Source organism: Callorhinus ursinus, unplaced genomic scaffold (assembly GCF_003265705.2).
Source record: "Callorhinus ursinus isolate GAN/ISIS: 27379988/994484 unplaced genomic scaffold, GSC_fseal_2.0 scaffold84, whole genome shotgun sequence".
Taxonomy (NCBI): Eukaryota; Metazoa; Chordata; class Mammalia; order Carnivora; family Otariidae; genus Callorhinus; species Callorhinus ursinus.
Window position 1 is genome coordinate 2,425,568 of NW_027397146.1, and position 71,127 is coordinate 2,496,694.

The window sequence follows — 71,127 nt, forward strand, 5'->3', positions numbered from 1 at the left end:
TGAATAGTGCTAAGAACATGGGTGGGCAAATATCTCTTCAAGACCCTACTTTCAAATCTTTGGGGTATATACTTGATGTGTAATTGCTGGATCAATATGATAGTTCTCTACATTATCACCAACACGTTTTTTTTTTTTTGAGCGTTTATTTTTTTCCTTTTTTATTGTTATGTTAATCGCCATACATTACATCATTAGTTTTTGATGTAGTGTTCCATGATTCATTGTTTGTGCATAACACCCAGTGCTCCATGCAGAACGTGCCCTCTTTAATACCCATCACCAGGCTAACCCATCCCCCCACCCCCCTCCCCTCTAGAACCCTCAGTTTGTTTTTCAGAGTCCATCGTCTCTCATGGTTCATCTCCCCCTCCAATGTTTATTTTTTTATAGAAGCCATCCTAATGGGTGTGAGGTGGTATTGTGGTTTTGGTTTGCATTTCCCTAATCATTAGTGATTCTAAGCACCTTTTCATGTGTTTATTGGCCATTTCTATATCTGCCTTGGAGAAAAGTCTATTCAAGTCCTTTGCCCATTTTTTAACCAGGTTGTTTGTTTTGTTGTTGTTTGGTTGTAAAAGTTCTTTATATATTCTGAATATTAACCCCTAATCAGATATATGATTTACAAATATGTTCTCTCCCATTCAATGAGTTGCCTTTTCACTATGTTGGTTGTGTCCTTTGATGCATGGAAGTTTTTAATTTTGATGTGGTCCAACTTATCTACTTGTCCTTTTGTTGCCTGTGCTTTTGGTGTCATATCCAAGAAATCGTTCTGACATACAATATCATGAAGTTTCTCCCCTATGTTTTCTTCAAAAGCTTTTATGCTTTAAGCATATATGTTTAGGTCTTTGATACATTTTGAGTTAATTTTTGTATATGGTGTAAGATGAGGGTCCAATTTCATTCTTTTGTATATAGATACCCGCTTGTTACAAGACCACTTGTTGAAATTCCTCAGCTCTTAAAGAAAGAAGCGACAAGGAATAGGGTGACTGAACAAGGCCCTTCCTCTTGATGAGATACTAACTTGCTTAAGGAACCTGGGCTATTTATTCAGCTTCTGTTCTTTCATCATTCATTCATTCATTCATTTCCCATTCATTCATAGAGTGTGCAGTGTCCAAACACAGAGCCCACAACCTATATAGAACTTAGAAGGAGGAAGAATATTCTTTATTTTTACTAACCTCTCACTGAAATTTAGCATTATGGATAATGAATGCAGGCAACCAACCACAGGAAGATTAGCAGTACCTCTGACTGTCACCAAGAGAAATCCCTGATATTTTCATATCATGTTACTGTGGCAGCAGGTCTCTTCAAATATCCTTTACACTTGTCACTACTTTCAGATTACAGTAATTATTAGACCTGCCATTCAATCTTATTATTTAATGCATCAGTGAAGATGCACATATATTTTATAATATCATGACTGTGATTTAAAAGGTGTTTTAATAACTGTATTTCAATAAAATTGCTTTACTTTGTAATCCTACCTATTTTGTTTCATGCATTAAAAAACATTCTGAGAGGAGCCCCACAGACTTCCCCAGGTGAGCAAGGAGGTTAGGAAACCCTGTCCTGTGTTGGCCACTGGGGACACAGTAGCCCATGACACAGCCTTGGAAAGATCTCAGATGCTGGGATTAGGAGGGTACACAAATGTGTAGATACAACATAGTATGGTGATTTCTGTGCCAGGGGCACTAGGCATTGTGGAAGCCGAGCAGACTGCACAACTCTACACAAAAGTTGACCAGCCATTTCTCGGAGGTCTCTTTGTATTAGGAGAAACCATCCACTTGTCAGCCTTGAGGAGGTCCTGCCCTTTGTGACCTGTTCGCCTCCTTTTGTGCAGATAATGAAATTCAGAGGAACCAGCCCTGCCTCTCTTGGCAGCAGAACATTAGCTCCCCTTCCCCCTCTTCTGCTGACACCAGATATATTCAGCTGTGGAAGCAGAGATGCTCACTGCGCTCTTGGTAGCTATGGAAATCCCAGGGTTTCCCTAGCAACAGCTCTGGTTCGGCCTTGTTGCTAGGGAACGCTGGGATTTCCTAGGCTGCCCCATAAGCAAGACTTCTCTAGACCGAGGGCAGAAGTGTGAGAACAACTGTGGATCTGAATCTTAAGGAATGGATGGTCTCCCTTGATTCTAATAATTTTAGGTCATCCTGGCCCATTGCCAGGTGAAAGGGGGATGCACACTGGGTGAGAGGTCTTAAGAAGGGGATAAGAAGGGAGTGCTGTGCAGTAAGCAAACTAATTAGAAAAGTCCAAATGAGCCCAACAGATGTCAGGAAGTGGAAGACGCTGGGCTTTGGGAAGATTTTCCGTCTTCAAGTCCAGCACTTGGCTGTTTGTAAAGCACTTTCCCTAGGATTATCATGCTTCATGATAGTCCTAGGGAAAGTGCTTTACAAACAGCACTCTTTAAGAGAAAGCCCAAGGTTAGAACCAATACCAGCCTCCCTCATGGGTGTGTAATCTAGGCAATCCCACAGAGCCCCATGCTTAGAAGGGCTCTGAATGGTTGATATAATGCTCTGTTGTCACCTTGAAATTCAACTGTTGAACAAGAAATCCTGGATTTTTATTTTGTACTGGGCTCCACAAATTATGTAGCCAGTCATAATTATAACCCTCATTTTATAAAGGAGAAAATTGACCAATAGGGAGCAGATATAATGAGCCCAAGTTCATTTGTCAGAAAGCACACCTCAGGGGCCACTGTATCTGTCCTTAGCTGCTTTCGGACGCTAGCGGCTGGAGGTACTTAACCCAAAAAGGCCTTCAGTATGGCCTGAGATCTACTTGGCAGGAAGATAGGAATGGCCAGAGTCATGGTCCCCTCAGTTGGGTTCTGGGGGTTGAACAGAGAACTGGAGAAAGCAGAGCTTTGGGGAGTTCCAGTCTAGTAGAGGAGACTGCCAGCACTAAAGAGATACAATTGGAATAAGGGTTGAGGTGGTGGCAAGTCTGTGGGAGGGGGTAGCAGTACTGGTTCTGCTTGTGTCTTAGAAAGCCCTGAAGAGTATATCTGCTTCCTATTGCCCTGGATTCTTTAGAGAGTGGACTTGTCCCATCTCTTTGTCTTCGAGGCACTAATTCTATGGCAACATGAGAATTCCCATGCAAAATTATACACATATTTAGTGAGACTTCCTGCATACCAGACTCTGGGATGATATCTGTGCACAGATGAATTGTATCCCCCCAAAATTTATCTTGAAGTCTCAACAACGTTACCTCAGAATGTGACTATATTTAGATACAGGGTCTTTAAAGGGGCAATTAAAATTAAATAAGGTCTTATGGGTGGGCCCTAATCAAATCTGATGGTGTCCTTATAAGAAGAGGAGATTAAGACAAATACATACAGAAAGAAGAGTATGTGAGGACACAGAGAGAAGAGGATCATCTACAAGCCAAGGACAAAGCCCTCAGAAGGAACCAACTCTGCTGACACTTGGATCTCAGATTTACAGCCTCCAAAACTGGGAGACAATATGTTTCTGTGTCTAAGCATCCAGTCTGTGGTACTTGGTTATGACAGCCCAACCAGACTAATACAATATCCTTCAGTGCTTCCAGTCCTGTGAGGTAAGGACTATGACTATCTTACAGAGAAGAGACCCAAAACTCGGAGGTTAGTATCTTGTTCAGAGTTTCACAAGCTACCAGGTATCCATGCCAGGACTCCAATTTAGCTTCATCTTCCCCCAAACCTGTGTTTACAGCTCAGCCAGACTGGATGAACTGCATCCCAGCTCACCCAATTCTGACCATCTGGAGCATTTCAGGGCATGTCTGTCCCTCTGCTCTCTTGTGGGCTCAGGGACTTCTGGCACAGTTCTCCTGCCCTGGTGCCTGTGACCATTATATTTCTGCCTAGGGTTTCAATGTCTCAAAGCTTCTTGGTGGTTGGCACCCATGTCCCAGGCTGAGACGATCACCTTGGTTGGTTTCTTTCACAGAAAAACTCTGAAGCCATATTGACATTGGTCCTGAAGACCAAACAAAAGTGGATATGCAAGACCTTTGATAGGCGTCATGAAGCAAAGTCCCTAAGCCCTTCAGCACCAGGGGGACTCCTTTCTTTAGTGTTAAAGTGGCTGCACCAGGAACTCCCATATTCTGCTGCCTTCATGTGGGGAGCAATTAAGCTGTCTTTGACTTTCTCCTTTCATGCCCAAGGCAGCCAAGTATCTCTCTAAGCAAAGAACTATCTACTCAGAGAAAACTGTGTCACTCCCCTGGAAAGGAAAAGCAAATGCAGGTAGTTAAGGAAATTTTTCTTCTTTTTTCTTTTAAAAAAAAATTTCTAGGGGTACCTGGGTGGCTCAGTCGGTTAAGCATCTGCCTTCGGCTCAGGTCATGATCCCGGGGTCCTGGGATTGAGTCCCCCATCACATCAGGCTCCTTGCTCAGCAGGGATCCTGCTTCTCCCTCTGCCTCTGCCTGCTACTCCCTCTGCTTGTGCTCATGCGTGCTCTCTCTCTGTCAAATTAATAAATAAAATCTTTAAAAAATTTTCTAGGTTAACAGTATTTTATCAAGGTATAATTTATACCCAGTAAACTGCACAGATCATAAGTGTAAAGCTTGATGAGAAATTTGACAAGGGTACACTCCCATGTAAGCAACACCAAGGTCAAAATGGTGGTTGTGATTTTAAATAGAAATCCCTACCTCTCTGCTACAATGTCTCCCCATACATAGTATGCCAGCTCTGACCATGCTAGGTATTGCGCCCGAAGGATGTAGAGTTGAAGCACAAGGTCAGTGGAGTGGGTGATCTTGCTAATCTAGCAGGACCAGAGCTATGACAGAGAGGACAGGGGCTGGGGGAGCACTGAGGGGAGTACAGATCCAGCCCAGGTCAGTCATGAAAAATTCCCCTAAAGCATGTGACAGGTAAGCTGGATCTTGTAGGCTAAGAGTTAGTCTGCTGTGGGGTGAGGAGAAATAAGAGGACATTGTAGACAAAAGGATGGCTGACGTCTTAGCAGTATCAAACAGCTTAGGAGAAAGAGTTCAGAATAAATGGGGTGGCTTATAGGGTGCCACGGGAATCAAGAACAAGATATGATTATAGAAAAATGAAAACGAGCTTCTTGTCTGACTTAGAAGCTTTTCCTGAGGCCAGAACAGTCAGTGCCTGTCTAACGTTCATGTCAGGTTTTATTGCTTGTGGTCAAAGGCTGTTGCACAATACATGGGGCAAAGAGCAGGGATGGCGTGATTCTCTTAGCAACATCCAGAATAAATTTGAGTCTCTGCCTGAAATGTGACATTGCAGAGCAAGTTACATAAATGGAATTATCTAATGGTTCACAGCATAAATTGATCAAGTCATCTCAAATCAGCTTAGCACTGATATTTAAAGCAGTCAGTATTAAAGAGATGTTCAGTTATAAAACCTAAATGCATGTTTCACGTCATTGTCCCAACAGGTCATTTTCTTCCTCTTTAAACGTTTGTTTTATTTTGTCACCGGAATGTATCTTTTCAAGCTGCCTTAAGTCCTTTCTTGAAAAAATTAAAGTATACACATAGATGACCACATACATAGGTACATCAGAGATAGTCTGTCATTTCACACCTTTCCTGACATAAATCAAAACACCACATACACTGAAGTCTGATTTGAGACCATTTCTTCTGTTCCAATAGTCATATATTTGTTCCTTTCCCTATACCACACTGTCTTTACTTGCTGGGGTTCCTTCCCTTTAAACATTCAAACATTCTCAAGTCTCTCCCACTAAAAAACAAAACAAAGCAAAACAATTCTCCCCCATGCCACTTCTGCATGACCACTAGCTACTACCCTTCTCTTCTTACTCTTTTATAGTAGTCTCTACTTTCTCACCCACATTCAACTCCTAAGCCACCACAGTCTGATTTCCACAGACATTTCTCTTTCTAAGATATGTCTCTTGACACACTTTCCCCTCGCTTAGTGACATTCTTGCAGTCACTTTCCTTATTTTCAGTCTTTTTGCTTTGCCTCCCCTCCTCTTCCCATTTTTTAAACACTGAAGCCCCTGAGACTCTGGTCCTGGGCAAATTTTCCTTGGCATGCATGATATACAGTTACCCCAGGAGTGCTCTCCACATCTATATTATTTGTGACATAAGTGATGCTACATTTTCATAAAACACCATTTATTTTTCCTCCTTTACTTGGAGCTAGACCACATTTCCTAGAATCCCTTGTGTTCAGTGTAGTCATGTGACTGAGTTCTGACCAATGGGTACAGGAAAAAGAGATATATGACATTTGCAGGTCTGGCCACTCAAACCTCACACATGGTCCTCCAAGATCTCTGTCTTCAGTCCTCTGCCAGCAAGGTGCAAAGAAGCCAGTGGCAGTCTTGGAGTGCTTAGGGCCTGTGGAGCTTCTAGACAGAAGGAAACTAGATCCCCAATAGTTCGTGTGGAGTAGGGCCCAACCCCCACTCCAACCCACCCCCACTGATTTTGAACTACAACATAAGTGAAAAATAATCCTTTTTTGAGTCAGCTCACTGAGATACAGAGATTGTTTGATACAGCAGTTAGCATTCCCCAACTAATACACTATTTCTATGCTAATGACAACCAAGCATGTGAATTCCAGGCTTGTACTTCTCATCGTGCATCAAATAATTGCCTGTGGTGCCCAAAATGATAGGATAGAAATTGTTTTTTAAAGTGGATTATTAGCAAGTCACAGAAATCCATTCATTTAACACATATTTATTGAGTGTCTATGGTGCACCAAACACTGTGCTAGGCTCTAAGGTTGCAATGATGAGCAAAGATAAATCCAGTCCGCACTCTCATGGAGTTCAGCGTTAAGTGGATGACAGTGAATTCTCACATATCTTTATTATATTCCAACTGGCATAAACTTCCTCAGCACTTGCTGCTTCACCCAAATACATCATCCATAAAACTGAGGCCACCCCTCTGCAGTCCCTAGAAGCCACTCTTATCTCCTTTGTGAAAGGGTACAACTGGATCTAGATGGTGCAGCTCCCCTTTCTTTTAAGAATTGTTCAGGTTTGATAAGAGACTCTTAACTCTAGGAAACAAACTGAGGGTTGAGGGAGGGGTGGTGGGTGAGAGGGGACGGATAATTGGGTGACGGGCATTAAGGAGGGCATGTGATGAAATGAGCACTGGGTGTTGTACGCAACTGATGAATCACTGAACTCTACCTCTGAAACTAATAATACACTATATGTTAATTAATTGAAATAAGATAAAATAGGGGCAGCTGGGTGGCTCAGTTGCTTAAGCATCTGCCTTCGACTCAGGTCATGATCTCAGGATCCTGGAATCGAGCCCCACATCAGACTTTCTGCTTGGTGGAAAGCCTGCTTCTCCCTCTCCCACTCCCCCTGCTTGTGCTCCCTCTCTCGCTGTGTCTCTCTCTGTCAAGTAAATAAATAAAATCTTTTTAAAAATTAAATTAAATTAAAGGTTTTTAAAAAGAAAAAGTATTGTTCAGGTTTTAATTGTGGTTAAAATATGCATAATATAATACTTATTATTTAACCAATCATAAGTGTACAACTCAGTGACATTAAATATATTCACACTGTTGTATAGCCATTACCACTATCTATACTTAAATTTTTCATCATCCTCAGCAAAGCTCTGTACTCTATAAACAGCTCCTCTTTCCCCCTTCCTCCAACCCCTGGTAATCTTTACTTTCTGTCTCTGTAAAATTGCTTATTCTAAGTATATCATATAAATGGAACTATATAGTATTTGTCCTTCTGTGTCTGGGCTTTTTCACTAAGTATAATGTTTCCAGGATCCACCCATGCTATAGCATATATAAAAATTTTTTAAAGATTTTATTTATTAATTTGAGAGAGAGTGAGAGCAAGAGAGATCACAGAGGGAGAGGGAGAGGGAGAAGCAGGCCCCCCGCTGAGCAGAGAGCCTTATATGGGGCTCGATCCCAGGACCCTGAGATTATGACCCGAGCTGAAGGCAGACGCTTAACCAACTGAGCCACCCAGGAGGCCCAGCACATATAAAAATTTAATTCTTCTTTATAACCAAATACTATTCCATTGTGTACATATACGACGTTGTGTTTATCAATTCATCTGTGTATGGACACTTGACCTTTTGACCACTATGAATAATGTTATTATGAACATGGGTGTGCAAATATCTTTTCAAGCCCCTACTTATAATTCTTTTGGTAATGTATCTAAGAGTGAAATTGTTGGGTCATATGATAGTTCAATGTTTAACCTGAGAAACCACCAAACTGTTTCCCAAAGTGACTGCACCATGTTACATTCCCACCAGCAATGTGTCAGGGTTCCCATGTCTCTACATCCTCACCAACACTTGTTATTTTCTGGCTTTTTTTTTTTTTTTTTGGTATGGCCACCCTAATATGTGTGAAGTGTTATTTAATAACATCTTAAAAATATAAGTCATACATCAATACAATCTTGAAGAAATTCAAACTCAGAACAGAATAAAAGGAAGAAATCCACTTCACTCTAGCCCCCTCCAAACACCTTCCTCTCTCCAGAGAAAACCACTATTAAAAGTTTGGTGTGCCTCCTTCCAGACCTCGTTTTCTGCATTTATATTCTTACGTAGGGTATGAATGTAAGATTATACATAATGTATACACATAATGTCAGTAATGTCAGTTTCCATCCTTCTTCCCACTCATTCCATTGTTCTTTCTGTTAGAGAAGTTCCGTCTGTGAAATCTTGCCCTATACCTTATCTGACTGATTATAATGTGGTCTTTGATTTCCAGCAGAACTTTGGTGTCTATTTCATGCAGAACGCATTTCAGATCTGTTCTGGGGATGACCTTTTCCTATTACATATACCAACAGCTCTTTATGCTCCTTTCTCTCTCCGAAGTTACCTTCTTTTGTCTGGAGGGGAAAAAAAGAATTAGAAAGATTTTCTCCGCTTTGAAGAGAACAATGGTCTAAGAGTTCCAAATGGGAAACAAGCAATGTTTGATAGGAGATTGCCCTCTGCTGGCTGTATTAGTTGGGGTTCTCCAGAGAAACAGAACCAATAGATTATACGTATATATATGTCTAATTTATCTATCCAGAGACAGAGAGAGACAGAGGTGGATGGATGGATGGATTATAAGGAATTGGCTCACACAATTATAGAAATCTGCAGGGTAAATCATCAAGTTGGAGGCCCAAGAAAGCCAATGGTGTAAGTCTCAGTCTGAGTGTGAAGGTCTAAGAACCAGCAGAACCAATGGTGCAGTTCCAGTCTGAAGGCTGGAGCAAAGAAGGGCTGATGTTTCAGTTTGAGTTAGAAGGCAGGAAAAAGCCAATGTTCCAGTTCAAAGGAGGAATTCTTTCTCTGATACTGGGGGAAGGGTCAACCTTTTTGTAAAATGCATACCTTCTACTGATTGGATGAGGCCCACCCACATTAGGAAGAGCAATCTACTTTGCCTAAAATAATGTTTGACACCGTGTAACCCAGTCAAGTTGATACATAAACTTAATCATTGCACTGGTCACGTGAACCACTTTGGGGGCCTAAACCCATAGCAGGAAGCCATGGTGCGTTTAAGTAATTATCCTGATGGGTGTTGTAGACAATCAAAAGTCTAAGTGAAAAATTAAGATAGAAATCATGTAAGCCAAACCAGAGAGAAAGAGAATAGGATAAACCAACCAGTTTCCACTTAAAAGTATTTGAACTCATTGAAATAAGAAGCAAATTGTCTTACTTAGAAGAGGGCTAGAGTAGAAAGAACATGAGCTTTAGAGTCAGAAACTCTCAGCTTGAGTCTTGGCTTTCATGCTTAACCTTCCTGAGCCTCAGTTGCTTTATATGCAAAATAGGGTAATAATTATCCATGCCCAACACTCATAATGCAAGGATCAAGTCCTTTCTAAATCACAAAGAGTTTGGGAAACACTAGGTCTGGGAGTTAATAAGCCACTGTTCCTAGAATGAACTATTAAACCTGACCAGCAAGAGATAACTGGCTGTGGGGCAAGAAAATATCTAGAACTTGGGAAAAAATAATAATGACATTTTGAGGACCTGGGAAAAAAGGCAGGAAGTAAAATAGCACAGAGCATAATTTGTGATCCCACTGCTAGAGACTCTAGAAGGGAATGTGGCTGCCGAAAGATGGGGATTCTAAAAAGGAGAAATCTGCCTCTATTGCTTCACATTTCAGAGTTGTCCCAGAAATTTCTCAATCTCAACTAATCCAAATTTAAAAAAAAAAAAAATTCTAAGTCATGGAACACCTGGGTGGCTCAGTCAGTTAAGCATCTGCCTTCGGCTCGGGTCATGATCCCAGTGTCCTGGGATCGAGTCCTGCACTGGGCTCCTTGCTCAGCAGGGAGCCTGCTTCTCCCTCTGCCTGCCACTCCCCCTGCTTGTGCTCTCTCTCTCTCTCTCTCTCTGACAAATAAATAAGGTCTTTAAAAAAAATTCTAAGTCAGCCATGTAGCTATGCAGGGAGCCCTCTAAATGAGCTAATAGTGTGAAAAGATATATACTCCCCATCACCCACACAACATAACCCCTACTTTTGGAGTTTACAAGTCCTTAACTTAACCAACCCCTGCCTCCTTCTGCAACTTGCTGTTTTGCACTTTGCTTACTTTGCTGCAGCGTCATGAGCCTCCTCATTGTTCCTCACTCACACTAAGCTCTCTGCTGCCTCAGGGACTTTGCACTTGGTATTTTCTCCGCCTGGTACTCTTTCTCCAGATCCCCACTGGCTTCAGGTCTTTGCTAGAATGTCATCTCCACAGAGAGATCTTCCCTCACCACCTGTCTAAAACAGCACCCCCTCACAGGTTCACTAGACTATAAATCCCACGAAGCTAGGAACTGCGTATTTCTTTCACTTCGGGGCCTGGGGTCAAGGCCTGGGTGCTTGTCAAGTATTTGTTGAATGAATGGATAAATAAATAAATGTAAAAGTTAGAAGGAGTGAACACATCTAATAATGCATTTTTTTTTTTTTTAAAAGCAATGATGTGGATTGCAAAGAAAAATCTCAGGGAGGCTAAAGCTGAAAATGGATTGAAGCTTTCAAAAACTGCTGAAGACAGATAAGTAAAAAGCCTTTTAGTCAGTGCAAGGAAGAAAAAGAGCAACTTTCTGAAAGAAAATAAATCCTCTTTTGTTGGCATATTCCTTCAAGAGGATTGATTTTCAAGCTCAAAAAGGCTGGAGGGAAGAGAGGCGAGATGGCAGGAAATCCGGGCGAGTGGCGAGGTTGTTGGATCCCAGGGGCTCCAAGGAGTGAATAGTTGCCAGGAAGTCTAGACAGGGGCAGACACAGCATTGTAGAGATCCCAGGTCCCGTGATGGCAAGGAAGGAAGGACATCACACCAATCCAAATTTGGGTTGAGGTGGTAGCTTCAGAAATGAAAAAGGAAGGGGTGGATCAGAGTGACTACTGTAGGGTAATCTTGGTGACATTACTAGATGTTCAGGGCAGAGAGGATAAAAGAAACGAAAATTACAAGCCTCTAAATGGTAGCAATCTGAAAGCAAAAGGAGAAAGGCAGTAGTTACCGGGAAGACTCGGGGTCAGCAGGGAAAAGCTAGAGAAGACAAGTTCTGGTGGTGATGGAGCCTCTGTGAGAGTTTTAGCGGCCCCTGGTGGACATTTGGGTCACTAAATGCGTCTACTATGTCACCGCATGGCCCACTAGAATAGTGTTACTGCTTCACAGCTGTGATCAATACAGACTGACTACTTTTGCTACAGCTGAAGATGTGCAATGCTCCAGTGACCTCTAGAATATAGGGTGTTGAGCTGAGCAGGTCTTGAGATATGGAGTGGAGGAGGGAGCCACATGCTACACGACACCACCGTGGCCATAGAGGGCTCAACAAAAAAGGTAGTACCTGGACTGTGGAGGAACTTGGCTTCATGAGGGAGCAAGAAGTTCTAGTCAAAGGGACATTTCAGTGTGTAGTGAGATGACTGCGCAGATGTAATTGTTGGTAAAATGCTGCTTTGAGTGTATTACTCCCTTTGAGCGTGCTGCCAAAACTCTCAGTATTTGAAAGTGTGACAAAAACAAGCATTTAAAATCTGATAGAAGGGGTACCTGAGTGGCTCAATGGGTTAAGCATCTGCCTTTGGCTCAGGTCATGATCCCAGGGTTCTGGGATCGAGCCCCGCATCAAGCCCCGACTGGGGGCTCCTTGTTCAGTGGGAAGCCTGCTTCTCCCTCTGTCTGTTACTCCCCCTGCTTGTGCGCTCTCTCACTCTCTCTCTCTCTCTGACAAATAAATCTTAAAAAATAAAATAAAATCTGATAGAAGGTGAACAGAACCCAAGAGACACCCCAGGGCAGTCAATGTACATTTCTGCCCTTTAATGCCCTCTCAACATCCTGGGTCCAGCATCAATTCCATGTCTGAAAGACAGGGATTGAGCTACCTCCTTTCTTTAAACAACTTTCTGAGACAGATTTTACTTATATCAAGGCTAAGTATGGCTATCGATTAAAGCAGCTCTTCCTAGCAGTTGGAACACTTTGGGGCAAAGAAAAAGACTATTCCACTGGAGAGTTCTTTCAAGGAAGTTCACTATATTCCTGAGTTACTAAGGAGGCCCACAAGGCCCAACAGGAACCAACTCCTCCTTTTCCATCCTTCCCCTAAAGCCTGGATCTCTCTGCTGCAACCTCATAGGAAGTGACCACAGCTCCCTTCCCCATCCCCACCCCTCCACCCCCTACACCTCTCTGTCCCAGCTCCATATGAAGGCACTTCTGCTTCCTCTTTATCCACTTCCCTGCCACCTCCCTATGACTCTATCCGGTCCATGGCACATCAGCCAACTTCAGCTGCCTCTCCTTCCCAATATCCAGCTCGACATGGAATGCTGTCTCTTGCTCTCCAACCTACCACACCCCTACACTTCTCTACTCCACCCGCATGTGAACTAACCTCTGCTCTTATTCCCCTTCCTCCCTTCCCCCTCAATCTCATGAACCAATCTCTGTGCTCTCTATGTCAAATCCCACCCCACTCCCCTACAGCTCCCTGATCCAGTCCCACGTGAACCCACCTCTGCTCCCCCAACCTCCCCATCACCCCCCTCCAAGCACCTACAGCGCTGGGCCATCTATATAGAAACTAACCCTTGCTCCCTTTCTCTCCCCTTTCTCTCCACCCCCAAAATCACTCTTTCCTGCCCTAGATTTCCTGCCTTGGGCCCGCTACTTCCCAACCCCTTCTCACTCTCCAGGATCTAATTCTTCCCCAGCTGAACTGACCTCTCCTACCTCCCTCACTCCATCCTACCCTACTCTCCATACGTCTCTCTAGTAGACTCCTGTTCCCTCTTTCTCCCTTCCCCTCGTCCTCCATTCCCCTCCAGCTCTGTAGATCCTCCCCGTGAACTGAGTGGGCAGAGTAGTCTGTCTCTCCCTTCCTATCCACCCTTCCCTCCACCCTCCACATCTTACCTAACTACTCCTACACTTCCCTGGTCCAGCCTCACAGAAACTTCTTCTACTTCTCTGTCCCCACGCCCTGCCATCTCCCTTACACCTCTTGGTCCATCCCCACCTGAGCTGACTCTGCCCCTTCCCTCCGCATTACCCTCCACCCGCTCTACAACTCTCTACATCATCTGCACCTGCACTGACCTCTCCTACCATTTCTTCCCCATCCCCTCCATTCCCTTCAACTACCCGGTCCAGCCCTTCATAAACTGACCCCAGCCCTCTCTCCATCCACATTCCGCCACCCCTTGCAGCTCTCTTTTCTGCCTCCACATGAAGCAGTCCCAGCTGCTTCTCTGTCCCCCTATCCTTGCCCCCCCCCATGTGACTCTCTTCCAGTCCCACACCCATTGATCTGTGCTGCTCCCTCCCGTCCCCATCCCTTCCACTGAGCAACGGCAAACCTATTTTAAAATGGCTGGCAGGCACCAATATGAGTACCTTATGCTTGTTTTTATCCTTAACGATAACATGTTACTTATCGCTCTCCCTTCCCCCAATATTCCTGACTCTATCTCATTTATAAGAACATCAAGAAGGAGGAGATAAGAATGTTTCCAGGGTGACGGTTAACAGTAAAATAGGAAGTAGGGCCCAGGCTTCTCTTTCCTTTCCAATATTGTATGTCTTTTATCAGATCATATGCCTCTTATTAGAAAACAGTAGTATGACAAAGGTCAAACCCTCCCGGTAAATGCTATCAACTCAGCTTTGGGGGACAGTAAACATAAAAACTTCACAGACCCACATCTAACAACAAAGCTGGGACAATCACACCAAGGAAATGAGATCGAGAACAAACACTTCTGAAATGCCTTCTTGGCCCGTTGTGTGACTCTGCCTTGGGTCCTCAGGGACTCTGACTTAAGCACAACTCTTCTCCCCACTAGGCAGACAAGGAAACCGAGGCACTTGGAGAAGGAGCTTGTCCCCAATTACCCAGCCAGAAAGTGGTGGAGCCCATGAGAGAACCCGGGTCTGAGGCTACTCTGGGCTCTCCCCACCACACCCCAGTGTTTCTCAGGGAATGATCCCTCTGCAGGAGACTTGTCTGGAGGGTTCCCAAGTCCTTTAGGATGCCAGTGTCCAGGGATGAGGCCCAGGGTCATGCCCCTTTACCTGCTTCCCATATAGGGGTACCACTTGAAATACAGGAAATCCAAATAAAGGTAAATTTCAGATCAACGATGGATAAATAACAAAAAGTCCAAATGGGATATACTTATACTAAAAAAAATTGATCTGAAATTCAAATTGCCTTAGGTGTTCTCTTTGCTATCTAAATCAGGCAACCCTATCCTGGGATTAGGATGTCTCCAGAAGTTTGAAATCTATTCTCTCCATCTCCAGGTCTTCCATTTCCCCTTGGCCCTTCTTGTTCCCCACCCTCAGCCTGGGGCAGAGACTTTAATTTTGTCTGCCAGGGCTTCTCTTATAGGTCATCCCACGTAGGGCCAAGAGGGGGCTGGACAAGGTCACTCAGCCCAATCTAACATTGAGTTCTGAGACACTGACCAGAGGTTGGTTAAATTCAACCTACTGTCATAGTAACTTGCCTGCCCCCAATTTGTCCAAGCACAAATTACCAATAGGACTCTCAGCCTTACACTTTGCCCAAACTATTTTTAAAGCAGCATTTAGGTGTAGGTGAAATGGAAAATTCTGCTAGTTTTAACCCTGACAGATTCCCAAGGCAAGAAACAATTCAAGTCAATAGTAAAGGATGATTTCATTTTCTGTCCATGGGCTGGGAAGGAGTTGGGGATCTACCAGGCTGCCTTCAACACAGTGGTTTAGAAGATGAACTCATAGTCAAGGCCAAAGAACTCATCCCTAGAGAACAAAAGCTTAAAATAAGAAAGGCTTTATTTTTAAGACAAAACAAATAGCACAAACACACATCCAAATGCACATGAGTAAGTTCACTGGGTTTTATAAAAGAGAAAGCGGCACTCGGGTGTCAGTTATAACTAGAAACATCAAGAAGATGCCCCCTGATTCTGGTGGCATGGATACAACATGTGCTTGTCTAAGAAGTCATTCTGGGGTGGCATCAGTGTGGAAATGCATGACAAGAGTGAGGTGATACAAGGCAGAAATGCCGGTGGGTGAAAGCTTTAAGCCCCTTTTCACCACCCTAATGTGCTTTTGTTTTGCTCTGGGGAACTGAAGCAATCAGCAGGTCACCTTAAAGAGAACTTAAATGTCAAAGAACACTTTCAAATACCTAAAAGAGATTCAAGATTGTTACTAAAGTTGTACAGGTAGGTCAGTAGGAGAAAACAGTTTATGTTCTCAAAACCCAGGTTTCACACAATATGAAAAGAAGAGACTGATTTTAGTAAAGGCTGGTCTTTTTCATGATGCGCAGGAACTCCTGCTCATTGACTTCTCCATCTCCATCTCGATCAGCCTCATCGATCATTTCCTGCAGGATAATGAAGACTCAGCTTAGATTAATTCATAAATGAAACTAAAATATGACTGAGCAATAGGTCTTTATAATGTTACATAAATAGACAGTTGTGGTCCACCCAATGCAAATATATACTTTTTATAACAGCTTGGTTCCCAAAAAATTATTTAAAAATCAAGCAATACTTTGTCACACATATCATCTAGAAGGGAACTTGAAGATCATCCTGTCCAGGGGAATTCCTAAAACCTAAAATAGTAAGTAAAATTGTACATGTGTGCATTTTTCTGGGAGCAGGGCCCATAGATTTGTCACGCTATCAAAGGAGAAATTAAGTGGTCAACAGAGGGACAAGAGAACACTACTTTTCCTTCACAGTGGGGCTCACATCAGAGAAAATGAAACTCAGAGAAGTCACACAGGGGCTCCAAGCAGGAACTGAGCTCCAGTCTGATGCCTTACAAACCTGTAGCTCCTCATCAGTGAGGTTCTCACCCAACTCCTTGGCCACACGCTTTAGATTTTTGAATGATATCTTCCCAGTTTCATCATCATCAAAGAGCTTGAAAGCTTTCAGAATTTCTTCTTTGGTATCTTTCTCGGACTTAACAAGTAAAACAGAAAACACAGGAGCAATTACTTGTGCAGCAGCCCCACTAGCACCTAACCCCTTTACATGGTCTTGATGATGGCCTTCATGACATAAGTCCTAGCTCACAGGAGATCAAACATCATCCAGGGTAGAAGAGGACAAACTCAGTGACATTATTATAAACACAGAGGCTAAAAAGGAAATATAAAACATTCTTTCTGTACAAACCAAAGAGAAATAGGAGTAGAAGGTACAGTTAAAGCTAGGGGAAATATACTGCTTAAGCTGGTGGAAGAGGGATCTTCTTGGCGGGAGTAGGGAGATGCAGGGAGGACAGAGAGGGCTATTTAACTTGTTATGGGATCATGGAGAGTTATTGGGATCCCAAGGACTCTAAAAGAGGAAGAAAGGAAAACCTCCAAGAACTCAAACTCCAGAAATTCCTGAAAGGTAGCTAAAGATAGAGAACACCCCTCTAATAAGAGCAATTTGGGAACCAATGCTCAATGTGGGACAGCTTTACTAGGTAGTTACAGAACAGTAAGCTTCCTGATCTCTTAAATTAGTAGACACACAAAAAATATAGGTATGATTAGATGTTTTCAAAGCAACAGAATTATCAGAGTAGGAACAGACCCGTGACCTGAGACATACATGGAGTTACTTTTCCACACGCCAGTCGAGCATAGATGAGCCACACAAAAGAGGAGCCAGAAAGCCAATGAAAGAGCAATGGCCCAAGGGGAACATAAACATACATCCTAGGTGGGATGGCATGCAGGGGAGTGAGGTGGATTGTTCGGGTGACAGAGTCTTGGCCCTCTGGATCCTGTAAAATGGTGACACCTGTGGGACTAGACAATGGGTGACTTCAACCTTGAAAGTGCTGAAAGGCCAAATTCAGTGCAGTGAAAAACAGCTGTTGAAGTAACCTGCCCTCAGGCTAAAGCTGCCCAGAATAAGAAATGAGAGAGAAAAGAATTTTGACCTTTAAGGGATAGGCATTTCATCTTGTCAGTCAGTGCAATATTGCTGGTGTTTACAGGTTTTACTGCTTGTGGCTATCACAGTGACATATCAGTTGGAGAAAAATAATCACAAGAATGACAGCGGTAGTACTTTTATGAGTTTACAGAGGGTAAACTGACTTTTCCTGTGATTCTGTGGCCTTGGAGAAAGCCAAGTAGAACCTAAACATCCTAACTGTCAGTCACAAATACCATCCTTTGTCAGCTGAACCCTCCAGTTTGTATTAACTTTTCTTCAGTGAAGACATTTTTATATCTAGATTCAAATTTCTTCACTATTATGCGTGGAAAATATGCTGGTTATCCCAGCTAACTTACCATTTTCTGAGTCATCACAGTCAAAAAGTCACTAAAGTTCATTTTTCCTGTCCCTTCCTTATCGATTTCGCTTATCATTTTCTTGATCTCTTCTTTCTTGGGTTCAAAGCCCAGTGCCCTCATTGCCACCTACAATGAAAACAGGATCCTCTCAATATGCACATCTAAACCTAGCAGGAACAAAAATGACAGCATTGAGAGCATTAAGCCAGCATCTGACACAATCACGTTGAAATGACTGGGAAACACTATAGCATTATGCAGATTGATATCTGTGCTCAATTTTATTTTATAACGGTTGAGGTAAATAAAGACAAGAAAACAGAGCATAGTACAAACTCTGCTGTTACGTTTTGCAAGGAGAAGAGGGCAAAAGGGGTAGAGCAGTGACAGGGAAAGAAGACAAAGAAGTAGAGGAAAGGCAAGACAGCACAGTGGGAATGTAAAGGGCTTGCCTTAAGTTCCTTAACATCTATGGTCCCAGTTCCATCAGCATCAAAGAGATCAAAAGCTTCCCGGATTTCCTGTTTCTGCTCTTCAGTAAGCTCTGGCTTAGGACTCATCCTTTTTCTCTGGGCAGATGATGCCATGCTTGCCTTCTTAAAGTTAGAGGCCTTTGGATATTTTACAAACACAGAAGCACAATATTATGTAATACAATCCATATTTTACATAAAATAGTTACAAAGTATTTTAAAAAATATTTACACCAACCAATTCCAAAGCTTTGCTTAACAGGAAAGAATATGCTTTACTGGAAAGAACAACGAATTTTTTCCATGCATCTCTATCCCTCCCTCTTCTTTCCTATTGTTTCTAGAAGCAAGGAGACCCCTTGTTCCTTTGGACATCTCTTACTGAAAATCATCCCCAAAGAGATCTAGCCAAGGAGCTGACTGTGGATAACTGTACAGATAATCAGCTGTCCTTGAATTTGGGGATCCTAATTCTAGAAATGTCCTTACAACACCTGCTCCCAGTACTCCTCTTCCCTCTATGTACTCCGACTTTGTGATTACTTCTACATTTGGCTAAATGTTACTACGTAGCTAAGGTGTATATTCTGCCAATACCGAATAATAAAACTCAATCCACTCGACACCTCTGTGCCTCCGTCAAGAAGCTCAAAACGTCTCCCGAATGTCCCTGTACTTATTTAGAATGCACGTTAACAAACATAATAAACCTCCCCCGTTTCTGTGGGTAAACTTGGGTAGCGCAAGGTGGCCAGGGTCTAAAGGGTCAGGGCATGCGGGTAACCCGAGTTTTCTCCGACCAAGGGCGGTCACCGAGGGGTCTAGCAGGGGAAGGCCAGGGGAGCCCGAGGGATGGCGGGGGGGCGCAGACTGGATGACGGAGAGGCAGCGGAGAATCACAGGCCCAGCTGGGCGGCCGGCGTCTCTACCCTACCCTTCCGGGAAAGAGCTCAGAGGAAGTGGGGTTACTCCAAAGCCGAGAACGGGGCAGGAGAGCTGGCAGGGCCAGATGAGGCCTGGGAAGAGCTTGGCCTCTGGGCGCGGGGCACCAAAGGGCAGCCCCCACTCACCATTGCCGATGGACTCCGCTGCCCGTTGTTACGGCAACCGACGTACATACTGATTCGGCGCCGTTCCCACCGCCCCGCGCGCGCAGCGCTGCTCACCATTGGCGGCCCGCTTGCCGCCGCTGCTCCCCATTGGTGTAGAGCTGTGGTGGGTGGGGCTAACCGGACAAAAGCCAAGCCCAGGGCTTGGGGGCTGTGCGCTCACAGCCGAGACCTGGCTTCATTGGGCAGAATCGTGTTATGAGCACCGATTGGCTGAGCTAGCGCCGAGCTGAGCCAATCCTCTTGGCGGAGGCGTCTCGGCAGATCCTCTGCTCATGCGGGCAGGCAGAAAAGGGTGGCCCCCGGGGTTGTAGGTCTTCGGGTGCAAAAGCCGAAGGCGCGCTGAGGCTGGCCAGGGGATCACCTACGGACGGGTGAGGATCACGACCTCGCCCTTGGAGGCTGCGTTCTATCGGCTACTGGGCGTGAGGGTAGAGGGCTAGGTGGGGCCTTCGGTAGGGGCCTTCCTGAATTAGGGCCAGAGGGGCCAGAGAAGACCGTGACCTTTCGTGTCAGAACGGACACTGTACTCAAGGGGCAGCTGAGACCCAGAGAAGGGAACGGGAATGTCACAGAGGTTTGGAGCTGAGGCTCTTCCTTTGAGGGTGTCCATTGTAGAGCACCGCCCTCTTCCCCGAACAGATTTTAAGAGGGGATCTCTTCTGGCTAAAAGCAGCCCAGGAAGGTGAGGTGGGGGCTTGGGAACGGACTTTCAAGGGAGTGAAAGAGATATGAGCGAGCATGAGGGAGAGGTCATCAAAATATACTCTTTTTGACACCCAAACACTCAGGCCTAGACATTGTCGTGAGCAAAGTCACGCAAGAGTTTTGGAAGTGTGAGGGGTGCTTGGAGACTTTTTGTTGTTTTGTTTTTAATTTTTTTTTAAAATTATTTGGTTTTTTTTTTTTTTCCCATCATGATAAGTGCAGTCTTTACTCCCCATCACCTATGTAACTCATCCCCTCGCCTACTTCCCCTCTGGTGACCATCAGTGTGTTCTCTATAGTTAAGAGTCTGTTTCTTGGTATGCCTCTCTTTTTAACCCCCTCCCATGTTCATTTATTTTGTTTCTTAAATCGCACATATGAGTGAAATCATATGGTATTTGTCTTTCTCTCATTTATTTTGCTTAGCAAAATATTCTCTGGCTCCATCCATGTAATTGCAAATGGCAAGATTTAATTCTTTCTGGTGGTTGAGTAATATTCCATTGTGTATATATACCACATCTTTTTTGTCCATTCATCTGTCGATGGACACTTGGACCGTTTCAGTATCTTGGCTATTGTAAATAATGCTGCTATAAACATCAGTGTGCATGTATCCCTTTGATTTTTTATTTTTGTTCTTTGGGTAAATACCCAGTAGTGCAATTATTGGCTCATAAGAGAGTTCTATTTTTAATTTTTTGAGGAACCTCCATACTGTTTTCCAGAGTGGCTGCACCAGTTTGCATTCCCACCAACAGTGTAAGAGGGTTCCCCTTTCTCCACATCCTCGCCAATACTTGTTGTTACCTGTGTTGTTGATTTTAGCCATTCTGGCAGCTGAGGTGATACCTTATTGTAGTTTTGATTTGCATTTCCCTGATGGTAAGCGATGATGAGCATCTTTTCATGTGTCTGTAGGCCATCTGAATGTCTTCTTTGGAGAAATGTCTGTTCATGTCTTTGGCCCACTTTTTAATTAGATTATTTGTTTTTTGGAGGTTGGGTTGTATCAGTTCTTTATATATTTGGATACGAACCCTTTATCAGATATGTCATTTGCAAATATCTTCTCCCATTCCATAGGTCGCCTTTTAGTTTTGTTGATTGTTTCCTTTGCTGTGCAGAACCTTTTTATTTTGATGTAGTCCCAATAGTTCATTTTTGCTTTTATTTCCCTTGCCTCAGGAGACATATCCAGAAAAGTGTTGCTATAGGCGATGTCAGAAAGATTACTGCCTGTGCTCTCTTCAAGGATTTTTAGGGTTTCAGGTCTCACATTTACGTCTTTAATCCAAAGTTTGAGTTTATTTTTGTGTGTGGTGTAAGGAAATGGTCCAGTTTCATTCTTCTGCATGTGGCTGTTCAGGTTTCCCAACACCATTTGTTGAAGAAACTGTCTTTTTCCCATTGGATATGCTTTCCTGCTTTATCAGAGATTAATTGACCACATAGTTGTGAGTTTATTTCTGGGTTTTCTATTCTGTTTTATGGATCTATGTGGTCTGTTTTAATGCCAGTACCATACTGTTTCAATTACTGCCACTTTGTAATACAACTTGAAATCTGGGATTATGATACCTCCAGTTTTGTTTTTTGTTGTTTTTTTTTTTTTCAAGATTGCTTTGGCTATTCGAGATCTTTCATGGTTCCACACAAATTTTAGAGTTGTTTGTTCTACTTCTGTGAAAAATACTCTTGGTACTTTGATAGGGATGGCATTAAATGTGTAGATTGCTTTTGTGTAGTATGGACAAATATTGTTCTTCCCACCCATTCTTTTCATCATCTTGAATTTCTTTCCTCACTTTTTGTAGTTCTCAGAGTACAGGTCTTTCACCTTTTTGGTTAAGTATATTCCTAGATATTTTATTGTTTTGGTGCAATTGTAAATGGGAGTGTTTATTAATTTCACTTTCTGCTGCTTCATTATTGGTGTATAAGAATGCAAAAGATTTCTGTACATTGATATTATATCCTGCAACTTCACTGAATTCATTTATCAGTTCTCATAGTTTTTTGGTGGACTCTTTAGGGTTTTCTATTTATAATATCATGTCAAATGCAAATAACACGAGTTACACTTCTTCCTTCCAGTCTGGATGCCTTTATTTCTTTATGTTGTCTTATTGCTGTGGCTAGGACTTATAGTAGTATGTTGAATAAAGTGGTGAGAGTGGACATCCTTGTCTTCTTGTTCTTGGCCTTAGGAGAAAAGCTTTTCTCCTATTTTTCCCCATTGAGTATGATGTTAGCTGTGGGTTTTCCATATAAGGCCCTTATTATATTGAGGCATGTTTCCTCTAGACCTACTTTGTTGAGAGTTTTTATCATGAATGGGGGTTGTACTTTGTCAAATGCTTTTTCTGCATCTATTGAAATAATCATATGGTTTTTATCCTTTCTCTTATTCATGTGATATACCATGTTGATTGATTTGCAAATATGGAACCACCCTTGCATCCCAGAAATAAATCCCACTTGATAGTGGTGTATGATTTTTTTTAATGTATTGTTCAGTTAGGTTTGCTAAGTTTTTGTGTAGGATTTTTTGCATCTATATTCGTGAGAGATATTGGCCTGTGGTTCTCTTTTTCTGTGGTGTCTTTAACTGGTTTTGGTATCAGGATGACACTGACCTCATAGAATGAATTTGGGAGTATTCCTTCCTCTTGTATTTTTTGGAATAACTTGAGAACAATAGGTAGAATTTACCTGTGACGCTGTCTCGTCCCGAACTTTTGCTTGTTCAGAGTTTTTTGACTGCTGATTCAATTTCGTTGCTGGTAATTCATCTGTTCCAATTTTCTAATTCTTCCTGCTTAGTTTTGGTAGGTTATATGTTTCTAGGAATTTACCCATTTCTTCTGAGTTGTTCAATTTTTTGGCATATATTTTTTCATAATATTCTGTTACAATTGTTTGTATTTCTCTGGTGTTGGTTGTTATTTCTCCTCTTTCATGAGTTATTTTGCTTATTTGGGTCCGCTCTTTTTTTTAACAAGTCTTGCCAGAAGTTTATCGATTTTGTTGATCTTTTCAAAGAACCAGCTCCTGGTTTCATGCATGCTTGGAGAATTACAAGGGGGGGTGTGCAAAGGTATGGGCTGAAGCAGTGGAGCTGGAGATCCAGGATCTGCCCTCTGCAGCTAGCCCAGTGTAAAAGGGTTCTTGGCCCTTACCTGCTTCCCCTCTGAGCATTGGGGCAGTATTTAGGGAGGCAGGGGACAGAGCATAAGTTTCTCAGGCTGAGAAAGGCATGAAATATATTAACACCATTAAGTGAAAGTGTTTGCTGACCTTATGCCCTTTTTTCGTGTGACTATTGAGTAAAGTCCAGACTCAGCCTGGCATCTGAGCCTCCTGTCCAGTTTTGCCTCTGCTAGTCCTTATACATCGTGTCTCTCTACACCCTATTTCCCAGTCAGCGTGCAGGGTGGCAGCCTGGCAGAGTAGGAAGAACAACCTTGGCTGCCTTGGCTGTGTAACATCTGTGTGACTTGTGGCAAGTCAGTTGACCTCTCTGAACCTGGGTTTCTCCTTTGTTGAATGGGACCTAACTGAGCGCTTTGGGGATCTTAATGGTATCATATATTTAGATATAAAAGGACTTGACATTTAGCATCTTTTCAGGCAATATTACTTCTTTTCTTCGATTTGCTCTTTCCCCTCCCCGGCATGCCCAAAGCGTTAGACTTGGGTAAAATCCCTTCTCCACACTGCAGCCAGAGTGTTGCTTCCGATCTTAACACTCACCCTGCTTACAACTTCCTGGGGCTCCCCCATCTCCTCTTAGTGTAACCCCTTAACTTGGCACACAGCCCCTTCCTATTCTGAACTTTGCTCCCAGTCTTGCTTCACACTCGCTGTGACACAGCTTGTCACAGTTGCCAGAACATGCTGGCTCTGTGTCATCACCTTGTCCTTCCCATCCCTGGCCATGGAATGTCTTTCAGGACACACAACCCCTGTGCTTGACTCACTCCTCTGTGGCCTTGAGAACTTGGCTCAGGGATCACCTCGGGCCAGCCTCCCTGCTCCGGGTTTACCTTCCTCAGAGCCCAGAAGCACTTCCACAGTTCCCTGCTAACGTCTGTCTCCCATACTACACGGTGGGCTCCCTGGAGGCTGGTGCTGTGTCCTGTGCAAGTTCTGCTTGGCAGTGGCCAGCATTCGGTGAGTGAGCCGATACCCGGGTGCTCTTTTACAAGTTGCAGGTCCCCTTTACCCTTGGGACTTGTTTGAGGAACTCACCAAGAAGAGGGAAGATACTCCAGGTGGAGGGAACAACATAAGCTAAAGCTTGCAGGCATGCTGATGGGTTTTCTCAGGGGCCACAACAAATTCAAAGCCAGGACCTTTCTGTGTCCTAAAGATAGACAAGCAGAGAGACGAATGAATGACAGAAACAATCAGATACCTTAGGTCTATGAAAGGACAAGATTGGGCTGATTGAGTCCTTTAGGGAAGTGCGTTTTGCCTTGACTCCTGTTTGCAGTTTTCTTGTGCACACAGGCGTTATCTGTCCACAGACTAGAGTGATGAACTTGTGGTTAGCCACACCTTAGTTTCTAGCACTGACTCCATGGAAGACAACAGGCAGGGCCCCGACCACCCCCACATACCTTCACACACCCCTCTGAATTGCTCTGCATTTCATCTTTACAAAGAAGCCAATCTCCCATGTTTTCAAAGGAGAAAACACTTGTCTTTCTATCTGGTTTGAAGTGGACAGACTGTCCTTTCTTTTTGCCTCCAGGACTTAGTTGTTGGGGACTTGCCCCAGCAGGAAGGAGGAGATTGGGCTCACTTGGTCCCTTCCTAGGTTTTGTTGTTGTTGTTGTTGTTGTTGTTGTTGTTGTTTTAGTTTAAGGCTTTGTCCCAGTATGTATGGAGGGCATACATACTGGTTTTTAATGGATTCAAAGACATAACTTTGTAAAGGAGAAAGACGTGAGACTTCTGATATGTGAACCTTAACAATCCCAGCCCCATGAGTGTTGCTCTTTGGGGTCCTGTTTGTCCCATTCAGAGCTATTCTGAGCCCATTTTCAGGAGGATAGTGGGTGGCATCAAGTACATTTCACATTGTTGTGCAACCGTCATCACCACCCATCTCCAGAGCTTTTCATCTTGTAGAACTGAAACTGTATCTACCAAATACTAATTCCCCAATTCCCCCCTCCTCCCAGCCCCTGGCACCTACCATTCTACTTTCTATGTGTATGAATTTGACTACCATAAATACCTCATATAAGTAGATTCATACAGCATTTGTCCTTTTGTGACTGGCTGATTTCATTTAGCATACTATCTTCAAGGTTCATCCATGTCATAGCATGTCAGAATTCCCTACCTTTTTTTCATTTTTATTTTACTGTGGTAAGAGCGCTGCACATGAGATCTGCCCTCTTAACAAATGTTTTAAGCGTACAATACATTATTGTTGACTATAGGTACAGTGTTGTGCAGGGGATCTCTAGAGCTTGCTCATCTTGCTAAACTAAAACTTTATGCCCATGGATGAGTAACTCCCCACTGCCCCCCTTCCCCAACCCCTGGCAACCACCATTCTCCTCTTTGAATCTTTGAATTTGACTATTTTAGGTACCTCATATAAGTAGAATATGCAGTATTTGTCTTTCTCTGACTGGCTTATTTCACTTAGCATAATGTCTTCAAAGTTCATCCACGTTGTTGCATATTATAGGATTTCCTTCCTTTTTAGGGCTGAATAATATTCCATTGTATGGTTAGACTACATTTCCTTTATCCATTCATCTGTCAATTAATATTTAGGTTGTTTCCATCTTGGCCGTTGTGAATAGTACTATAATGAGCATCGGACGGCTAATGTTCATCTCTTCGAGATCCTGGTTTCAATTCTTTTGGATATATACCCAGGAGTAGAATTACTCTATTATATGGTAGTTCTATTTTTAATTTTTTGAGGATCTTTTATACCATTTTCCATAGGAGCTGTACTATTTTGCATTCCATCTAACAGTATGCAAGGCTTCCAATTTCTCCACATCCTCACCCACACTTATCTTTTGGCTTTTTGATAACAGCCATCCTGACAGGAGTGAAGTGATATCTCATTGTGGTTTTGATTTGCATTTCCCTAAGGATTAGTGACATTGAGCATTTTTTCATGTACCTGTTGGCCATTTGTATGTCTTCTTTGGAGAAATGTCTATTCATGTCCTTAGCCCATTTTTTAAAAACCCTTATGAGATATATGGTTTGCAAATGTTTTCTCCCATTCCATAGTTGCCAGAATTTCCTTCCTTTTTAAGGCAGAAAAATACTGCGTTTTGTTTATCTATTCATCCACTGATGGACACTTGGGTTACTTCTACCTTTTGGCTATTGTGAATAGTGGTGCCAGTGAACAGGGGTGTACAAATATCTGTTCAAATTTCTGCTTTCAGTTTTTTGGGCTATATACTCAGACATGGAATTCCTTTATCCTATGGTGATTCTATGTTTCATTTTTTGAAGAACCACATGCTGTCTCTCACAGTCCAGCAGCAGTGCCCAAGACTTCCAGTTTCTCCACAGCTTCATCAACACTTGTCATTTTCTGTTTTCTGGGTTCTTTCTAGCCATCCTAATGGGTATGAGGTGGTATCTCATTGTAGTCTCGATTTGCATTTCCCTAATCATTAGTGATATAGAGCATCTTTTCATCTGTTCATTGGCCATCTGTAAAGTGTATCTTTTTTGTAGAAGTGTCTATTCAATCAGAGCTATTCTTGGTGTTCATTTTAATCTGAGTGTATATCATATGGGGGATTTAGCTTGGGGAGGGTTACCAGTGGAATCTGACTCATTTCCTGAGCTAGTCTTGGGTACCCTAGTCCCTAGAGACAACTAAGTATCACCAACATTCTGAACGGGCTCATAGTACTTACAGACTTTAAAATAATTTGTATGTAATTTGAGACAAAGTAGATTTGATTTTGTTTTTGTTTCTACAGGAAGCTGGTTTGCTGAGGATTGAGTGAGTGCTGTTTGAACGGTATGGATCAATGGCAGCAAAATGGGTTTCTTCTTTCACCTCCCAGATCTTCCCCTAGAGATCAAGTGGGGAACAGGCTTAAAGGCTTCTTGCTTTTCTAATAGTACAGGGGGCTATGGAATTGGCAGCTGTGCTATTTGGATTTCAGAACTGCAAAGAATACTTGTTTTGATTTCCTGTGGCTGCTCTAACAAACAACCACAGACTTGGCTTAAAACAGCAGAAATTTCTTCTCTCCCGGTTCTGGAAGCCAGAAGTCTGAAATGAAGGTGTCTATAGAGCCATGCTCCCTCTGAAGGCACTAAGGGAGGAAACTTCCTTGCCTCACCCAGCTTCTGATGGCTCCAGGTGTTCATCGGCTCATGGCCGTATCACTCCAAATACCGTCTGCCCTCTCATTTCCTCATGCTGCTTCAAGTATCTGGGAAATAGAGTAAGAAGCCAGCAGTGGGTATTTGTGAGCGTAGCACTGCCAAAATAAAATAAACCCACTGGCCCTCAGTGAAGCTCCTGCATTTTAGATGGGTGTCTGTGTGGTAGAGAGCAGAAGGTGGTCTGCATGAGCATGTACTCATATGAGTCCAGCAGATATGCGAGTGCCCACTTTGTACCAGGCCCTGCACTTCACGCCAATATATAGCGGTGAGCAAGACAGACAGAATTCCGAGAGCTGTTTGCTAGGCCTTGGTGCAAGTACCCCAAAGTGCCCAAATCCTCATTCCCCATCTGATACACATTGAACTAAATGAGTTAAAGCTCAGCAGTCACATCTGTTTAGAGTGAACAGGTGACAGAGCCCCTTGCCAACATAAAGAGGATTATGAGGTGGAGGGAGGGATGAGACAGGCATAGAAGTACAGATCAGCTTTGCGTATTCATATACACAAAGGTTATGATAAGTGAAGTTTTGAAATACATTTTCCTGATAACTTCCATTGTGATTTCAGAGATATGTTTCCCTAAAATGGCTCCCATGGGACATAGAGGTTCCTAATATCAGTTACAAGGCCATTTCATCCACCCACAAAATCATTTCCTACAAGGACGTGTGTGTGTGTGTGCACGCGCGCATTCGCATAAGTAGAGGCGTGGAATTGGATTGGAGCAGTCGTGGTCTTTGAGATTCCCAGGTTGGCTGCATGGCAGCCATCTTCTCACCAATGAGTGTTCTCTGAATCTAGCTTTTTGCGAGCAGTTAGACTGTTTTCTTTGTCACAGATTTTACCATCTCCAGATGTTAGGAGATCCATGACTTAAGTACATTGACCACTATGAAGAAAACAGATAGGAGACCAAATACATCTAACCCAAAACTGAACACTGCTTTTTGTTTGCGAGTCAGTATTATGGGTGAATGAAGGGAGGAGCATATCCTAAGAGCTGTCACAAAAGCTTCTCTTATAAACTATTCTTCTGTTTGACGTTGTCTCCCAGTTGTGAAGTGCTCTGTCCCCACCATACTGGGACCACTTCCCAAGGGCTTCTGATGGCCCCAGACACTGAGTTCTTCTGCATATAGTTAGGGTGGCTTTAATTTCAGCAAGAAGAAGAGCTCTGTCTCCTATTACACTCTTCGCTGCCAGCAGCCCCTGCCCTAGCGTCATCGGGATGAGCACTTAGTCCATTTAAGGGAAACTCAGCTGCAGCAAAGAGACAGGACTTGAGCAGATTTACCTAGTTTGTAGTAGGGCTGGCACCAGAACCCGGGACTCCCAAGGTCTGTGCATTTTCCCACTGTGCTACCACAATGCAGTGATCAACACAGAGAAACAGGACAGTTGGAGCATGTGAGCGCCATGGAAAAAGCTACAGTGCCACAGATACTCCTTTTGTTGTAAATGGAGAATGAGGTCATTTAACTCGCTTGCCACTCTGCCTCTAATCCAAGTGTGTGGTGAGTTATGGGCCCAGTTATACCCTTGTGTCAGAGAGAAGCCTGTCACAGGGGCATTCAGCAGAGGGCTTCATTTAACAGCTATAGTTCAGCTCTGTGAAAACTCGACGGGAATGGCATCCACACAAAAACACGAACACCTAAAAGATGTTTTAGTTTATGTAACATAAATGTCTGTCTCTAAATATGTCCTTATAAAGAGAAAACTTCATCACAAGCATAACCGTATTTGGAGCTGAAATGGAACAAGCATTTGATGAGCCAGTGAGAGACCAGGTCACACGGACACGTTTGACAGAAGACATTCCAAATGTAAGTACTGACACACAAAAAAGTTAACCAAAACCAGATAAGGGGAAAGTCAAGCACACATATACCAGCAAACCATTGATACCAGCTGTGGGTCAAAAATTGTATTGGGTACATTTATTAAATCGATCAAAGTTGACTTTTTATATAGGATACATACATTTATTTAAGGTATCAGTTACTTCTTCCTGTGTAACAATGTCAGAACATAGTGGTTTAAAACAACATCCATTTATTTGCTCATAATTCTGTGATTCAGGTTGGGCCTGGCTTGGGGGTCCTTGGCTGGTTTCGTCTGGCCTCACCTGCAGTCGTGGGGACCCCCTGAGGTGTTTGTTCCACACAGTCTCACAAGGTTGTTTGTGTAGATCTGCATATGTTGGGTTTGATTCTTTGATTCACTTTTAATGAACGCTAACACTTCGGAAATGAAATCACACCACGGTAAAATGTGTTTATATCAAATGTTAGTAAATTATAGATGCCCAGGAGATTCCCTGGACCACCAGATCATCCTGGTTTTCGTGTGTAGCTCAGAATAAAGCCTCTGATGTGCCTCTGTAGTTGAAGGTTAATGTGAGAGTCTAGTTGCCAAAAAAAATGTAGATTTCAATGGTTGTATCGGTGGTGTTCTCATTGGTTGACTTTATAAGAAGTATAAGTTATACATTTAAACTACTGAAATAAAAAGAACACTTTCATCTTACCTTATAATATGTTCTGTGTAAGAGTTCTCTGAAAAGAGGCCCACTGCTAGAGACAAAGGAAAACAGAATAGGTTAAAAGAAACCCAGGCCCTAGACTATTCTCTTAGTTCAAGATCATAGTGCAGTTGAAATCATGTGGATGGCTTTCTTTTCTATTCTTAAAACTCTCTCCAAGATGTTGATTTTATAACTCCCCACGGTAACCCATTCTTGAGTCTCACTACCTGTTTTCAATTTGCAGTTTTATTCTTACTTGTTAGTACATATTCCTTCTTGTCCGCTGTGCCCACTTCCTCTGCATCATCTTTCATGGCCATAAAAAGCAAGTAGTTATTTCACATGATCTCTAACCATGTAGTATTTGTAGGTGTGATTAAAGACATTGTCCCATCACATACCTGACTTTTCTGGGGTAAATGCCAGTTCTCATAAATCTCTGAGGGATAGCCATTGGCTCGCTTGTTCCAAGCAATATTGGTGCCGCATTTCAATATAACAAAAAAATCCATACCATTCTGTCAAAGGGAAGAATTAAGGATTGCCCCAATTTCGGGCGCCTGGGTGGCTCAGTCGGTTAAGCGTCCGACTCTTGATTTCAGCTCAGGTCATGATCTCAGGGTCCTGGGATCAAGCCCTGAGTCAGGCTCTCTCCCTCTGTCCCCCCCCATTTGCACACACGTGCTCTCTCCCTCTCTCTCTCAAATAAATAAGTAAATAAATCTTTTTTAAAAAAGGATTGCTCACATTTAAAATCATGAAATGAAATTATAGTGGACAGAACAGAAAGGTTATTTGATTTAAAAAAAAAATTAGACTATCAGACTTTGAAACAACTGTAACTAGAGATGCCAGATAATATAACCAAGAGAACCTGAAACCCTTCGGGATACTATCAAAACATGTCTAGTCTGAACCTCTTTGGATTCGGGCAAACTTTTAGCAACCCATGAAAAATCAGTTTGGGGAGCAGGGAAGCTTGGAGTTATTCTAAAAAACTGCATTTTCCTGTACAGCTGACTTGAGGAAAGGAGAAGGGCTAGCCCAAATGAGGATCAAATGGAATTGGCGTAATTTAATTTGCCTGTGTCCTGGGAATGTCTTAGAAGTTTCAGTCAAAGTGCAAATTATTTAGCATGGTATGACTACATGTATATGAGAGTAATCAAAACAAAACCTAGACAGAAATGGGTTGAAGAGATCATTTGGCTGGCGGGAGGGCATGGAATGGCGAGGCTGATTATGTCAGTAGATTATGCATATGCCTGAACAAATGCCAAAGCTCCAGAGCCATCTCCAGGTGGCCCAGCAGACTCCTGGAAAAATGCCAGTCTAGACGAGACACCAGGTTGAAGGGGTGAATCTGTAGAAGGGGCCCTGGAACCTGTTGAGTCTCCTGCGTATCTCAATTGTATAGGTATTTAAGGACTAAACAGGGGGGTTAGTGTTTGTTTTCGAATCAGGAGCAGAATTTCTTTTTTTTTTTTTTAAAGATTTTATTTATTTGACAGAGAGAGACACAGCGAGAGAGGGAACACAAGCAGAAGGAGAGGGAGAAGCAGGCTTCCCGCGGAGCAGGGAGCCTGATGTGGGGCTAGATCCCGGGACCCCGGGATCGTGACCTGAGCCGAGGGCAGACGCTTAGCGACTGAGCCACCCAGGTGCCCCAGGAGCAGAATTTCTTTAACATCTTTAGTTTCCATACTCCCAACTTTGATGGACTATACATGAGCTTAGGGAGAATGGGGCTTTGTCATCTTCAGGAAGCCCAGATACAGTTTTAGAAAGACCCCAGAGGGGAGGGATATCACAGGCCCTCCTTTGGAGACACTCGGAGTCAGCTTAATCAGGATGCAGCAGACACAGTTTTGCATTGCCTCCCTGGCGTCAGGATATTGAAGTGCCCGCATCTGGTGCTCTGTCCTTCTATTACCCCCAGTTAGCAGAATTGGAATTTAGCCAAGAAAGTGCGCATGCTGTAAAAGCTGAAATGTAAACACTGTGGCTATTCCCTGATACCTCAACTTGCTCAGAGCTCAGAGAAGGAAAAGCAAAGCCCTAGGCCTGTCTGATTAGCAGTTTACGGATCCTCCCTGCAACCCCTCAGGAGATCCCATCAGACAGCAGCAGTCTTGGATACACTAAGGCAGGAAGGGGGTAGGTGACAAGCCTAAAGTCACAGAGCCCAGCCCTGTAATGGTTGGGGAGGAAAAGGGGCTTACTTTCTTCTGCGAGTATAGAGACTTTGCTTTCTTCTCTATGATAGTTTTAAGTGGACATTGTCCATTGAGTGGGTGGCATGTTGTGTTGTGTTTTGTTTTGTTTCTGTTTGTTTTGCCTTAGAAGTGCCCAGGGATCAGTTATTAGAAGCAAAAAGGTTGGGTTTTTTGTATTGTTCAGTTTTGATCATTGGTATAAGATCATCCAATCCAGCCAAAATCTATCAGACTCATTTGCCGTCTCTCTTTCCTCCTTAACTGATCCAGGAGACAAGGGTGCCACTGGCGATAGAACACCAGAATTATATAAAGCTTCCAACTGGATGCAAGAAGAATTTCAAACAGATGGAGGTGCCATTACGGTGGCTCATGAACATGTGAGTCCAGGCTCTTTATAGCTTCCAGTTCTCACGTCCCACCTACCACCCCTTTTTTCTTCAGGCCAATAAGTGCACAGTGATCGGAGGTTCTGGATTCCTGGGACAGCACATGGTGGAGCAGTTGCTGGCAAGGGGCTACACTGTCAATGTATTTGATATGCGGCAAGGGTTTGACAATCCCCGGGTGCAGTTCTTTCTGGGAGACCTCTGCAGCCAACAGGTAATGGACCACCCAGCCTTGCCAGTTTTCCACAGGCCCCCCAAAAGGAAACTACCAGGCTTCCCCCGCTCAGCGGTCAGCCACATTGTTTCCAAAAAAAAAAAAAATGTTTTTGAAAAATTTTAAAGTTACAGGAAAGAATTTCACCCACATTCGGTCAGTACAGCTCCACTCTGCCATGGTAGTGTGAAAGCAGCTGTGGTCCGCACATAAATGAATGGGTGTGGCCGTGTGCTAATAAAACTTCATTTACAAACAAAGTTGTCCACGGGCTATAGTGTGCCTACTACTGTTCTAGAGTAGTCAGTTGACCTTGGAATGACATGGGTCAGGGGCATGGACCCCCCTACAGCTGAAAATCTGTGTACAGCTTTTGACTCCCCAAAAAGTCCCCAATAGCCTAATGTCGACCAGAAACCTTACTGATAACATAAACAGTCAATTAACACACGTTTTGTATGTTGTATGTATTATATGCTATATTCTTAGAATAAAGTAAACTACAGAAAAGAAAATGTTATTAAGAAAACCATAAGGAATGGAATTTAAACAAAAACTTGAAAAAGAAAACCATAAGGAAAAGAAAATACATTCATGGTACTGTACGGTATTTATGTAAAAACCACATATAAGTGGACCCATGCAGTTTAAACCCATGTTGTTCAAGGGTCACCTGTATGCCCAAGAGTGCAATTGCTGGGTTTCAGGCGTCTGTTTTCTTGAGATATGCTTCACATTCTGTAAATTTAACATTTTTAAAATATACAATTCACTGGTTGTTAGTATATTCCCAAAGTTATGTGACCATCACCTCTGTCTCATTCCAGAACATTTTTGTCACCCCCAGAAGAAAATCCTAGGCCCATTAGCAGTTGTTCCGCTTTTCCTCTACTACCCTCCCAGCCATTGGCAACCCCTCATCTCCTGTCTCTCTGGATGTGCCTCTCTAAGTGGGATCATGCTGTGACTGGCTTCTTTCACTGAGCGTCATGTTTGCAAGCTTTACCTGTGTCATAAGGGTATTAACATTTTGAATTTCATTAGATGTTGCCAGATTGCTCAACAAAGTTGCTCTGTCAGTTTTCCATTCACACCGACGGCGGGGTTGGGATCGCCGCTGTTGTACATCTTTGCCAGTACCTGATGTAGTTAGACTCTTCGGGATCGCCATTCTGAAGGTTGTGGAATGGTACCTTGGTGAGGCTTACAGTCATGTGCCCTCTGTCTTCAGGATGCCAGGCTCTGTGCTCTCTGTCGATCCTCTGTGAAGTTGCCTGGCGGTGACCTTTGTCCATTGTGTTTGGCTTACCTTGTTTTTCTTATGGATCTGTGATTCCTTTCTGTCTGGAATGCTGTATCACGGATAGCTTCCCTCAGCCTGTCAGTGGGTTCTTATTCTCAGCTTTGGCATCATTTGCTGTAGTTTTGTTACTTTGAATTTTAAGGACACTGCTTCCCACACTGCCCATGCAGGCTGTTTTCTCTCCGACAGCGCCCATGCCTCTGAGCCTGGAGATGGGGTAGAAGTCTTCCTTGTTGGTCATTGCCGCTTCGTCCCTGCCCGTAGGTCCCTCTGCCTGTGCAGGGGATGCTGGCGGACTGTGTATACCCCGGTGCCCTTCCTTGTGACAGTCCTCCACAGGCACCTGCTCCCTTCCCTACCTTTTCCAGGTGGCTCCCTCTCATTTCTTAGTGATTTTAGTTCCTGGCCGAGGTCAGCCTTGTCCTAATTGCTGATGAGTTCAGTGTTCACACACGTGACCCTCTCCTTGGCCTCCGCTCGTCCACTCCTTTCTAGGTCAGGCCCTCTAATACCTGCACTGTACCAATTCTGAAACCACCCCCAGACGTCTGGCTCTTGGCCACTGCCCTTCACCCCGTTTGTGTCCTCACTGCCTTTGAGTCCACGACTGACTTGCTCTCTTGCATAACACTTATCCGCCTTGCCTCTTTCTTCTGGTCTCTATCAGCCCAGGTTCTCCAGAGAAACAACCGGTAAGGTGTGTGTGTATATGTAGATGGAGAGGAAGAGGGAAAGAGAGAGGGGGATAGAATGAGATTTAATGAAAGAAATTGGCTCGTGTGATTGTGGGGCTGGCAAGACTGAAATTTGCAGGGCAGACCAGCAGGCTGGAGACTCAGGCAAGAGGTGATGCTGCAGTCCTGAGGCAGAATTTCTTCTCACAGAAACCTCATGGTTTCCTCTTAAGGCCTTTTGAGTGATTAGATGAAGCCCACCCAGAGTACGGAGGATGATCGCCTGTCCTTAAAGTCAGCTGATTACAGACACTAACCACAGCTATAAGATACCTTTACAGCAGTACCTACCTACACCAGTGTTTGATGGAATAATGGGACTGGAGCCTCACCAAGGGACACATAAACTTCTGCATCAGGTTGTACATCGTAGGTATAACCCCAGCCCTGTTTAAATCTGATTCTTCCTCTTCCCTGGGAGCCTCTGGGCAGCTGAACGGGGCTGGAGAAGAAAATACAATGTTTTTGCCTTTTTCTTCATGACCACGGCCTTCAAGCTGGCCCCATGGTATCTCCTGGCACCATATCCTCAGACCTGCCTGGGACCACACCTGCGTTCTGCGGGTGCCTCATCCGTGCAAATGCTCCAGGTGCCACCCGGAACCCCCCTCTTCCTACTCAGTGCTTCCACTAGGGATGCTGGCCTTTTGCTCCTGCATCAGCCGTGGATCCTTCTCTACCCAGTCACAGCCAACAGCACACAGACATGTTGCAGGATCACCCATCTTAAGAAAGCAAAATGGCCTGATGGGAGAGGTCCCACTTCTCTGCGCTGTCACAGGAGAGCTCAAAGAGCCATTGGCTCATGCCGCCTCTGATTGCTTCATTCCCGTTGTCTCTTACAAGCACTCCAGCTAGGTTGTCACCAACAGCCCCTGTCACAACCACCAGGCACCCGGAGGCGACCAGATCCAGTGGCCAAGCTTAGGACACCCCCACTTGCCCATTTCTCCTCCTGCCATTCTGTCTCCTTATCTCTATAATTTCTAAATGTGGCAGGCTCCAGAGCTTATTGCTTGGATCTCTTTTCTTCTCTGAGCACACTCAATGTCCAATCAAATCCCCCCTTCCCCTGGCTCGCAGGCAAAATACAGTCTAGGGACTGACAAGCTCCCAGCTCGAGATCTCCAGCCTGTAGTTCTGCGAGACTCATGTCTGTCCAGCTGCCTGCTGGACATCTCTATTTGGGTACATGATAGACATGTTGGACTTGCCATACTCAAAATTCAGCTCCTAGTTCCCTGCTGCAAGTCCCCTCGCCCACTACAGCAAACCTACTAAAGTCCTGTCCGTCTCAATAAATGGCCCACTCGGTCCTTCCAATTGCTTTGGCCAGAAACATTAGATTCACCCTTGATTCCTTTCTCTTGTACCCTCCATCCCATTCATCAGCAGATTTTGTTGACTGCACTCTCAGAATAGATCCCCAGTCCAGCAACTTCTCACTCCTTCATTTGTTACTGTGCTGGTCCAAGCCCCCCCCCTATTAATGCATGAATCAAATCATGATACCCCTCTGTTCAGAAGCCTCCAGTGGTCCAGTTCTGTTTAGAGCAAACGTATAGGCCCTTATCATCACCTCTGAGGCCCTGCATGACCTGCCCTCACTACCTCTCTGGCCTCACCCTCCCCTGTACTCTCTCATTGCGCTGCTCCAGGCACGCTGGCCTCTCTTTACTACTCCTCAAACCCACCAACTGAGTTTCTGCCTCAGGACCTTTGTCCTCACTGCTCTTTCTGCCAGGAATGCTCTTGGTGAACCACAGAGCTTGCTCTCTAAATTTGTTTAAGTCTCTGACCAACTTATGCTAAGCAACAAGCCTCCAGATCGCCTTTATTCTACCTGGGTTTCTGTATCACACTTGGTACTGACTGATGTACTCTGTATCTACTGGTTTCTCTGCCCACCGCCCCCATAGAAGGTAAGCTCCATGAAGGCAGGGATATTGTCTCTTTTGATCACTGCTATGTCCCCCTCAAAGGAGATGAGGCTCCTTAGAAAACTTCAGCTTCTCTCCAAACTGCGCCCCCAGCTCTCGATTAACTCCCAAGATATTGTTGCTAGTATATATTTAGAGATTTTTAATTTTTTTTTTTAGATTTTATTTATTTATTTGAGAGAGAGCGAGCGAGAGAAAGTGCGAGCTGGGTGAGGGGGGGAGGGAGAAGCAGACTCTCCTCTGAGCAGGGAACCTGATGCGGGGCTGGATCCCGGGACTCCGGGATCATGACCTGAGCCAAAGGCAGACGCTTCACCGACTGAGCCACCCAGGCGCCCCAATTTACAGATATTTTTTAAACACAAACTTAAAGCAAGACCTGCCACCATGGTGTGTTGTTCTCAGGCACCGGCAGGGAGAAGGAGAGAGTTGCACTTAACCAGGGCCCGAGTTTGCCAGACCAACTTGATAAAGACAGACATGGGGGCAAAGGCCGTTGAGAAATGGGTTTGTAAGTCACAACTTAGTTTTTGTGCCATATTCCTGAATTCATTCATCAGTACTTCTTGTTCCCCATTTCTTTCTTCCAGGTTCCTTCCTCTTCTTCCTGAAGCATTTCCTTTAGCATCCCTCACTGAATGTCTGGGCACTAAACTTTCTGAGTCCTTGTATGCCTGAGGATGTCTTTATTTCACCGTCTCTCATAAATGCTGATTTGTTGGGAGGGGGGCGGAATTTTCGGCCCATAATTATTCTTCCTGACACTCAGTCTGATCATCATTCCTTTGAGGGCCAGCTGGGTTTCCCTCTCATGCCTTTTCGGATTTTCTTTTTTATCCTGTGTGTTTTGTAGAGAGTATGTCTAGGTCTGTGTTTTAGTTTTATATTTAAAACCTACTCAACACCTAGTGGACCTTTAAAATCTGAGCACTCATGCCTTTCCTCATTTCTGGAAAATTCTTCAAATATTGACTCTACCTCCATTCTCTCTTTTCTTTCTTTCTGGAGGCCTTATTGGACATACAATAGAGTCTTTCATTACAATCTACATGTCTGTTAGTTTCTCCTTTGTGTGTTCTTTCACTTTCTGTCTTTGTAATATTTTATAGATTTCCTGTTTTATATCCACTCACGGACAGTCTAGTCTCACCTATACCCTCACCCCACCCTCAGATTATTTTGAAGCCAATCCTAGCACCATTTTCATTTTTTCTGTAAATATTTCAGTATTTGTCTCTAAAAGATAAGGAGCCTTTTTAAAGATTTATTTATTAATTTGAGAGAAAGAGAGCATGAGCAGGGGGAGAGGCAGAGGGAGAAGGAGAGAATCTCAAGCAGACTCCACGCTGAGCACGGAGCCCAGCGTGGAGCTTGATCTTCTGACCCCGAGATTAGACCTGAGCCAAACCCAAGAGCCTGACGCTTAACCAACTGCGCCACCCAGGTGCCCCCCCCCCACCTTTTTTGGTAAGACTTAAAGGAGCCGTTTTAAAAACACAATTCCATGACTACACCTAAAACATACTGACAAGTCCTTAATTTCCAGCCTGTGTTCAAATATCCCTGAATGTCTAATAAGTATTTTTATGTAGATTTCTTTCCAAATAAGGAACCAAAAAGGTTAAGACGTTGAAGTTGATTGAACTAGTTAAGTCTCTTCTATAAGTTCCCCTTCACATTTTGTTTGTTGAATAACTGATGTTTATTTTTAAACTGTATTGATTGTCCCATAGCATCTCCCATGGACTGGATTTTGCAGATTGCGGCCCCATGGTTTTGTTTGCTATGTCCCTCTCTCTAGTGTTTCCTGTAAGCTGGAGGACCTAGGGCTGCACTGTCCAGTAAAGCAGACTTAGAATAGAAAAAGGGAATATAGATAACTCATTAATGATTTTTCTATTGATTACATGTCGAAGTGATAATACTTTGGATAATCTTATATTAAAATACATTACAATTGTTTTCATCTGTTTCTTTTTACTTTTTTGATGTGGGTTCTACTAAATTTAAAGTCATATCTGTGCCTTGTATTACTATATTTCTAATGGACTAAAAGCTGGATCTGACTCTGGTTCAGTATTTTTCTCTGGGGCACCAATAGCAATCAGCATATCTAATGCTCAGATTTTGATTTCTAGACACCATTGCCCATAAAAGGAACCAGGGCTCCCATTCAGGACTCTGAGCAGGAGTAGTCCAAGTGAGCCTGAGACATTTTCTTAGGACAAAATAAAAAAGTGCTCAGGGGCACCTGGGTGACTCAGTCCGTTAAGCGTCTGACTCTTGATCTCAGCTCAGGTATTTCAAGCCCCACATTGGGCTCCATTCTGAGCATGGAGCCTATTTAAAAAAAAAAAAAGTGTTCAAAAACTAATGGGAACATGTCAAAAGGACACAGGAACCAACCTCAAGAACCCCCATGGCCAAATTTGGGATTTTTTTGAGCCTCACAAAAGACAATAGTAGTGGACTGTAATGCACTGAATAAAATAAGAATCCATGTAAATTAGTATAAAGGGGATCGTCTACATTACAGAGGAATGCCAGCTAATAAAAGTAAGAAGAATGCTGGAATTAGGATTTTACCATTTTGCAACCAGTATGTTAATAATGGTTCCAGGCAAGAATCATCACTGAATGTTCCAGATTCAAAGAGCCAGAAGAGATATAAGGACTAAATATAATATGATCTATGATTGGATCCTGGATCCAAATATAAAAATGCCTTTAAAGGACATTATTGGGACAGTGGGGGAAATTTGTATATAGACTGTTGGATAAGAGTGTCCTATCCTGTTACATTTCTTGTGTATGATCATTGTTTAGCAGTATTTAGGAGGATGTCTTTGTTGTTAGAAGATACGTAGTAAAGAGTTTAGAGGCAAAGTGGCGCATTGCCTGCGACTTACTCTCGAATGGTTTCAGAAAAAAAAGAAAATCATATGTCTGTGTATCTACACCAAGAAAATTATGGCAAAATATTAATAATCAGTGAATCTAGGCACATAATTCATGATTGCCTTTGTTCTGTTTTGCCTAAGTTAATCTATTGATGATCATTCCTGGATCTTATTACTTAATGAACGGTTCGGAAAATGGTGACATGCTGTCATTCTCTCTTTGTTTCTTAATTCAGTTCTTTGCTTGGCCATTTCCCTGTACTCATTAGTTTACAGAACAAATTCTTATTCTTCCTGGTGATCAAATTGTCCCTTCTTTGGACAGTGAGAGCCTCTTCAAATTGACTCTTGAGTCCTTTTAACAGGACCCCAGGAGTCTTGGCTAGCTTCCTTACTTTCTGATTTGACAAGGTGTTCCTGGCTCTTCTTGTCTATTTCCTGCCCCAGATCTGCAGTCAGCCATTGCTCCCAGGAGTTTTGGTTCCTTTTAGCAGTAAATTAAACAGACGTGTCTTCATTCCCTTTCAGTTTGCTGTTCTATATCTATTTTCACAGAAAGGAATACTCCTGTGTATTGGCTATTTGCACTGTCTTTCATGGGGTGGAACTTTTTCAAATGATTCATAATTTGTATCTGTGAGCTCATTTTCCCAGGAGTTTTACCTGTATTGTCACACACCCCCACCCCCATGGTGTACAGTGGTACAGATATTGCTTTTGTCTGGATCCCACGGGTTTCTCATGCCCTAACCCAGTTTTTCCTGGGGACCCGTCAATGCGGAGGGGCAGTTGAAGGGACAACTTGGTTTCCGTCCTAGGTACATCTGTATTGTTTGAATCTTTTACAGTGAGATGTATTTTCATGTTAATTATAGAATTATAAAAGGGCAAGACACCTACATACCACAGATTAGAGTGCGGGAATGTGAGGAGGCTGTTTACTTGTCTAAAGCAGGAGTGATTTTTTTTTTTTATGTCTTTGTTTGCTTTTCCAGGATCTGTACCCAGCTCTGAAAGGTGTAAGCACAGTTTTCCACTGTGCATCACCCCCACCATCCAGTAACAACAAGGAACTCTTTTATAGAGTGAATTACATTGGCACCAAGAATGTCATTGAAACTTGCAAAGAGGCTGGAGTTCAGGTAAGGGGAAAGCTGGAGTGAGTGCTCTCGGGAGCATGTCATGGCCCTTTCTAAGTGTGCGGGAGCCAGGATTTTTCTCGTTCTCTTCCTGGGTCTAGCCAGGCTTGCTTCTCAAAGTGTTGTGAAGATCCTAGAAACTGAGTCCTATTTGCTGCTGGGCCAATTTGAGCTGCATCACAATAGACCATTTGAGGACCCTAAGGCTTATTAGTCTTTGGTTAAAGAGCCATAAAATGTCGATGTTGCTTATATTTTTTTATTGTGGTTAAATAAATGTCATACAGTTTACCATTTTAACCATTTTCTTAAAGATTTTATTTATTTATGACAGAGAGAGAGCAGGAGAGCACAGGCAGGGGGCGTGGGAGCGGGAGAGGGAGATGAAGGCTCCCCGCCGAGCAGGGAGCCCGATGCGGGGCTCGATCCCAGGACCCTGGGATCATGACCTGAGCTGAAGGCAGTCACTTAACGACTGAGCCACCCAGGCGCCCCTTAACTGTTTTTTAATTTACAGTTCAGTGGCATCAAGTACATTCACGTTGCTGTGCAAACATCCCCACCGGCCACCTCCTGAACTTTCATCTTCCCAGACTGAGACTCTATCCCCATTAAGCACCAGCTCCGCACCCCCTCCTCTCCAAGCCCCTGGCACCCACCATCCTACGTTCTGTTTCCATGAATCTAGAGACATCAAAGAAGTGGACTTATATGGTATCTGTACTTTTATGTCTAACTTCTTTCACTCAGCATAATGTCTTCTAGGTTCATCCATGTTGTAGCATGTGTCTGAATTTCCTTTTTTTTACCACTGAATAACATTTCATCCTGTGGATAGACCATATTTTGTTTAGCCACTCATCCGTCAGTGGACACTTGGGTTGTTTCCACTTTTGAAAAAGTATTGTGAATCATGCTGTTAGGAACATAGGCACATAAATATCTGCTCCAGTCTCTGCTTTCAGTTCTTTTGGGTAAATACCCGGAAATGGAATTACTGGGTCATACAGTAATCCTATGTTTAACCTTTCAAGGAACTGCCATACTATTTTCCAGACCTTGCCTCTATTTTCAGACTATTTACTTTTCACCAATGGAAACCTGTTATAGCTCAGACCTGAGGGGATATAAATTTCCACATATGCTTTGTTGTAAATGCTGGTTCTCAGGATCACCCTTATGGGGCACTCGGCATCATCAGCTGGCCCAGCAAGAACAAGTGGGGAAGGAGCTCTTCAGGGCTCAGTGCCCTGGAAAGGATGGATCATGGTCAAAACCACCCCTTTATGCCTTGCAAATGACAAGACACTCTGCCCTGCAGTTGTCACCCGATTTGCTCCTCAATAGGTAACCAGGAACTACTCATGTCACTTAACCGGTGAGGAAGCAGATTTGGAAGGCTAAGAGATGTCTCTTTGCTAGTAAATGAAAGAGGTGGGACTCAAATCAGACACTCTGATGCCAAATCCCAGACTCCTTAGTCTATACCATGCTTGTATACCTAGAGCTCAGTGAATTTCACTGCTGCTCTTTTTTAAATGGAATAACCTAGTTATCCAGAAAAGATTCAAGAATGACATAGCACCCATATAATCATCACACTGTTTAAGTAACATTACCAGTAGAGTTGAAGTTCTGTGTGTATCCATTCTCCACGCCTTTGCTGTCCTTCCCCACCACCCCATGGGGAACCAGTGTTCTGAATTCGGGTTTATCATTGCTATATGCTCCATGTACAGCCAATATAAGTTATCAGTTTGCATGTTAAAAACTTTATAGAAATGATATATTCAATATATCTTCCTGCAACTTGCTTTTTTTCCCCCTAACGTTATGTTTTTGAGATTCATCCATCTCGTGCTCCCTCTGTCCATCCCTCCCTCTCTTTCTTGAATAAAAAAAAAAAGAAAATGGCTTTTCATGTTGTATTTAGGAAACATTTCATAACAGTGAAATCAAAAAATTGTTTAATGTGGGGTTTTTCCCCAAAGGTTCAAAGTGTTACTTTGCACATTTAAATCTTTAATCCACCAGGACTTTATGTTTGTGTATGGTCTGAGGTAGCAATTGAATTTTTGTTGTTCAGTACCGTTTATTCTGTGATCCATCCTTTCCCCTCTGTTCAGTGCCCCATCCAGCACATGTCAGGTGTTGGTGCCTTGCACGGGTCTGTTGCCAGCTCTCTCTTCCGCTCCAGCGGCCTCGGCCTGTGCCCGTGCCACTGTGCTCTGCCTTCACTAAGCGAGCCGTACGATGAATCTCAGTAACTGCTAGGACAAGTCACCCCCCCAACCATGTTCTTCAGAATCTGCTTGGCTATTCTTAGCCCTTTGCTTATCCATCTAAATCTTAGAATCAGCTTGTCGAGTTCCTGTTGGAATTGTTACTGTGATTGCATCAAATTTAAAGGCAATTTGGGAGAGCATGGATACCTTGCCAATATTGAGTCTTTGTATCCATAGACACATAATCTCTTTCTCTCTCTTTCAGTACTTTTACCCTTTACTTTAGAAAGGTTTTTCACATCTTGTTGTTTATCCCTATGTACCTAGTTTTTGGTTATTGAAATAATATCTTTCATATTACATTTTTAATTGCTAATGCATAGAAACACAGTTGGTTTTTGTATATTGATTTTGTACTCACCAGTTCCACTGAACTCTAACTGTAAAATTTTCTGTATGTTCATAGTGTTTTCTATGTAGACTTCTCCAACATCTGTGAATGGTGATAGTTTTGTTTCTTCTTCTTTTTTTTAACTCTTTTTTTTTTTAAGATTTTATTTATTTATTCATGAGACTCAGAGTGGGAGAGAGAGAGAGAGAGAGAGAAGCAGAGGGAGAAGCAGGCTCCCAAGGAGCAGGGAGCCCGATGCAGGACTCGATCCCAGGACCCTGGGATCATGACCTGAGCCGAAGGCAGACGCTTAACCATCTGAGCCACCCAGGCGCCCAGTTTTGTTTCTTCTTTTTAAAGTATTCCTTGTTTGTCTTAACCCACCACACCTGCTAGGACTTCCAGTACAATGTTGAATAAAAGTGGTAAAGCTGTGATTCGAGCTAATGGTGTTCAGTGTTGGATGTGCTGCCCTTAACCAGAGGGCTGGAAGCTGGGACCCTTGTAAGAAAGCATTTCCTTTCAAATAGCATTTCTCAAGTGGGCGTGTGTACATGTGCTGACATGCCAGGGTTGGTCTCAGAATCACAACGCATCTCTTTCAGACAGATACCTCCCTCAGAGTTTGTGGGCTGTCCTTCTCCCTTGGGGAATCATTCCCATACTTAGATACCACAAATAATGGAAGTCTGTTCCATCTCTCAGTAGTGATAGGAGAGAAAAAAGGTGAAATCCACTGTTTTAGAATGTAATAGAATGTGTCTCGAATCCACGTAGCTAAAGAAGATGGTGATCTTTGAATTATTTTAAGGAGGCCTGAAAAGCAAAGCATTGCAATACATCATTTATATGGTGGCTTGCATGAGGGTTGCGAACAGGTGCCATTTGATTTTCTTTCATGTATGACCATCAGCTTGTTTAAGTAATGATCATTTCTTACTTGTATTTTTTTAATCTTCCTTTCTCCTCTGCCAGAAACTCATTTTAACCAGCAGTGCCAGTGTCATCTTTGAGGGTGTCAACATCAAGAATGGAACCGAAGACCTCCCTTATGCTGTGAAACCCATTGACTATTACACGGAGACAAAAATCTTACAGGAGAGAGTATGTACCTGAGAACTGGTTGAGTGACAAGCAAGTTCCATGAACATCTGAATGGCTTAGATTTTTAAGAAAAATATTTATGAAGTTAGTGTTCTCAGGCCTGCATACCTAACTTGGGAAGTAAAATTTGTGGCTGAAATTCAGTTTAAAAATAATGACAATAGCTTAATGTGACCATACACTGCTCAGAGTATTGTACAGGAACTACCTCGTTTAAACTTCACAAGGACCCCATAAGGTGGATACTATTATCATCATCAGGTTATAGATGAGGACAGTTGATGCACAGAGATTCAGTTTCGTCCTGAGGTCACGCACGTAGTAGGTGGCTGAACCCACACAGTTTAGCTCCGGAGCCTGCACTCAACCTCTAGGCCACGCGAGCTTACTCAGTTGCCATAGAAATCAGAGGCAATTGATGATGATCCCAAGCACACAGGCAGAACTTGGGCTTAACACACAAGTGTTTTCATTTGAACACGCCTTCCTAGTGGCACTCTTGCCCCCCTCCCTGATTTAAATTAAACGATGAAAGGATCTTGCTTTATTTCAAGGAAAAGTACTTGGTAAGGTACTGGTTTCCACTTGGCAAGCCAACTTTGCCAGGTAGCACCTGGTTTTAACAGCAGTCTGCGTTGAGTAACGAGCACTAAGCCTTTGGACTCCAGGGCTCCAGGGACCCTGACAGCAGCTAGCTCCAGGACTAACGTCCAAGGAGAATATTACCATAAGGACATACTCACTTGAAGGCCATGGATGCTCGTTGACCACAGACAGCTTGCCTTGGCTGGGGAAGCTGTGAGTACCTCTCCCAGGTGTTTGCAGCTTGTCACACCCACTGAGGTTGCATTTCGCAGCCAGCACATATCGAACTAGAGCTTAGGGCTGAATTGGCGTGAATTCCACTGAGCTGCCTGAGAGCCAGCTGCCTCCCCTCCATTTGCTATCACTCCAGGTCAGAAAGTTCCAGGAGAACTCGTCTGCAAGAAGACACAAGGGCCTACCCAATCCAGGGGTGGAGGCCGGGCCTTTTGTAAGCTGGAGTCCTGTCTCCAAGTTCTGCCACCCTGCTCCTTGGAGCACAGAGAGCTTCACAGAGCTGCCACCTGCTAGGACTTAACCCAAGAAGCACTGAGGCTTTTGCTGGGCCCTGTGTACTCTCATCCAAGGCACTGACATTCCCACCTCCTGTGCTCAGGAGCTGCAAGTGACAGCCATGGCTCAGACACAGAACACATCTGAAGACTTGACCTATTTCTCCCAGACCCTTTACCTTCTCAGTCCCTTCTTCCTGGCCCACTTGGGTTCATCAGAGTCCCTTCCTAGGAGGTGGTACTCAGAACTGAGCAGAACAGCTCAGGACTGGTGGAAACAAGCCTGTGGAACCTAAGGCAGGAGAGGCAGGAGACTCATGACTGACTCGTTACCTGGAACCCTCAGATCTTCCCCTGGCTGCATTTGTGCAGTTCAGTCTTGGAACCCAAACCCAGGCCTTTCTCTTTGATCATATTGTTGTTGTTGTTGTTTTAAGTAGGCTCCGTGCCCAATGTGGGGCTTGAACTCACAACCTTGAGATGGAGAGTCACATGCTCCACCGACTGAGCCAGCCAGGAGCCCCTGATCATACTGGTTTTGACCCAGCTGTGTCTCCTGTGTTTTCAAATTTGGGTGGTATGGGTGGATGGGATAGAGAAGTAGCCCCAAATTATACCAGAGCAGAAGTCAGATACTCTGTGTCCCCCGTAAGTGGTGCTGCCGACATGCCCCTTCTGCTCTTTTACAGGCAGTCCTGGGTGCCAATGATCCTGAGGGGAATTTCTTAACCATGGCCATTCGCCCTCATGGCATTTTCGGCCCAAGGGACCCCCAGTTGGTCCCCATCCTCATTGAGGCAGCCAGGAAAGGCAAGATGAAGTTCGTGATTGGGTAAGTTGGCCCACAGTTGGTCTTCTCCCTGACCCCTGACAAGGATCAGTCTTGCTTGGTTAGCTCTTCTCTAATGCCGCCTTCTCTGCTGCCCTCTGTGTTGGTTTCCTGGGGCTGCCCCAACAAATAACCACAAACCGAGGGGCTTAAAACAACAGAGATTAATTCTTTCTCAGTTCTGGAGGCGAGAAGTCTGGAATCAAGGTGTTGCCAGCGGGGGTTCCTTCTGGAAGCTGAGGGGGAGAATCTGTTCCAGGCCTTTGTCCCAGCCTCTGGTGGTGGCCAGCAGTCTTTGGTGTTCCTTGGCTTGTAGACAAGTCACTCTAATCCCTGCCTCCACCCTCACGTGAGCGTCTTTTCTGTGTATCTACATCCAAATTTCCCTCTTATAAAGATACCAGCCATTGGATTTAGGGCCTACTCTACCCCAGTATGACCTCATCTTAGCTTGGTTACATCTTCAAAGACCCTATTTCCAAATGAGGTTACATCCAAAAGTTCCAGGGAGACATGAATTTAGGTAGGACACTGTTCAACTTAGGATACCATCACGTAGCCTGGGAAAATATTTGTGTCCCTTTTTGAAAATTGAGGAAACAGGCTCGGAGAGAGGGGAAAGACTGGCACAGGGTCAAGGGCCAGGCCTTGGATCTAGGAAGGCCGGTAGAGGTGTTCACATTCCTTCTCAAGGAAAGTGCAGGTGGCGAGGCCTTTGTGGGTGGTGACAGCATGTGGCTGTTTCCCCAGTACACCTTTGCTTCCTTCCTTTTTTTTTTTTTCCATTGCCACCTTGCCTCCCTGCTGCCCTGTCTTCTTGCTTTGAGGGATTAGAAAGAGATGGTAGAAAGGTGTAGAGGCCAAAGCGAGCTCTTAGCCCTGAGTGTGGGCCATGCCAGGATGGGGCAGGCAGGGCACTGGGCTTTCAGACTCCTTGCTCGGCCCTTACATGTCCCACTGCCTCTGAGGGCCCCAGGTATCCTGGCCCCTTAACATCTTTAACAGTGGAACCATGCCCCGTACGCCCACAGAAATGGGGAGAACTTGGTGGACTTCACCTTTGTGGAGAACGTGGTGCATGGACACATCCTGGCTGCAGAGCACCTCTCCCAAGATGCGGCCGTGAGTGGGAAGGTAAGGCACCTCCTCCTCCTGCCCCATGCACGTTTGCCTGTCTTTGAACTGCATGTCCCTGTGATTGGATTCATTCATTGGCAAATTGCCTTCATGATCCTGGGTCCTGGCTGATCTGTTTTCGGATCCCATTGGTCCGAGGTTGATCCCCTGTGGTAGGCAGTGTGGTGACATTGCAGTGCCAATGAGCTGGGATTGACCGAGCACTCAGGACCTGGTTCTCCATGTAACGGGGCCTGGATACCCATTGTGGACGTGACTGCTCCCAGCAGGGTCCCATGTACATTCAGTGGGGTGCTTGCTACTCATCTTCCCTCCCAGTCATTCTGGAAGCGTCTTCATTTCTCTCCCATTGCCCACCCTTGCTCGTGCCTCTCACCCCTCCGGAGGGGTGGATGTATCTCAGCCTCTTGGCACCTGGCACCTGGTGGGCAGGATGGACATGTCAGGGAGGTGAGCTCTCATGCAGAGAGGGGAGAGCACATTAGGGCCCCCCTCGCCCTCTCCTCCCATTCACAGGGCCCCCCTCTTCCTTGTTTCTCACTACTCCCTTTGGAACCCCCTCTTTGGATCTCGTTTTTCTCCTGGACCTCTGCTGTTTTCCCACTCCTGTAACACTGAGGGTGGTGGAGGTCGGGTGGGTGTATGGCTTTTGTTTTAGACCAAATACAGCACATTTGAGAAATGGCAGGTGACCTGTTGTTGCATATGAAGATAAGGAGTTTTACCATGATTAACATAAATTAAATTAACAAACATACCTTCCTGAGTGTAATCTAAGCTTCACCTAAAAATCCTGGCCCATAGGTAAAACTTACCTCCCCTGTCTGTACCTTAAGTCGGCCCAAATCAAAAAAGCATCTCTGCCACTGGCTGACATTTGCAGATTGGAGATGCTGGGTGGGCAGGCCGGCAGAGGCCACTGGCTTCCCAAAATATTGGTCCCCGGCTGAGCCAACAGCTTATGCCTGAGCTCCAAGTTCCAAGTGTGGCCTGCCAGCTGGGGAGCATTTTCTAACTTCTTGTTCTCTCTCCAGGCATTTCACATCACCAATGACGAACCCATCCCCTTCTGGACATTCCTGTCCCGCATCCTGACAGGCCTCAACTACGAGGCCCCCAAGTACCACATCCCCTACTGGGTGGCCTACTACCTGGCCCTCCTGCTGTCCCTCCTGGTGCTGGTGGTCAGTCCTGTCATCCAGCTCCAACCCACTTTCACACCGATGCGTGTCGCCCTGGCTGGCACCTTCCACTATTACAGCTGTGAGAGAGCCCAAAAGGTCCTGGGCTACCGGCCACTGGTCACCATGGACGACGCTATAGAAAGGACCGTGCGGAGTTTTTATTACCTGCGGAAAGTCAAGTGATGCAGCCCGGAGACTGGGCCCTCACAGTGCCTTCCCCGGCTACTAACTCTCCCCTGTGGACCAACACACTAACCTCCTTCAAGTGACTTTCTTCTGAGCTTAGGTAGGTCTCCTCCTGCCAGTTAGATGAGAGCACACTCAGCTGTTCCGTGACCACAAGGGTGGAGGAAATGGGAGGCATTTCTCCCATTTGTCGGATTGGATTTGAATTTCTTAAAGCAGGCAGCTTCATATTCTACTGTTTTGTGTTCTCCTCTCCCTCTCCCCTACCCCTCCCACCCCCACCCCTCCTCTCTCCTGGGTTACTTATCATTCCAGCATCCTTCTACATAATCAAGGAAGCTGTAGGGAAAAAACAATCCATTTGCTAATGGATGATGGGAAACTAGATTTACTTCCATGCAAACCAGTACTAGAGTAGAAGCCACAGGCTGTTCAAGGAGCCACATATTACACATATCCTAGGAGAAAAGCAGAAGTTTTAAACACATGGTGAAACCTCAAACAGATGCAGAATTTAAAGCAAAAACTTTTTAAAAGCTTAAATAATTGTTACCCCTCCCCCCATCAGTCTCTAGAGGGAAAAGACTGCTGGTTGGTCACCTCCATATATGCTTCCATGTTCTCTCTCCGGTACAGCTGGTGTGCCTGCCTGCATTGTTTTTTCATAAAACATTCTTTCATGGACATGTCTCTCTCTCTCTTTTTTTTTTAAGAGTTTCTCCATTTATTGGCCAGAGAACGTGTGTGTGTGTGTGTGAGAGAGAGAGAGAGAGAGCACAAGCAGGGAGAGCAGCAGACGGAGGGGGAAGCAGGCTCCCCGCTGAGCAGGGAGCCCGATGCGGGGCTCCATCCCGGGACCCTGGGATCATGACCCGAGCCGAAGGCAGACACTTAACCGACTGAGCCACCCAGGTGTCCTGACATGTCTCTCTTTATCAGCGGAGCCCCATTGTCCTTTTTAGTTACAAGGTGGTAGTGTGCCCCAGTGGCCTGCCATTTCAGCTGTGTAGCTCTTCTAACATGGGACATGGAGCTGGTTGACAGTAAGCCATTGAAAAGGTCAAAGAGAAGAGCATTCTTTATCTGCTTGGAGTTTGGGCAGAAACTCCGTGAGATTATGCAGAAAGGACTATTTCTCTGCAGCTCACGCTCATAGAACCCCCACAGGCCAGTTTCCAAAAGGCAAAGCACATAGGATTCAGTGTTCTCTGTTTTCTGGTGATGTTCTGCTTACAGAACCTGATTTCTTCCCAGACTAATCAAAATGTAATGTTAAAGACTTCTCTTTTCTTCTCTGCCTTTGTCCAGGGGTGGAGAGGCAGCCGGGGACACTGGAATAAAGTGAAGATATTGTACATGCCATGAGGTTTGTGTGATAGGAACACCACACCCACCTGAGGGGAGACTGTGCTATGTTGATGGGGCAAGGGAGCACAAGCAGAAGACAAGGTCTTTGCCCTTAAGGTACTTAGAATAGAGGAGCTCAAGATACGTTCACAAGCCCCTGTAATACCAGACAAAAAATGATGCACCTGTGACAAGGTGGTGTAAGTTCAAGGAGGGGAGACATGGCTTCCAGGCAAGACCATCAAAGAGGCTTCCAGCGAGGAGGTAACGGCACTGAATTGGACTTGAAGAATGAATAGTCAGTAGGTACAGGTCCGTAGGTGCCACTTCAGGCTGAAAGGTCGGGTTCAGAGTCAGTGGCTTTTTATAATCTCATTAGCAGTGTGTTGTCTTTCTTGGGTTCAGTGAAGTACAGGAGTGACCAGCATGGCTTGGGGTTGGGGGCGTGGAGTAGTGGGAAGTTGGGTTGGCTGAAGAGGTAAGCAGGGCTGAGGATGCCAAGCCAAGAGAGCTAAACTGTCTCCTATGGGCATGGGAAACCACTGACAGTTTACGCAGTGGAGGGCAAAAATCAAGAAACTTACGTCGCCATGCTGGGCGGAGCCTGGGAGATCAGATAGGAAGTGGCAAAGGTCTGGGCAATGATGCAGCCACGGAAATACAAATGAAGCTTTAGCTGAAGCACCTGGAAAGACCTCAGAGCTTGCAGCTTGATTTCCTATGAGGAGTGGGAGGGAGGAAGAGGCCAGGGCGTAGGACTGATAGACTCTGCTTTCAGAGCTGCTAGGAGGAGACTCTCATGCCCAAAAGAGTGAGGCTGGCAGACCAAAGTGCCCTCAGCTTTGTCCTTCCAGCTCTCTTGGGAAAATGCTAGCAGCTGCCTCTACAAAAGATGTCCCTCATCGAACTCCAGACTGTCCAATCTATTCGTATCTTCTACTTCCTCAGAGAACCTCTTGTCTGCTCACTTGTTTTATTCACCCATTCTTTCTACATGTTTGTTGGGCACTGCCTGGGCTTCAGTGGTGAATAAAACAGGCACAGCCTAGAGCTGATATTGCAGTGGAAACACCCTCCCTACCCCAGACAGCTTTTATGGCTGCTCCTTGCTCTGCCCTGCATTCCTGACTCAGACCTATGTCACCCCCATCTGCTTGGAGAAAGTCTGACTGCCCAGGAAGCATAGCCTCTGCAACCCCCTAGGAGCTCGTTAGAAATGATGGGGCCCCGCCTCAGACCTGCTGAGTGGAGACTCAGTGGGCCTGCTGCTGTGTTTGCAGGCCCCACCCATGGTTCCGAACCACCGAAGTGGACTCCCACCAGGTCACCAAGTCCAGCTAGAACCTTGCCTCAGCTATTGCAAGACTGAACTTGTCCCACTCACCAGCCTAAATCCCCAGGCCACTCCAACCCATCCCTTTTCTGAAGGCTGATAACTCTGCAGCACACTTCCCTAAAATGACATCCTGGATAACCGACCTAGGCCTGCACCTCCCTCCACTACCCTCCTCCATGGCACATCCGTCTGTAGAATCAGGCTAGAGGGAAGGCAGTTGTCTGCCAGCTTAAGGACAGCTGAAAGTCCATGTTCAGTTCTGCATGTTCATTGGGGAGGTCTCTCATTTCAGTCCCTCTTCCCTCCCCGTTGATACTGACCTAGTTCAGCACCTGGCCCTGTCTGCACCCGGGTCAGGTGTACTGGAACAGCCAAGCGGATCTGTCTGCCTCCCCTGATCCGGCCTTTATGTATCTCCAGGTTGTCCTTCCTAAAAGAGACCTAGATCTGTCTCTCCTCTGTCAAAAACACTTCAGTGGGTCCCAACTTTCTCCTGAACACCTTCTGTGGCCAGTTTATCACAACCTGTTCTCAGCCCACCTTTCCAGCTTCTTCCACTGGGCTTCACACTTGTGCGCCAGCCATACTGCTGGTCTGACCCGTCAGACATCCCCTTACTCAGGTTGCCCTGGCTGCCTGCCACGCCCTCTCCTCGTTATGTCCCCTAATACAGAATGGCCAGATCCCTTTCCCCACAAAAGTCTACTCTGATCTTCCCAATTGGAGATCACCTATTTGTTCTGGGCTCCCAGGCTGTAGCTCTCAGTCTTTGCTTTATTTAGTGTGTTCCCTCAGTGTACTTTCTCCCACCCCTACCAGGCCAGGAGCTCCTTGCCAGCAGAGCCAACCAGTGTCCCCATAGAGTGGGTGCTCAAGAAATGTGGGTAACCACGTGCCTGGCTTGCAATCCTAGGGTAACAGCAGCAACAAAAGGGAAGAGCCAGGGGGACTGGTTGGAGCAGAGGTTCCAGGCCTGGCACTCGTGTGTGGACTTGGGAGGTCTGTGAACCCCAGGAATTGGACATAGCCTTGGGGGCATCTGAGTGTGTTTTGTCGGGAGAGGGCACAGAGCTGGGATTAGCTTTTCAAAGATGACTGCGGCCCGCTACAAAATTCAAGTGGGGGGGGGGCGGGGCAGCCGCTGTAGGGAAGCCTGCTTTTGGGGAAGGGTCCAAGAGAGACAAGCTGAGGGTGACGAGGCCAGAGTAGGGATCCCAGGCTTCGTTAGCATCTTCATCTGCATGTGGTCATGGACCACAGGGTGGCTGTGGCCAGCTGTTCTGTACAGGCAGAGCAGGTCTTTGTCTTCCTCCCTCCCTCCACCTAACCCCAGCAGGCTAGTCTGTAAGTTCCTCTGGCTCCTCAGCGGCGTTCTCTGCACATCTCACCTCAGGGTATCTGGTCCTGCTGGGCCTGCAGCCTCCTTTTCTTCCAAACGTCATCTCCAACATCATTCAGTCCTCACAGCTTCCTCCCCGTGGTCTCTCTCTTCTGGCTTCCTACAGAGCCCACCCTGCATCGCCATCAGTCATTGGCTTAGCTGTCCAGATCTCCAACAAGCCACTACTTTCCTCAAGGGCCAGGGGCTTTTGATTTGTTTCTCTGCTCAGTAAGTGTGACCAGACTGAAAGGGCATTAAGAGGACAAAGCTATGCGGGCGCCTGGGTGGCTCAGTTGGTTAAGCGACTGCCTTCGGCTCAGGTCATGATCCCGGAGTCCCAGGATCGAGTCCCGTATCAGGCTCCCTGCTCAGCAGGAAGTCCGCTTCTCCCTCTGACCCTCCCCCCTCTCATGTGCTCTCTCTCTCTCTCTCTCTCTCTCTCATTCTCTCTCTCAAATAAATAAAATCTTAAAAAAAAAAAAAGGAGGACAAAGCTACTAACACCTACATTGACCAACTGGGGGAACCCCAGAGAGAAGAAGTCATGACCAAGGGTACTCAGGCAATTAGCAGAGCCCGGGCTAAACCACAAGCTCCTGATCCCCAAGCCAATGCATCCCACATTACCCATCTAGATTCATGCAGCTAACACAGCAAAGGTGCTCATCTGGGAAGGGACACAGACTCTAATCTGAGACTTTGCAACATGAAGGGCTGAAAGGGCACAAAGAAGAGTTAGGAATGGAGACAGAAAAGAGGCATGTGGCGAGACACTAGAACTCTTCCATCGGCAGCATACACCTCTTTCCCCCAGCACTGCCTAGTTGTCAATTATGGAAGACTCCAAATGATAGTGGACCCAAATTAGAGCCTTCCCTTTCTCAGGTCTGTCTTTCACCCACTCAGCCCCCAGGAGGTGTGTTCACATTAGCTCCTTCAGCCCGGAAAACTTTCTTGAGTGAGCTGGGTAGGAGAGAAAAGGGGAGAAGAGGGTGAAGGCCTCTTAGCCTTTCCCTGTACTGCAACTCAAGACACTTTCTCTAGTAATTACGGAGAGACGCACACACCATTGGCTTTATTCTCTGGGGGGGACCATCAATTCAGAAAATATTAACTGAACACCTGCTAAGTCCAAAGGGATGCAGAAGTGACCAAGGTAGAGCACTTACCCTCAGAGAGTCCCACAGAGAAAGTAATAACCCAAGTGCTCTCCCTTAAGAGCAGAGGTCCACAGACTGAACTTGGGGTCAAATCCTATTTGCCTGTGCTTTGGTCAATAAAATGTTATTGGCATATAGCCACACCCATTGGTTTACGTATTGTCAATGGCTACATCCATGCTACAATGGCAGAGTTGACCAGTTATGAACAGAGATCTTGTAACCCACAAAGCCTAAAATAGTTACTACCTTCCCCCTTATAGAAAAAGTTTGCCGACCTCTGCTTAAGAGTAACCGATAGGGGGCGCCTGGGTGGCTCAGTCGTTAAGCGTCTGCCTTCGGCCCAGGTCCTGATGATCGAGCCCCGCGTCAGGCTCCCTGCTCCGCGGGAAGCCCGCTTCTCCCTCTCCCACTCCCCCTGCTTGTGTTCCCTCTCTCGCTGTGTCTCTCTCTGTCAAATAAATAAATGAAATCTTTAAAAAAAAAAAACTTGGAAAGAAAAAAAAGGCCAACAGACACATGAAAAGATGCTCAACATCGCTCATCATCAGGGAAATAGACATCAAAATCATATACTACCTCACACCCATGAGGATGGCTACTTTCAAAAAACAAATGAATAAATAAAACAGGGTAAGTCCAATTTGGCCAGCTTGAGAAGATAAGGAATGGCATTCCAGCTTCCAGGCCAAGGGAACCACCATGGTCTGTGACTGGAAATGGTAGGAAATGAGGTTGCAGGGGTCAGGGAGTTTGGACTTGATGGCCCTCTTCCCTCTGAAGAGTGACATGGTGGCATTTGTGTTTGGATGGTGGAAAGGGTTCAAGGAGAAGGACCAGAGGCAGGCACCACTATTAAACCGTGGCCTGTGGCCCCTTCCTCCATCTTCAGGGTGCGTCGCTCCAGTCTCCACTTCCATCAACACATCTCCTCCTCCAGAAGTGGACATTTTGGGGAAAAATTACTCAGTCTACCACAGTGGCTAATAAGGTACATGAGGTCTAGAAAAGCCCCGCTCTGGGCTTTTCAGCAGGGCAGGAGTTTCCTGGTCTTCTAAGGTTTGCCTAGCAAAACCAGTGAGGTATGAGGTTCTATCCAAACCCAAGTACAGGGTAGTGAGATGACTAGCTAAGGCATTGGCCAGATACAGTTCTGTTCTGAAGTCTGCATGGAAGGTATGAGGGCCTGGGTATAAGGCAGGCCTCCAGCTGGAAGGGGGCCAGAGGACAGGCAAGTCCCAACAGGCTCAACAGTCATGAATCTAGGGAGGGGCATCCCCTCACCAAAAGCTGGCAGGCAGAGGCAGGCCCCTGGGTAAAGTGCCAGTGCTCCAACCTATCTCTGACAGGCCCAGGGCTTCAAGCAGACTGCTGGATCCCTGCAGCCCTGTCTGCCAAATACTATTCAGATAATTCACTGGGCTAGTTTGGCACCAACTGATGATTGCAAAACCTCTACAGAGGTCACTAATAGGATGGTGCTGGCTTAGAAGGTGCTGAGAAATGTGGGTGGATCTGCAAGGCAGGTTTAAAAAGGCCTGAGAATCCAGTGGCCCAGGTGAGCAAGTGTTAAGTCCCAGCACTGCCTCCAGGCCTGGGACTGGGTCTCATTTCCTGGTAGGAGAGGAAGTAGGATTTAGACATGCCTCTTTGTGCTGTATTTGGGGCTGGGATTAGTGTTTAGGGAAGTGAAGCTCAGAAACTAAGCTAAGGCCACACAAAGATCATCTAGCCATAGCCAATCAAAGGGGCTCCCAACATGGGCCCAGGTGGTGCTGAGACCAAGCCTGCAGAGATTAGGCTCTGCAAGAGAGGCAGAGACTAGGTGCAAGGCCCCAAGTCACTGCGGGCTGTACAGGAGTGGGCATACCATGCTACTGCAGAACCAAGGGTCCTGAGGTCCTTGTCCTGTTAACAGTTGATTGTCTGATTGCTCTCCTCTCCGAAGTCAGTTCTGGCCAGACCACTGAATGCTAAGAAGCTGCTTTCAGTGTGGAGGGGCCCAAGATAACCTTTGACACCTATGGCCCCTCTGGGCCAGGGGCCTCACAGGCAGTCGGCTAAGGAGCTTTAGAGGGACTCGCATGGGACTGAGAAGCCCATTGCTAATGGCAGCGCGTGAGGGCCTCTCCTTGGAATGCCTCCTGCCCTCTTTGCCTGGCTGTCTACTACAAGTCTCTACTGGGCGGGCAGCCAGGCCAGGTGAAGCTCCTGCTGGTACCCGCCCGGGGCTTCTTCCACCGATGACAGTAGCACAAGGTTCCTGGTTCTTGTACCTGCCTCCCTCCACACTAAGGAGTCCTCCAAGGCAGTGCCTGCTTGGGACCTCCCTGTGACCCCTGCAGAGCCAGCACAGGCATTGGCACCCTGGAGCCGACGTGTCCCCACCCCAGCGGAAGTGCTCCACAGAACCAGAGAGAACCCTACAACAGTGAGAAAACAGTAATGACCCATTTTTCAAATCAGGTCACATTCACAGGCACTGGGAATTAGGACATCAACATATCTTTTGGGGGGACATAATGCAACCCATAACAGTGCCCATCTGATCTCTAGTGGCCAATGAGTGCTTCATGCCTGTGAGTTTCCCTCTAATCTTTTTCCTCAGCACAGGAACCTAGGGGTGACTGAGAGAGCCAAAAGCTTCCAGAAGGAGCTGGACAGAAGATTCTAGGTGTGCGACTATTGTCAAATTGAATTTTATCATTTACATTAATATGGGGTCATTCAGGTGGGCCCTAAAGCAATATGATGGTGCCCTTATGGGAAGAGGAAATAGGGACGCAGACACAGGGAATGGACAGCTATGTGGACTACAGAGGCAGAGACTGGAGTGATGTGACCATGAGCCAAGGAATGAATGCCTGGGGCAACACTGGAGGCTGGAAGCTGGAAGAGGTAGGAAGGATCGCCCCCTGGAGGGAGCATGGCCCTGCCGGCCCCTTGATTTCAGACTCCTGGCCTCCAGAGCCATGAGAGGATAAATGTCTGTTGTCTTAGTCCCTCCACCACCACCAGTGTGTGCCACTTGATTGTGGCAGCCCCGGACACTCCTACAGACACTGGCACAAATGTCTTCTACCTCCTCACAGCAAGACAGAAGCAGAAGCCTTGCCCATCTTCCCATTCCAATGTCAGTACTCCTTGTGCTGCTTCTGAGCTTGCCGCTCTCACCCCAATCGTGAAGAAACAGTACTCCTCAGCTTCAAAGCGCTTTGGACATACTAATTAACTCTCAGTTAATTGGATGAAATCATGTGGAGCTCTAGTGACATCATTTCCATTCTGTGCCCAGATCTAGCCACAGGCAGTCTGGTGACTGCTGGGCTGTGAGCCTCATCTTGTGGTAACATGTTATGCCTTTTACAGCTGTCCCACAGAACACTGATCAGGGAGGGCCCTCTACCCTCCTCAGCTCCATGGGCGTCAGAAAATGACCATGTGACACAAATGGCTTCTGTGATTGTGTGTGTGGGTGTGGGTGTCTGTGTCTGAACTACACACCCCGGCACTGTCCCGCATAACCGAAGTGCTCTTAATGGAAGTTCTAAACAAAAGCCTACAAAAACTCAGATGTATCTGCAGATATTCCACAAAATAACCCTATGGGGCCTGTGTACCCCCTTCCTTCTAGAACCAAGAAGAATCCCCTTACCCTTTATGTTCAGGACCGCAGGAGATGAGCCGTACTTGAGCTGGGCAAGTAGCTGCTTGCAAGGCCTGGAGACAGGAGCCCGTTCCAAGTCAGAGTGGAGAGAGTTTCGGACCAAGGCCTGCAAGGCATGGTGGGGAGGGGCAGGGCTGGGGCTGTCCCCACCACACCAGGGTCCCCCATGGATAGACAGCGGGTATGCTGTGATATACAGAATCAGGGGAACGGGTTGGAGCCTGCCTTTAGCTGTGCCACTGATTAACCTGGATGATAGTAACAGCCTCGTCCCAGGTCTCCCTGACTCTGCTCGGGCTCCCCTTTGTCCTCTACCCAGCATCCAGGGGCTCCATGAGCCAGACAGTCTGCTCTTGCCATCTCTCAAAGGTTGCCCATTGCCCTCACCTTCTGTGTCCCAGCAAGTAGTCTGGAACATTATCGATGGTACTTAACAACAAATAAAGGCAGGCCATTCCTGTTTAATTCTCTTTGAATACTGCAGATTATTGGGGGGTGGGACCCTCCAGGTCTGGTGCTCGTATGTTTTTAAACTTTGGTGAAGCAAAATAGACACGAAAAAGAATATGCATGTCATACAAAAGTGTGCAGCTTGAACACAGCTCACAAAGAGAACATGTCTGTGTAAAAGCACCCAGATCAAGAAATGTAGATTTATATTTTACGTAAATGTAACCACACATTATCTGCTCTTACATGTCTGGCTTCTCTTCCTCCAGACTGGCGATACCATGACTTGTTCTTTCTACTATCATGGGCGCCGGGGTTGCTTTTGGCTATTAAAAATAGTGCTGCTATGGATATTCCTTGTGTATGCCTTTTGTTGAACATATATATGCAATTGTATTGAGTATATACCTGTTTTAGTTTGCTCGGGCTCCCATGACAAAGTGCCACCGACCGGGCGGCTTAAACAACAGAAATTTAGCTTCTCACAGTTCTGGAGACTAGAAGTCCAAGATCAAGATGTCAGCAGGTTCCGTTTCTTCTGTGGACTCACATGGTCTTCCCTCCATGGGTGTCTGTGCCCTAATCTCCTCTCCTTACAAAAAGTCATACTGGCCTAAGGCCCACTCTAATGACTGCATTTTTACTTGATTACCTTTGTAAAGACCCTAGCTCCAAGTACAGTCACATTGTGAGATACAGGGCAGGGGTGGAGACTTCAGTATATGAATTCTGGAGGGACACAATTCAACTCATAATAATACCTGTAAGTGGGATACAGTGTTCTCAGAGAACACGTATATTTAGCTTTAATAGATAAGAACACTCTTCCAAAGCGGTTGTACCAACTTACCCTCTCCCTGGCAATGTGTGAGTGTTCTAGTTGCCCCCATAGCCTTTCCAGCACTTGATATTCTCTGTCTTTTAAATGTTAGATCTTATGCCTGTAATGTGCATTTTCCTGAGAACTACTAATACTGAGCACCTGTTCAGATCTTTTGCCTACTTTCCTATTGGCTGGCCTATCCTTTCTGTTGATTTATAGTAGTTGTTTATTTTGTTTGTCTGTTTGATGTATTCTGGATGAGCATTCTGTTGGATTTCTGTATTGTGAAGATTTCCTCTCATATTTGGAGTGGCCTTGCATTTCAACAGTGTGTTTTCAAGAACAGAAGTTCTTCGTTTTCATGTAGGTCAGTTTATCAAATTTTTATTTTATATTTATCACTTTTTGGGTCATGGTTAAGAAATCTTTGACCACTCTAAGTTCACAAAGATATTCTCCTGTTTTTCTTTCTTTCTTTCTTTCTTTTTTAGAAAGCATCTTTCTACTAACATCTTTATTTTATTTTAATTTTTAGTTTCAGAGGTAGAATTTAGTGATTCATCAGTTGCATACAACACCCAGTATTCTTCACTTAAAGCGCCCTCCTTAATGCCCATCACGCACTTACCCCATCTCCCCACCAACCTACCCTTTATCTTTTAAAAGCTTTGTTGTTTGGGGCACCTGGGTGGCTCAGTCGATTGAAGTTGAACGTCCAACTCTTGATCTCAGCTCAGGTTCAAGCCCCACACTGGGCTCCACACTGGGCATGGAGCCCACTTAAGTAAATAAACAAACAAACAAACAAAATAAAAGCTTTGTGGTTTTGCCTTTCACATTCAGATCTGCAATCTGCCTGCAACTGATTTTTTGTATGATATATGGCAGGATCCATGGACATTTTTTTCCATATGAGTACCCAGTGAAGTGATGTTGTGTCCTTGTAAAGGTATCATCTAGGGGCGCCTGGGTGGCTCAGTCGTTGGGCGTCTGCCTTCGGCTCAGGTCCTGGTCCCAGGGTCCTGGGATCGAGCCCCGCCTCGGGCTCCCCGCTCGGCGGGAAGCCTGCTCCTCCCTCTCCCACTCCCCCTGCTGGTGTTCCCTCTCTCGCTGTCTCTCTCTCTGTCAAGTAAATAAATAAAATCTTAAAAAAAAAAGGTATCATCTAGATGATGTTAATTTTGATCATCCAGTCAAAGTGATAGTCAAGTTCTCCCCTGCGTAGTTACATTTCCCCTCCGTGCAAATAATTTTCACAAAACTTGCCCCCTCCCCTTAGATTCAGCATCCATTGATGATTTTTGCCGTGATGATTGCAAAATGACAAGAAAAGTGTTTTTAACAACTTGATAAATCTTCTATTTTCACAATAAGAGAGCAGGATACAAGAAGAGGATGGACTTTCCAATAAACATTATCTATAACATGATTGCAAAATGACAAGAAAAGTGGTGCTAGCATTTCATTAGGTTCTCCAACGGCAGAGTCGCGCAGCGGTAGCGTGCTGGGCCCATTAGGTTCTCCAACACTTGATAAATCTTCTACTTTCACAATAAGAGAGCAGGTCTCAGCCCTGAAGCATTCATAGAACTACAATATTTTAGGTAATGTGTCATATTATTCTCTTTTTATTGTAATGTGTCTTTTTATGGCTACCTTCGATTTATGACAAATGACTAGTTTTCTATTCGCAATAGCAATATAAACTTTGCCTTTTATTTAAATGTATATGAGTTTTAAAGAGAGTCAATTTAAATAACACATTTTAAGTAAACAGTTATATATGTGGTACTTAGATATGGCAAAAATTGGTGAAGACGGCACGCAAGTAACTAATGGGTGGGCTCTACTGACCCCCTGGTAACATGTCCTAGTTCCACAGGTAACACGTCCACTGGTTTCACCGTTCAGCTGTCAGTCACTTTCCCAGGCTCACCTGTGACACCATTCCTTATCAGACACATACTATAAAAGAACTGCATTTACTATGTTTCAGGAAATGAGTGAAAAACTCAAAAGATATCTACAGAGAACAGGATTGAACTCATAGAGAGTGTACCCGCTGACAACAGGGCAAATAACGTACACAATGATAATGAAAACATAGCTGGAAAATCTTGGCATGTTTGGAAATTAAACAACATACTTCTAAATAACTATAGGTCAAAAAATCATAATAGAAAGTTGAAAATATTTTGAATATTTTAATACAGAAAATACTACATATAAATTTTTTTTTGAGGGGAGGTGTATCAGTCAGGGTTTAAACAAAGAAACAAAATCAGTAGTAGCTGTATACAGAGATTTATTACCAGGAATTGGTTTACATCATGGTGGGGGCTGAGTAGGAATCCTAAAATGCATAGGACAGGCTGTGAAGAAGGGCAGACCTCCTGGGAACGGCAACTTCAGCTCCTGCTAGGGAGTTCCAGCTCTACTCTTAAGGCCTTTCAGTGTTATTGAATCAGGCCCACCCAGATTATCCAGTGTAATCTCCCTTAAAGTCAATTGATTATGGCTTTACTCACATCAATAAAATGCCTTCACAGCAGCACCTAGAAGAGTGATTGAGTAACCGGGGAAGGTAGCCTGGTCAAGTTGGCATGTAAAATCAACCATTATGGGATAGATGACTTTTAATTGCTGATTCAATTTTTAAAAGGTTATAAGACTAGTTGGACCTTTCTAAGTTGCATTTTTTTCTATGAATTTGTATTTTGTTTGAAACCTCTAGATCATCCTGCAATTGCAAACCAAGTCTTGCAGGGTCAACTCATATTAATGTAAGTGATGAAATTCAACTTGAGAACACTAACACACCAACGGTCAAACTTTCTAGTGAAATGCACTTCAAATAACATCCTTCAATTACCTTCATATCCTTGGTATCCTTGACCCCTTCATGCCCCAGGACCCAAGGCTGACAAACCGGGTTGAGGAAGGTTCCCAGCCCTATAACTGCTCTAGCCCCGCCCCTGCATTATTCTCCTGAAACTCCCTACCCCACCCTGATGCCTTACTCAGGAGCCGCAGTCCTTAATCTTTGGAGTACGCCTGAGTCTCCGGGGACATTTGTTATAAATGTCAATAGTCAAACTTCATGTCAAAGAATTTGGAGCCCTAGGAATAGAGCCTGGACATGTGTATGTTTCAAAGGCTGTCCCTGCCCCTCCTGCCCTGCACCTTCAGAAAGGTTCTTCTCAAGATAACCTTTGACCTTCTGCCTGACAGAGGAAGTAGAATTTGTCAAATATAAAGTCTCTCGGCATCCCACCCACACAAGAGGTGTGCATCCATGTGTGTATACTGTCCCTTGTAGGGCTTTCAGAGCCAGGCAGCTGAGTTTCCTGGGGAAAGTTAGTGGGACCCAGCAGAGAGTTTTTTCTGAAGGGCTCTGGCTACCTTGGATTGCTCTCCAGGCTCCCTCACTCCTGAGTGGAGTGGCCTTGGGCAAATGACCTCATCGCTCTAAGCTTCAGTGTCCTCATCTGGACTCTATGTAGTTCTCTTTCTCCTTGCAAGCAGCAAGATGGTCAAGGTTGGGCTGCCCAAATGCAAGTCATCTGATCTTTCTAGAAATACCCAGCTAAAATCCAATTACATGCTTTCTTTCAAATGTGGCTTTCTGCAGATGTTTAAACTCCCGGCATCAGCAGCAAGTTGCATCAGCCTCTCTTCTATTTAAAGCCCACACAATTCCAATAATTTAATTTTGACCAAAGGAAGAAAGTCTCCTTACAAAGTGGCAGAGAAAAGGGAAGCCAAGGCCCTCAAGAGGATTTCCCCAGGACATCTAGTAACAGGAGCACTTAGCATTGTGTCTGGCACATAGTAACCCTTCAATAAATATTAGTATCACTAGTGGTATGACTAGTGCAGCTCCCACAAATGCCCCCAATCTGGTTCTGCATTTACTGGCTAATTGAGCTAACAGAAGTGGAGGTTAGGAGTCCAGCTCCACCACTTGTTAGCTGCGTGACCTTGGGCACAGGGTCCAACATAAAAGGCATTAAATAAATGTCAGCTATTTGTGTACCACTAATCACTCTCTTCAAGCAAGCCTTGCCCATCCATTAACAGCATCTTGGGCAGGTTTCAGAAGTTTCTCTTCTCTTTCAGTTATTAAAACTGAAGCAGATTCAAATGCCAATCTCAGACTCGATTTAATTCTCCCTTCCCAGGGCAGCCTCCCTGAGGTCCTCTCGCCACTACATCTTCTTTGAGAAAATTAAGGGACACTGGCTCAGGGGAGAGTTGTGAACTCGTTTGGGGGTTCTTTGGGAGCCTCTCCACTGTCAGTCCCCTGCCATGCACCAACCAGCTCCTGCTCTCCTTCCTTCCCTCGTGGGGTGAAGAGTGGGAGGGGAGGGGCTGCAGCAGGGGCCAGTGACAATGGCAAGGCCTGTATTGCCATCTTTTGTACATCCTGGGCATTTTTAGCTGGTGGCTAAAATAGTGCTTGGCTCTTAGTGGGAACAAATCATTCGGGAATGGCTCCTGGTGCCATTTTGGGAGCAAGCAGGTGAAACCTAGTAGGCATCCTATTCCCTCTCTGCCGTACTCACTCCCTCCCAGATCAAGTTTCTGTTCCTTGCAACAGGATGCGTTTTGGAATATGTGACTCCTGGTTCCTGATCTCTGACCTCTTCTTCTCGGGCTTCTTCCTCATAGGGAATTCCTTTTGGTGGAGCTGGTCAGGGCTCCTCCCTGACCTTCCTTATCATTACAGCCACTCAACCATTATCATACTGCCTAAGTGATGCCATGTCTTCTGTGGCCTCCAGGGTTCATTGACAATTGCCTCGGCCCCAACAGGCCTCCACCCTGGACAGTCTTTCCGAGCCTCAGCCCCATAATATCCTGCTGTCAGTTCATCCTCTCCACTTGGCTGTCACATGGGCCCTTCAGTCTCGCTATCTCCCAAGCCATGTTTATTATGTGCCCCTCAGAATGGCAGTCCTAAACTCCTACCCCATTCCCTTCCTCAGTTATTTCACATGAATAAATCTAATTCCCAAGTAAAAGATTAGCCCAAATAACTGAAGCAAGTAGGCATCCCCTCTCTTTCTCATTCGTAGCCCAAACTCCCTCCAGGTTAAGCCCATTCCTTATTCTAATGAACAACAAACATCCTCTTTGTGCACAGGCCTAACAGTTTAACCCCTCTAAACTGAGGGAGGAGAGGGCTACTGGGGGATTCCCTTGTCGTCGTACCTGGGAGTGGCAGCCAGGGAAAGGGGAGATGAAAGTATATCAAAGTGGCCCCAGATGAGCTAATAAAAGACAAACGAATGCGGGTCCACATTTACTTAGCTTTATGTGGAGTTCTGACTTCATGTGCCCTTTTCCTGATCCCCTCCCCTCCTTCCCAAGCTCATGGAGCAGGAGGGCCCCCTCTCTCACCCGCCCCCATTTAGGGTTGGTTTATGGCATTTAAGATTCTTACCTCTTCTATCATTTTTTTTCTTCCTTCTATTATGTTGAAGCACATGCTGACCCTCTCTCCCTCCCCTGCCTTTTTCCCTAGGGAAAGATAATAAATGAATAAAGATGTATTCATCCTGAAGACAACTGCTATTGAGTCCAACTTTTGCACGTAGGGAATGAGCTGCAAAGAACCTTGATCTGATGGTGGCATTTCACTGATAGGAGATTCGCTCCTTCCTTCCCTCTCTCCCTCTCCTTTCTCTCTTTTTGCAAACATTGACAGAGCAGCCGGTGTCCCCTGTGGACACAACCAGGAGCTAAGACCTGTGGCCTGAAGGAGGTCTCGGCCACCCCCAGGAAGATATGACTTCAACTTCTACCTCTGCCTCCTCCTTCCTTGAGGCCTGAGGCTCTAAATGGGTATGCTCTCCGCCACATCCAGGCTTTTTAAGCCTCTTAGGCAGGCACTTTTGTATCCCCTTCCAGACAGAGCCACCTGGGACTAGGGCCTGGCCCAAAGCAGGCACTCAGAACATATGTGTTGCCATGTGAAACCTGCCCCTGGATTCATTACCCTCTGTCCTATATCACGAGGAGAGGGGCTAAGGGATGAAGCTCGGGGAGCACCTTCTGGGATGACTTCATACAATCCTATACAATTTTGCTATTTTACAGCAAATGTGTGTGACTTTTAAAAGAACTTTAAAAAGCACAATTGAATCTGTTTTAAAAACACACCAAGTATTTACTGGGCTCCTACTTGTGAACAAGTATTACCCTCATACAAATGTATGTAAGAGTGGCCAAATGTAATCATGGAAGGACAGCTAAAGGCTGGTAGAGGTGGGGGTGCTCACCATGAAGTCCCACCACTGGACTTCAGTTTTTGTTTTGTATGGCTGTTTTATTAAGGAGAAAGTACATATTCAAGAGCGTCACCTCCTACAAGCCACTCCCTGGAGAGGGACCCACTTGTCCAAGGAGGCTGTCTCGGTCTAGAACCCAGCAGTTTGAGCCAAGCCCCTGTGTTACCCGCTCGGTGGGCATACTGGGCCATAGCAGATTGGGCAGTGATGTTGGGAGGTATCCAGCTACGACTGTCTACCTGGAGTTTTGGAACTGGGGTGTTTGCAAAATGGCATCTTTGTTTTCTTTCTTTCTTCTTCTTTCTTCTTTTAATGTAGGCTCCACACCCAGCATGGAGCCCAACATGGGACTTGAACCCACAACCTCTGAAATCAAGACGTGAGCTAAGATCGAGAGTTGGACGCTTAACCAAGTGAGCCACCCAGGCCCCCCTGTGTTTCCTTTCTATATTGGAGATGATCCTGTTCCACTGTCCCAACAGTTACTGAGCGCTTAGTGTATGCTAGGCCCCATGCCTGTTACAAAGAGGCAGGGGAGGAATGGGAGCTGGTCTTTGCCTTCTGGAGCTTGTGGGCTGTCGGGGAGACAGAGGAAAACCACACGATGACCACATGATACACCCCGTGGAGGGACTGAGCTACATGTGTTGACGTGGTAGTCACCCAGAGCTCAGAGGGGCTGCCGTGAGAAGGACGCATCCCCTTCTGGTGGCTTTCAAGAAACTACAACTGTGGACAGTCCCATCGTAGATCCAGTCCCTTTGCGAAGTCTTTTGTTTGTTTTAGGTCAAATTAATTCTTTCTCAGTTCAGGATGATTTCTGATTCTGCCGTCCAAGTGTGCTGTAGATGAGTTCATGTTCACCATCTCTACATCTTTCTGATTTTGTAGTATTTATTTCTTCCTAGCTCTGATCTTTACAGACTTAAAAGTGCTTTGTTAGAGACACAGGTTTTCATTATTGGAGCTTGCCCACCTCTGACAGTCTGTCATCTCCTTGGCTGTGTTAATGGTTTCTCTCTGGGCCCTCTAGGGGGCTGGCCTCTCCTTCCAGCACAGAGGGTGGGGGAGCCCACAGCCACAGGCTTTATGGGGGTGACACATTGCTTTTGGCTCAAGGCAGCACCCAGAAGCAGGAGGAACTCTTTCTTGGGCGGCCCAATAACTGGCCCTGGCTCCACAGCTTGAAAGCTCCCTGGCCAGAGGAGGTCTGGCACGACTTAAGTAGGTTCCTTGTGAAGTCTTTGGAGCTTCAGCAGAGCCAGGTGGGGTGGGCTGGGCTGGGCTGGGCTGGGCTGGCAGGGCTGGCTTGGGTGTTAAGAATAGCTCTCTTTTCTTTTTTGTTTTTATTAGTGTTTTTTTTTTATTATTGAAGTAATACACCGTCATAAAAATCAAAGAGTACAGAATGGAATAAAGAGAAAACTCCAAGTACCTTCCCACTCAGCCCACACAAACCCATTGCCTAGAAGCACTGGTTCTGATCAGTTTCATGTGAAACCTCCAGATACTTTGTCATATACAAACAGGAATCTAAGAATGTATTTTTTCAAAATCACTCTTTTAAAGGAAAAGGAGATACATACACTTAAAAAGAATCAACATTACAGAAAATTTTGAAAACAGGGTAAACGTAACCCCAAATTCATCTCCTAAAGATAGCAAGTATTAACATTCTCCGAGGTGTTTCTCAATTCCTTTGAACAATTTTACAGAAATGAAATCACACTATACATGCTGTCATGTACCTTATGTAAACTGCTTTCCCCCTCTTGTTTAACAATATATTATAGGCATTTTCCATGTCCATAACTAGACACCTATAATCATCATCTTGATCAGTCACATATTATCCTGTTGTAAATTTTGAAAGTACCCATTGATGGAAATGTAGATTGTTACTGGTCTTTTTCATATCATAAACAATGTTACAACAAATATACTTCTGGGCGCCTGGGTGGCTCAGTCGTTAAGCGTCTGCCTTCGGCTCAGGTCATGATTCCAGGGTCCTGGGATCGAGTCCCACATCGGGCTCCTTGCTCAGCGGGGAGCCTGCTTCTCCCTCTCCCACCCCCCCCCCGCCGCTTGTGTTCCTGCTCTCGCTATGTCTCTCTCTGTCAAATAAATAAATAAAATCTTTAAAAAAAAAAACAAATATACTTCTACTTTGTCCACCCCACCCAATATCCCATGCAATAGCCACCTGAGGATAAATACCAATAACACAATGCAAAACCACAAAAAGCTAACTCTCTGTGTCTACTACTTTGGCAATACTAATACATCTGACAAGACATCAGGTGTTGGCAAGGGTGTGAAACACTAGACACTTTCACACACTGCTGATAGGAATAAAAATCAGTGTTCTTTTGTCAGGTAGAACATGTGTATATCCTCTGACCCAGCATTTCCATTCCTGGGTATAATATACCCTAGAGCTATAGATCTCCAAGTGTAATTTCCCCAACAAGCAGCATCAGCATCACCTGAGATCTTGTTAGAAATGCAGAGGGATTCCAAACCAAATCAGGAACTCTGAGGGTGAGGTCGAGCACTCTGGGTTTTAACAAGCCTTCCAGAGGATTCTGATGTCCACCAAAGTTTGAGAACAGCTCGTATAGAGAATTTCTTGCCTGTGTGATCAGATGTGTACAAGAATGTTCAGAGCAGTATTGTTCTTAACAGCAAAACAGCTAGAAACTCACCAAATGGTAGAAATGAGGAGAAGTAGCCAGATTTCTGGATAAATTGAGAAGGTGGGAGAAGGTGGGGCTGAAGGACTTCCTAATGGAGAATGAGAGAAAGTGAGGAGTCAAAGATCACACCAAGGTTTTCGGCCCAAGCCACTATGCCTAATAGATATTTAAGTGGAGATATTGCCTAGGTCTTGTGATATAGGAACTTGGAATTCAGGGGAAAAGCCTGAGTTGGAGATGTAAATATGGGAGTTGTCAGCCTTCAGATGGTGTTTAAAGACATGAGAGTTCTGGGTCCCTCCAAAGTTAAGTTTGACAAGGTAGGGGTGATGGGAAGAGGTCAAAGGAAACTTAAAAGGAGCCAGTGAAGTAAAAGGGAAACCAGGAGAGTAAGGTGTCCTGGAAGCCAAGAGAAAGTGTTTCCAGAAGGGGTGTTTCTTGTGTCAAATGCTGCTGACATGTCTGGTAAAATGAGAACTGAAAACCGTTGAATTTGGCAACATGGAAAGCACCGGTAGCTTTGGCAAGAGCCATCTCTGTTGAGTGCTGGGAGTGAGTTAGAAGGGAATCAGACACAGGGAGTGTGGGAAGAAGGGGAGAAGGGCAATAAATGGAGAGTAGCTGAAGAGAAAGCTGTGATCAAGAAAAAACTTTTTTGTGGTGGGAAAAATTATAGCATATTCGCATGCTGATCGGAATGATCCAGCCAAGAGGAAATACTTGATGACCCTAGAGAAAGGGTGAAATGTTAGCGGGATGTTCCTGAGTAGGTAGCAGGAGATGGGATGAAGAGCACAAGCAGAGAAGTTGGCCTTTCATCCCAGGCCAGTACAGGTCATCCTGAGTACCAGCACTGAGGGCAGAAGGCATAGATATGATACTGTTTATCAGCAACACATTTTATATAATTTACATATATACATGTGTACACATATGTACCTATGTTCAGAGCAGTATTGTACATATGCACATATATACATATATACCATTATATGTATCAGATAATAAAAGGAATTTTTGAATGTTAGTATTGCTGGGTCAGCGATTCCTTTTGTTATATATTTCTAGGTGGCCATTCCAAAAAGGTTGCAAAAATGAATACTCTCACCCCTAGGGCCCCTGGGGCCTGAGAGGGACCATTTTCCCATACCCTGTTTTCACTTTTCCATATCTGAGGGAGGGATTGGAATTTCTGACTGCATTTGCATATCCTTCATGTGTTAATGAACTTCTTTTGTGAATTGTTCGCTCCCTTCTTTGCCCCCTGTTTTTCTATTGCTTGTTTTGAAAGGAGCCCTTTTTTATTTTAGGAAGATTAAGGCTTTCCCTGTCATATGTGGTGCAAATAGCAAATAAGTTTTCCTCATTTGTCATTTGTCTAATGACAGTTCTAGTGGGTTTTGCCCTACAGAAGTTTTCAATTTCTCTCTCCTTCGTGATTTCGGGTTTTCATGAAAACCACACCCCAGGATTCCTTCTAGTACTTTTATGGTTTCAATTTTTTTACATTAAATTTCTGAACCATCTGGAGCTTATTTCAGTGTGGAGTGCGAGGTAGGAAATCCAGCTTGTTTTTCCACACGGCCAGTTATCCCAACATCATCTATTGAATGATATATTTTTAATCCACTGACATGAAATGCCACTCTGATCATACATCGCATTTGAAATTAACCTTTATCCCTTCCTTCCTTCATTTGGCAAATATTTCTTGTGTGCCCACTTGGGCATTATACCAGGTGCTTGGGTGAGTGGGCAAGCATGAGATGTGTTTCCTACCACATCCAGGAGGAAGGAAGGAGAGAGACAGGAGACAGTGACTTTACAGAATAGTGAGTGCTGGGGCAGAAGGGCAGCCCAGGAAGAGACACTTAACTGGGTCTTGCAGTGACAGAAGGAAAGAGGATTCTCAAATGGCACCCCAGTTTCCAGCCTGGATAGCTGGGTGAATGGAGTTACCTTACCACTCAGACTGACAGCATACAGGGACGTGGCTCTGGATGACTTGTGAGGAGATGCCGCAGGGCAAGGGTGGAAGCTGGGAGACACGGAGGAGGTGAGTGAAGACACTGGCTTGGACTAGCATGGTGGTGGCAGTAGAAATGGGCAGACATGCTCAGGGTTTGGGTATATTTTCATTTTTTTAAAAGATTTTATTTATTTATTTGACAGAGAGACACAGTGAGAGAGGGAACACAAGCAGGGGGAGTGGGAGAGGGAGAAGCAGGCTTCCCGCCGAGCAGGGAGCCCGATGCGGGGCTCGATCCCAGGACCCGGGCATCATGACCTGAGCCGAAGGCCGACGCTTAATGACTGAGCCACCCAGGCGCCCCGTGGGTATATTTTCAAAGTGGAGCTGCAGTCAGGACTTACTGATTGGTTGGATGTGGAGATGAGGGAAGGAAGAAAAATCAAGTTAGCCACCTAGTCCTTTGACCTGCACATCTGGAAGATGCCACTGATGAAGGTGAGGAAGACTTAGAGAAGAGAGATTTGGAGGGCATGGACCTTTGTTTGAACATGTTTAGTTTGGGGGCACCTGGGTGGCTCAGTCGGTGAAGCGTCTGCCTTCAGCTCAGGTCATGATCCCAGGGTCCTGGAATCGAGCCCCACATCGGGCTCCCCACTACGTGGAAAGCCTGCCTCTGCCTGCCACTCCCCCTGCTTGTGCTCTCTTGCTCTCGCTCTCTCTCTCAAATAAATAAATAAATAAATAAATAAATAAATAAATAAACAAACAAACAAATAAGTAAATAAATCTTTGAACATGTTGAGTTTGAGTTGACCTTCAGACATTGAAAGGGAGGAGAAAGGTTTCCTTGACACTTCTGGGTCTTTTTTCGGTCTAGAAATTAGACTGACACAGACAGAATAACAAGAGAGAAAC

General features: G+C 45.0%; 2 protein-coding genes across 5 annotated transcripts; one reads left to right on the plus strand and one right to left on the minus strand.

Annotated features, from left to right (window-relative positions):
• Positions 1-15,372: 15,372 nt before the first annotated feature.
• On the minus strand, positions 15,373-19,547 carry CETN2 (centrin 2). The gene is made up of 5 exons (XM_025862899.2): positions 19,425-19,547; positions 18,334-18,492; positions 17,879-18,007; positions 16,407-16,544; positions 15,373-15,952 (listed from the first exon to the last, which is right to left on the minus strand). Exons 1-5 carry the CDS (start codon positions 19,521-19,523, stop codon positions 15,863-15,865), a joined length of 615 nt encoding a protein of 204 aa, XP_025718684.2. The 5' UTR covers positions 19,524-19,547; the 3' UTR covers positions 15,373-15,862.
• Positions 19,548-19,722: 175 nt separating this feature from the next.
• Positions 19,723-50,447, plus strand: NSDHL (NAD(P) dependent 3-beta-hydroxysteroid dehydrogenase NSDHL). 4 transcript variants are annotated; one of them, XM_025862885.2, is made up of 9 exons: positions 19,723-19,837; positions 27,155-27,195; positions 29,290-29,401; positions 32,763-32,921; positions 40,794-40,940; positions 44,529-44,657; positions 46,441-46,583; positions 47,612-47,714; positions 48,752-50,447. In XM_025862885.2, exons 3-9 carry the CDS (start codon positions 29,330-29,332, stop codon positions 49,082-49,084), a joined length of 1,086 nt encoding a protein of 361 aa, XP_025718670.1. In that variant the 5' UTR covers positions 19,723-19,837; positions 27,155-27,195; positions 29,290-29,329; the 3' UTR covers positions 49,085-50,447. The 4 variants fall into 4 exon arrangements, with proteins under 4 accessions (XP_025718670.1, XP_073744003.1, XP_073744002.1 ...); XM_073887901.1 differs by having other exon boundaries at positions 19,732-19,837; positions 27,155-27,177; XM_025862886.2 differs by lacking the exon at positions 19,723-19,837 and adding an exon at positions 20,047-20,148.
• Positions 50,448-71,127: the final 20,680 nt, after the last annotated feature.

Coding starts and splice junctions, on each gene's coding strand:
- CETN2 (XM_025862899.2), bottom strand. CDS start 19,523: ATGGTGAGCAGCGCTGCGCGCGCGGGGCGGTGGGAACGGCGCCGAATC. Junction 18,008..18,333: donor TAGATGTTAAGGAACTTAAG/GCAAGCCCTTTA, acceptor TTTTCATTGTAG/GTGGCAATGAGGGCACTGGG. Junction 15,953..16,406: donor TCACTGATGAGGAGCTACAG/GTTTGTAAGGCA, acceptor ATTATCCTGCAG/GAAATGATCGATGAGGCTGA.
- NSDHL (XM_025862885.2), top strand. CDS start 29,330: ATGGAACAAGCATTTGATGAGCCAGTGAGAGACCAGGTCACACGGACA. Junction 46,584..47,611: donor AAGATGAAGTTCGTGATTGG/GTAAGTTGGCCC, acceptor GTACGCCCACAG/AAATGGGGAGAACTTGGTGG. Junction 47,715..48,751: donor ATGCGGCCGTGAGTGGGAAG/GTAAGGCACCTC, acceptor TTCTCTCTCCAG/GCATTTCACATCACCAATGA.